Source organism: Egretta garzetta, unplaced genomic scaffold (assembly GCF_000687185.1).
Source record: "Egretta garzetta isolate BGI_Z169 unplaced genomic scaffold, ASM68718v1 scaffold94, whole genome shotgun sequence".
Taxonomy (NCBI): domain Eukaryota; kingdom Metazoa; phylum Chordata; class Aves; order Pelecaniformes; family Ardeidae; genus Egretta; species Egretta garzetta.
In genome coordinates, this window is record NW_009259683.1 from 7,484,682 (window position 1) to 7,537,310 (window position 52,629).

A 52,629-nucleotide genomic window follows, 5' to 3' on the forward strand; every position below is an offset into this window, starting at 1 on the left:
GCTGAATATGAGCCAGCAGTGTGCCCAGGTGGCCAAGAAGGCCAATGGCATCCTGGCCTGTATCAGGAATAGTGTGACCAGCAGGACAAGGGAAGTCATCGTGCCCCTGTACTCGGTGCTGGTGAGGCCGCACCTCGAATACTGTGTTCAGTTTTGGGCCCCTCACTACAAGAAGGATGTTGCATTGCTGGAGCATGTCCAGAGGAGAGCAACCAAGCTGGTGAGGGGTCTGGAGCACAAGTCATACGAGGAACGGCTGAGGGAACTGGGGTTGTTTAGTCTGGAGAAGAGGAGGCTGAGGGGAGACCTGATCGCCCTCTACAGCTACCTGAAAGGAGGCTGTAGGGAGGTGGGGGTCGGCCTCTTCTCCCTGGTAACAGATGATAGGACGAGGGGGAATGGTTTGAAGCTGCGCCAGGGCAGGTTTAGGTTAGATATTAGGAAAAACTTCTTCACTGAAAGGGTTGTCAGGCTCTGGAATGGGCTGCCCAGGGAGGTGGTAGAGTCCCCATCCTTGGAGGTATTTAAAAGAAGGATAGATGAGGTGCTTAGGGACATGGTTTAGTTTAGTGGTGGGATGGCAGGGTTAGATTAAAGGTTGGACTCGATGATTCTAAAGGTCTTTTCCAACCAAAGCGATTCTATGATCATACCGCTCATTTAAAATAAATGCTTTGGAGTAAAAGTAAAATCGAACTCTTCCATTGCAGTCATGTTTGATCATGTCTGGTGTTATTACACGATATTGTAGATCTACCCTGGGTAAACACGCCTTAATGGTTATTCTTGCAGTGTACTAAATTCTGTAAAGCCTATTTCTGGGACATCCAAATCATTGACCTGGCCCAGGCTTTATGCCAAAAGCATAGTTTCATACTTGTTTCAAATACAATGTGTTGGACTTCCGCAGCTATAAGTGGAAATGCTTTGAAAGGATAGTTCATATTTGTGGGTACGTGAAAACTTAGGAATGCTTGCAGAGAAGGAGTCCAGGTTGTAGAGGGAGGTTTCAACTGGACATGTGTGACTGTCTGGCAAAGGAGGCTATGATTTCAAAGCAGACAGAATTCTCTTTAAATGGTTTTCATGCTAGTAATACTATTAAAAAAAAAAAAAGTTTTTAGAACTTAACTAATTTATGGCAAATGAAAATAAGTCGCTTCTGAAGCACCTGTAACTTTTGCAACCTAATTCTCAAGTTTGTGGCATTCCCTGCATTATATGGAGGCAGAAGGAAGATTCAGTTGAAATGAAGTCCTGAGAGCTGTCACAAAATTCCTCCCTCGTGGGGTTTGTGTAGTATCTTCTAAAGTCAGTTTCTGGCCTGCAGGTGGACATCTCTGCTTTTCAAATTAGATGAGGTGCAGATACCTAGAATGGGGCTGTAATGGGCAGAATCTCCCAAAGTATCATTTTCAGCCAGTGGAGTTGGGAAGTTTTGGCCAAAAGCATTGCATTCTTAATGTTGCTCCTAAACAGTAGAAGGTGAAGAGGATTAAAAATGGAAGGTGAAGAGCCTGCTCAAACTCCTGTCTGTGCTTCGTGAGCTGAGTCTTTTTCCTTCTAAGTCACTGCTAAACTACTTGTCAGATGAATGCTTCTCCACTTGCTGTAGCTGAAACTACATTCTGTAATGGTAGAAGGTGTTGGAATTGTGCCTTTAACAGTCGATGGTCAGAGGTGAAGTACAGCCTCTGCTCAATTCTCCACATGCTTTTTTAGCTCATACGCAAGCTATTGTGCAGCATCTGCTTATGTGTGCTTTACATTGAGAGCCTTTCCAACAGCTGAATTACCTGATGCCTTTCTTTTTGATATGTGGCTGAAAGCTCTGAACAAACTCTTAACTTGAGAAGACTTGCAATTTTCACTTAGAAAGGAAAACCTGTTTTTAAAATTAGCTTGCAGCAAACAGACTTCACAAACAGCTAGATTAAATGAATAACTACTAGTAAAGGTGTACTGCTGTAGCACCGAAGTTTGAGGAAGCACGGAACTAAATGTCACGGCATTGCTATCAAAATAATGCTCCGTGCTCTTGAAAAGACCATTGGTTGGTTCAACACTTGTATGTAACACTGAAACGAGAACTGCAACATAATTATTCTCTCTGCGTAGTTTATTCTATTTCACTATTTAAGATTTGTCTTTGGGTTTCAGGGGAACTTCCTGGCTTCACTGGGGTGTAGTGTACTTTGGGCTTACGGAAACTAGGGCAAGTGAGAACAGTAAGTTTACTTTGCTTGCAGGTCTGTAGAGAATGTTTCTTCTAAGTGGGTAACTTCTGCAGCCCCGCTTTCCCTTGCAGAATTGGTAAGAGCACAGTGTCGTGTACTGTGGTATTGCCTGCTCATAGACTCTCTTGATACAGGCTACAGGAGTGCTGATACATAGAAAACAGTCAAAATTTCTAAAGCTTTCTAGTGTGTTCTTATCAGAGCATAAATACCTTTGTGTTAATACTATGAAATTTTGTGGACTGGAAAACTGGAAAACCCATGTGGATTAGGTCACACTTGTGGTACTAGCACACTGTTCCCTTCTACACGTCTTTTTCTCATTTCAGTTATGTTTGGTTAAGCTTGTGGTTGTACTCACTTTAATGTTACTTTAATTTAAATTCTATTGGCTTATGATGCATATAATTATCTTAATTTTTCTTTGTGTATATTAAACTGTTAACTATATTAATCCAGAATAAGTAAGAACATACTTTAAGACAAGATTTTTTTTTTCCAACCACATGGATTTTATTTTACTTAAGATTAGGCTGTTTGTATCTGTTCTTTCTTAAAGACTTAAGATGTAAACAATAGCATTTGCATGAAGTAAACCAAAAGAAGCAGCAAGTATATTTCAGCTGCTAAAAAAACCTTTTGAAAAAAATAGCTCTTTATTTTTCTACAATGAATGTTACTATTGGTGTATTACAGATGGTAGAAAAGCCAATGCCTGAGGGTATACTGCAAATGAAATAGCTTGAAAGAGAGTAGGGCTTCTGCAAGATGGAGAATGGGATGTAACCGGAGATAAGTTGGTTTACAGGTGGTCAGTTTTGACTGACTCTGTGGCTACCAGTATGGCAGCTGTACTTAGTGTGCTTTTGTGCAGAAGGCAGCAAGGAAGAAATAGTAAAGTAGGATTAAAAAAAAATATTCAAGCTGTGGAAGTTACTTCATTTTACTTGAGTTTGGAACTGTACTGCTAGGGCTGCTTTTGTACTGCTTCGACAATATAAATCTGACTTACTATGGCTTGTATAAATTCAAGTGAATCTATTGACATGTAATCTCATATCTGTATCTTGGTGAGTTGCTCAGTTGGTGTGAGTCATTTGGTTGCCTTGAAAGGATTATTTCCTTACTGGTAAAGAGCAAGTACAAGGTTAGTTGTATACAAAGGTGGTTTGTAATTGTTGTTTGCTAATCTGAAGTTGAGCAAATATAATTGCCAGGAGTCAAAGATCAGTATTAAAATCTTTAAAAGTCTGCGCTTACAGGGACCCCACCTTCCACTCAAGACTTTAGAAAGCTTTCATCATTAACGTTTTGGATCATGTGTGCCCATATGACTATTTACTGGCATTGTAAATGGTGTTATGACATCAACTGTAGGTTTGGATTTTGGGGTTGGGTTTTTTTTTTTCTTCCTATTGACAGAATTGGAAGGTTGTAGAAGGGTGAGTTACAGTTTGATATGCCAAATATTTGTGTGTAGGCTTCTGGGCTGCAAAGTGTCAGTATTCTGTGGTGCTGGATCCTTTACACAAGAAACAACTGCCTTTAAAACAGTTATTTATAGCTTCTGTACAGTCTAGTTAATAGACACTTTCTTTCATTAGAGTAACTGTTTTTGTTCCTTATTTGCCATCATCAAAACTGAATTGAGGTCTGTCATCTGTGTCTGAATATTATTAGCCCTGTGATTTTAAAAACTTATATCATTCAGGAGGACCTTTCCATTTGATGGGCAAATATCTATCACTTCTGTCATATCCCAAGTGTAAAATGTTCAAGAAGCGTATGTGCACAAGATCAGGAAATCTTGTTTAAATCTACATAATGGAAAAGCCTATTGACCCCTGACTCTTTTAGGCTGATGTTCCGTATTGTCATCTAAAGTGTAAGCAGCAAATAAGGTGGTTGCCTCTAGCACTGACAGAGTGGGGCAGAGAGGGGAAAAAAGCAGCAAAACTGAAAAATGCCCTTGGCAATAAGAAGTTCAAATTGACTGCAGTTTCAGTTCCTAAGGTTCAGTAACCTTTACAAACCACTGGGAACAAACATGTTCAAAACGGTTTTCTTTGTGTAGGTTCACTACTGTATTGTGAAGATGACTGCAGTAATGACCATACTGAATCAGACTAGAATTTCTGAACCTCGTTGTCTAACAGTGACTGTTAATAGAGGCCTAGAAAGGACCCGATAGGGGAAGCTGGAAGTGTGTCCTGGGGGAGCAACTTCTGACTTCAACTTTCTGAACTGCAAGAAGTGCTCTTATATTTAGTGGCTGGGGATGGATTCTTCCATGAAGGCTTCTTTTTTTTGTGCATTTATGTAAAGTTCATGTACTTAGACTTGGGACTTAATGCATACTTTCTTTGTTTTGTTTCTGGTAATCCCTTCTGTTTGTTTTGAGCCTGTCAACTATAGTTTCACCTAATGCTTGTTAGTTCTCCTGCTAGAAGATGCTGAACAGCCACCCCTTGACATTTTAGGAATTTGCTTGAGCCTGAGTCAGTGATGCTTAGCACCGTAGCTATCTTGTTGACACTGCCTGATTTTACACTGAAGATAGCAATTATCAGAGAATATTTGATACTGAGTCTTTAAGCACTGCTTGCATTGTATATTTGAATAGAGCATGTGACTGTTTCAGGCTTAGCACAATGGGGTTTTTGTTTCTTTGTGCAAGTTTGAAAAATGTCGAGAAGTCAGACCTGGCCTTTGTGTTTCTGAAACTTGCTGGTGTGGTTTTTGGAGTCCACAGTAGCATTGGTTTCTTTTCTCAAGACACTTTGAATGATTTGCTATCCATTACTGCATCTATAAGTATCTGTTTGAACAGGATAGCTTGACCATATTAAAAGTTGTATGGTAAATGAACAGATCACTGTATCACTAGAATGAATTGTGCATTAACATCAGGAAAATACATTCTCTTCTTTGTCAATTTATAAAAGAATACACTTGCCTGATTGCTCTTTCCTGTTCTGAGGCTTACCAAGGGTTGTGTCATTGTCTCTGAAACATGTTGGGAGAGAAGAGGGTTCAGCAACATGGCTGTAGTCCTTAAGTGAACTTGGATGTACGAGGCAGAGCTGATTAAAAAGTTTTTAATACTACTAGTACCACTTCAAAGGGTAAGAAAAGCTGAGTCCTAATTGGCCCTTCCCTACTTTTGTGTACAAACTACTATACAACACAAGATCAACATGTACCGGGGACTTGATCTCATATGGGTCTGGTACATCCTAACAGAATGCTCACAAGTTTGTTTTGTTCCTCTTCTGGGATGAGTTGACAAATTTGGCTGATGGTTCATAAAAATCTTAACTTTCTGCTCCATTTTTCCCCTAGGCTAAAAAAATTTTTCTTAGCAAATAGTACAAACCTCCAAACAGACACTTTTCAGATTAGATAAGGACACAGCATATGCTTTCCCTCCTCTTCTAGTAATTCCCAGGGGATGGGACTTGAGCAGTTTTTGGCTCTTGGTTTTGTTTTTTCCAGCTGTGACTTCTACTAGCAGATGCCTAATACTGTGGTTCCAGAAGGTCAGTTCTGTAGAACTCAAGAGTTCAGTCTTCATCCAAGTCCAGCCTCTTTGTACTTAATCCAGATTTCATTTGCGCATGTGCATTCTGTGGATGAATTTTATAAAGGCTGTGTAGCTTTAAAGGATAGGAAAGCCACCTATTTGTGAGAATTTCTTTTTAAAGAACAACCTGTGCAAGTGTTGTCTGTGACTTCATTCAAGGCTATGATTTGATATTACTGTATTAAAAAAGTCTTGAGTGATAGGTATGAAAATCTGAAGCCATTTAAGTAGATGGATCCATTAATAAGTTTTTAGAAAATTCATCTTGGCTTGCCCTCCCCCAGCTCAGGGCATAGCAACTTTTTCTCCCCCTCTATTAAAAACAGTAAGTTCAGAAATTTCCTGTTGTATTTGTGCTATAATGGAAAAAAGAAAGGTCTTTGTAGAGACTTCTACAAAGTCTCTTCCAAACAAGACTTGCTTTTGTCAGATAAACTGGCTTGGTATCTTATTCCAGTTGTACTACTCAGCTTGAAATGAAGCAAAAATTGATATCTTCTGTGTAAGGGGAGTTTTATTATAGTATTAGAATAGAGCAAGATCAATTTACAGCTCTCAGAGGCTGCTTATTACTTGGCAACAGATCCAGAGAACAGTCTTACCTCAAGCTATATCAAAATGCATTGCAGACTTCGAGTGGAATGTAAGTTAGACTTACTCTCCTCTTGTTGATATTGGAGCTCAAGTTGCATATGTCCTAGGGTTCCAATGTTAGAGATTAGTAAGGGCTGTGTGGCTTTATGTATGCTTACTTTAAATAAATGTTCTACTAGGAAAGCTAGTTTGTTAATTATTGTTTAGTATAAATCCTATTTCTTGCTGCTAATCCAAGTTGAGTCTTGTCGAAAATGCTCCAAAGTGCTTCTAACTCACAAGGCATAAACACACAGATAAATCTGCCACGTGTTAGCTGGGCTGCAGCATCTATGCCTGCGTTCCTCATGTGGCAAATGTAAAGTAATGTGCTAAGACCTGCAATGGAAGAGTGTCACCTGAAGTTGTTTTACTTCATGTATGATATAAGCTAAGAATATATATGTATCTAATAAAACTTCAACACAGATGTGACAACCTGACTATTACTGAGATCCATCACAAATCATTTTGTGGTATCAGTTGAATTTTTGAGACTTCTTCCCCTTTCCTATAACTCTTCTATCAGGACATCCAAATGACTGCCTCTTAGTGTCTTGGAATGAGGAGCATGGGGACATTCAAAGTTGCTCATCAGTTTTAGTCAAAGTATTGTTTGATTTGTGGGGACAAAAGCAACTTTTAAAAAAAGAAATTCTCAAACTCCACTCATCTGAACTCTTTGCAGGGACATAAGAAGGGACCAGGGAGAAAAGTCTATTCAAGGGGAATTACATGCTGATATACCTTAAAACAAGACTCTTTTTGGGGGAGAAATGCTGTGTAGTGCTTGCTGGATTGTTTGAATTTTCATTACAGTTTTGGTATTTATAAAGTACATTCTCAGTATAATTTTACAGCTTTTTTCAAAGTAGCATATGTTTACTTTATCCACTTTTTGTTGCTTTAATTCCATAGTGACTCGGGGCATCTAATGCTTACAGTGGCTTATATCTTGCCCTTAAATCCACTCAGAGCTGTAATTAAGGCATGCTTTTTTAATCCTCTTGGGATTTTTTTCTGTAAAAGGTCAGCAGATGCTATAAATAAGGCCTTATTTTAGCCTACTGTGTTAAAAAGTCCATTTTAGAGTTACTTTTTGTAAACTTCCTATGGGCTTTGAAAAAAATTGCATTGTTAACTGAAATGTGTTAGTCCTTCCTTTAGAACAATCTTGGGTTTGCCTCCATACATTGTTGCAGTCCAAGGAGACCTATTATTTAACTAGCACAAAATGTGGCAATCCTCAGCAAAACCATAGGTCAACTGCCTGTTTTTATAGATCCCACACACCTGATGTGTGGTGTTGAAGCTTTTTCCTTCTAGGGAGAGGTCAGTTTAACAAATAACCTTAATCTTTGTTTCAAAGGAAAATAATGATAAAATTAGTTTTCTTATTTGTGACACTCAAATATGTATTACCGTGGATGCATGTGTGCTTGAGGTTAAACAGTGTATTCAGAAGGGTATATAGATTCTTTAATGTGTGACGGTAAAAGGAAGACCGTCTTATCTTCTGTGCATCTCAAGTGCATTAACTCTCAATGGAATGCCTCTGCTACTTTAAAAATCAAAGACCTGATCAGCAAAAATGTTGTCCTGTTTCTTTTAGTTCAGCTTTTTATAGATTTCATTTCAAAAGTTCATGCTTTTGCCGAAAAGACTTGCCTTCAAATATGTAGTCATCACAGCTTTAAGTATTGTCCTTAGTCCAATAGATAATGCCAGCCAAAGATGCTTACTGCTTTTACTGGTCAAACGAATCCTGTGTTCTCTGCGAGCCTTTAATCTGAAAATAATGCTTGATGGTCAGTAGAAATAGGTGAAAAAAAGCATCTCTTCAATAAATGTGGTGTCAACTACAGACTTAGAGTATGCAGGACTCCTCTGGACACTTTTAAATCATAGGTTTCTTGCTCTGAACAGTCAATATTAGCACAAGTATTTGTGCTATTAATGGGGCTCAGTTGGGAATGGTTACTATTGTCGACTGTGCTGAAGCATGTGACCTTGCAAAAGCTTTGTCTGCCTTCACAGGAATAAAAATAGGGCTAGTAGATTGTGTGATTCTGTAGGAACTGATGAAGTCGTTGCTTCAATAATTGCAGTAGGACTAGCCCTTGTGTTTGTTAGCACACAGTATTATCCTTAAGAGCCTCGCTTCTCAGCAGGGTTTGACACACAACCTATACCATTCAGAGGCCCCTAATCCCTCTTGTCATCATTATACCTTTAGAGACCATCAGTGCTGATCAGAAAGAGTTGGTATCTAGCTAGACGAGTTTCCTTCACGACAGTCCTGCCTATTTCTTTGTTGATACAGGATGACAGATTGGATGAGATTTGAGTGAACCTCTGGAGATCATCAAGTCCAACCTCCTTTGCTCAAAGTAGTGAAAATTGGAACAGGTGGCTCGTGACCTTGTCCAACTGGGTTTTGAATATCTCCAAGGGTGGAGACTCCTCAGCCACTCTGGGCAACCTGTTGTAGTGTTCAATAACCCTTACATGAAATTACATTTAAACCCTTTTTCAATTTGTGCCCATTGCCTTTTGTCCTGTCACAGGACACCAATGAGAAGAGCCTGGCTCTGTTGTCTTTATTCCCTCCCTTGAGGTAATGATCTACATTCATAAAATCCCTGTGAGCATTCTTTTCTCCAGACTTAACAGTCCCAGCTCTCTCAGCCTCTCCTCGGTTAAGAGGTGCTCCAGTTCATCTGTCAGCTTTGTGGCCCTTTCCCATATTCTCTCCAGTATGTCCATGTGTCTGTTGGGCTGGGGAGCCCAGTGTTCCAAATGTGTCTCGCCAGGGCCAACCACTGGGAAGGATCATTTCCCTAAGGCTGTTGGCTGTCTTTGCTGTCGGGGCGCATGTGGCTGGCTCGCATTCCTCATGTTCATGAAGACCCCTGGGGCTTTTTCTGCAAAGCTGCTTTCCAGCTGCCTGGCCCCTGTGTGTGCTGGTGCCTGGGGTGGTTTGTCTCCGGGGGCAGGGCTCGACGTTGCCCTTTAAGCTTGCTGAGATGGGTGTGTTGGCTCACGTCTCCTGCCTGTCCATGTCCCTGTGAATGGCAGCGCACCCCTCTGGGGTATGGCCTTCTCCTCCGGGCTTTGTGTTACCTGCAAATGTGTTGAGGGTGGGCTCTGTCCCATCGCCCACCTTCGTTAATGAAGATGTTAAATGGTCCTGGTGTGGGTATTGACCCCTGGTGTACAGGAGTAAGGCCAGGTTTCCAGCTGGGCTTTGTGCCACTGGTGAGAGCCCTTTGAGCCTGGGAGCTGTGGGGATTTTCTGCGCTCGGAGGCCTGGGATTCCTGCGAGCTGCTCTTGCTGGTAACAACAGAAGCAAAGGTGGCAGTGAGTACCTCAGCCTTTTCCATATCTTGTGTCAGCAGGTCCTCTGCCCCACTCAGTCATGGAGACCTAGTCTTCCTGTTGCTGATGATATTTTGGCAAAAGCCTGTGAACCATTCCAGAGTATTCTTGATCCTCCTCCTTGCTTTGATCCTTCTTCCTTTTGGGATCCTTCACATCACTGCTCAGTTTTTCCATGTTTATAATTATGTTCAGCAGAGTGCCTACCCTTGTTAGCTCCTTGGTACCCTCCTTCAGGAAGTTATAATCGGTGCACTCCCAAAAACCTTCTAGGTTGCTTGTTCCCTGTTGTGTTGCCCTTTCAGGAGGTAACAGGGGTAGTTCATGTTCGATGTGAGGATCAGGTGCCTGCAAATGTGAGGCTTCTTCAGTTGTAGGAACAAGGTCTCATATATTTTGTCTTGATCAGGTGATGAGTAGCAGACACCTGCCATAATGTCACCCATGTTGGTCTGCCCTCTCATCCGTGACCCATAAGCTCTCAGCTGTTTCATTGTCCATTGCAGGGTAGAACTCTGTGCACCCCTGCTGTTCTCCAGATAAAGGTCAGCTTTCCTTCCTCACCATCCCAGGCTGTCCTTAAAGAGCCTAGTTCCAGCTGTGGCAGTAGTCTGGTGATGTGAGCTATGCTGTTGTGTCTCAGTGATCCCGTTGAGATCATAGCCCTGTAACTGCACCCTGACTACTAATTCCTCCTGCCTCGTCACCACGCTGCATGTGTGTTAGTGTCTGGGCACTTTACAGAGGCACACAGTCCTGCTGATTTGCTAGAAAAGGTATTGGAGCTTCCTTCATCGTGCTGCCCTGCAGGCAGTGCTGGTATATATGTGCTTACATTTGAGGTGGGGCCCTGGTTAGCTCTGTGGGGTTTTTTTTGTTTATGAGGTCTCTTGCCTACATCACTGTACCCTTTGCTTGCCCACCTAGTCTGCCACTTCCTCACTTGTCTGTGGGTTGTCTGATGTTGCTGGTATCCATCTCATGGAGCTGCTCCAACCCTCTACCTGTCAGGAGGAGCCTTTTAGTGAAACTGCTGCAATATTGTACCTCCTGGCTGTTAAAAGCTACTGCTGCTCTTTTCTCCAGAAATTAAATCTAGCCCTGTGTGGTTTATAATTCCTAGTCCTTCCTTATTTCCCTGTCATCCTCAGCAAGCACTGTTCTTGTATGCTTTACGCAGACTTCCATATCTTTCTGGGGTTGTAAGAGGACATTGCCCTAGCTGGCTCCCCATGGACCTGCCCAGGTCATCTATTTAATGATAATGCGGGGGTGAGGGTAGGGTGGCGGGCAGAAATCTCTGGCTCCTGATGCTATTATTGTGTATTTAAATGGTTTAAGAAGTTGCTGGACAGCCTGTTCAATTTTATGCCTTTTGCTGTTCACGTTTGAATAGTCATTTCCTCACAACCATGTCATATGCATTGAAAGATTTTGGCCGCTTTCTCTTTAAGTAAAGCCTTACTTAAGGTGTTTTCTTCCCCCCACTTGCTTTGGAGGGTTATTGTGAACTCTGACTATTATCATGTCTGGTTCTTCTCCCTTTAGGCTTCTTAAAATTCTCTGGATATATTCTGCTACAGTGTGGATTTTGGAACAGAATATTTATATTTGTGTTAGACAAGGCAATTCTTCCCCTCCCCACTTTTCCTTGCTTGTCATTCATCAACAAGCCTGTACTACATAACTAATTTTAAATTGGCAAAGCAAAACTTGATGGGATATCTCACATGACTGAATGTTTCACCATGTAAGTGTTAATTTTTTCCTCATCTGAGTATTTAATTTTGTCATTGTTTGAAATCTGTGGTCACAATTTGAATAAGCTAATGCGTATTGTTGAATAGTTTACTGATGCCTAGGGCATCCCCCATGGCATGCTCTTTTAACTTTTAATAGTTATGTGCCTTAATGATATGTTGCTCTTTGTTTCGGAGTAAGCTGTTCCAAAGGACAGTTGTTTTAAAGTGTTTTCTCAAAATTTAAGAGAAATTGGAAAATTAATTTCAAAAGCCACGCTGCATCTCTTGTGTTCAAGTCTTGGTACTCATGCTCTTGCTCTGTCCGAGACTGTGCAGGATGCTGGGCAGGGGAGTCCATCTTAGGCTACGTGCTGAGGCAGCAGGCTTGTTGTCTTTCAGTCGCCACAGTGGGGGAGGATTGAAAGGTTTTCCATCAGCCTTTATTTCAGTGACCTTTTCCAAGTTAGGAATGGCAGTTCACTAGGAAAAACTTAAACATTCATTTCTCTTCAGTGAGTCCATACAGTTTTCTCTCAAGTTCTGTAAGCTGAAAAATAAATTGAAATTGAGAAGGTAATATTTTCTGTTTTCAAAATGCCATTTCTGCAAATCTTTGACTTATTGAGCTTCCCACGCATTACATACTTGGAACTTATTAAACTGCTGTACATGAAGACTATGCTTAATGCTTTCAGCAGCTTGTATAAGTGAGGTAGAATAAAAGTTCAAAGTGATGTCAGCATGTGAAATGTTAACAAGTAAAAGCATGATAAGATTCTTTAAATATTCACAGGGACTTGATTTTCATCATCTGCTTAATGCAGGGACTACAATAGTTTTCACAAACTGTGTTTGCTTATTCTTTCAGGCTGAAGGTTTTGGAACAGATGTTGGAAGATGTTAGCTGTGGATACTGGAGTTGTGGAGGAGTGGTTATCAGAGTTCAAGGTATACACTTTCAGATATTTAGCCAGTAGTGTTTGAATCACTGCTGGAGCAGTACGCAAGAGTGCTTGATTGCTGTAGAAAATGAAGAAAAACAGTAACTTTGTATTTTGCTGACGTAATGTGATATATACGAATGTCTTGAAAGGATTTTTTTTTTCCCTTGTCCTCTTTGGGATTGCATACTTCCTGATACAGAGCAGTGAAAATGTGTATCACAGATGAATGGTCTTGTTGGTTTGAGTACGGGCTAAACTTGAATGTAGGTTTTGTTCCTGGTCTGCTTAGATACACTGGGAATGTGTTTTCATATCTGTATAGTGGAGAATGATCTCCTCTGAAGGACTGCAGATAAGAAGTACCGTAAGAGCTATGAATAGTAAGTTTAAATGTACAGCTCCCAGAAGGTCATTAAAAAGATTAGATTTTTACCTTCTTAAGTACTGGCAGGAAATCTGTTTAGTGTTAGAGAAGAGCTGTTCATGTCAACTGGAATTTGTGTTCTTTCAGAGTAATACTATATCCTGTAATAATGTTCACTAGTTGTGTACGGTCTTGAGAAAACTCCTTAAAGTATGGATCTGCAAACTGCCAAGTTTCACAGGACTGAAATTTCACAGTGAAATTTCAGTGGGGTTGCACCTGTGAAACTCTTGGTTTCTATCTATTTCCTGTCCACTGTCATTACATTCTGTATGAAACTGTTGGCAAAATGATAAAATGCAGTTTGTCTTCTGGCAATTTTACTGCCTTGCAAACATGGTGATTTCCGTAGTAAGGATTTCTTTGTGAAACAAACTTTAGTTTATAGTAAACTCTGATAAATAGTAACTCATAATGGAAAATTGTTGTTGAAATAGCTGTTATATTTTAATGATTAAAAATTGCTTTTTCTAGTAGTTGTAATATTTTTTTTCAGACACTGCCAGAAGCATCCATATCCAGTTATGCCACAAACTTGAAAGACAAGAGTGCTTTGATTTCATCTCTTTACAAAGTAATTCAGGAGCCACAGAGTGAAGTGAGTATATCGGATCTCTCACGCAAAATGTCTGACATAACACCAGCAGAGTAAAATAAGACCTTGTGTGCTAGTTAATCATGTTCTAACTATGTGAACTACAGAACTATATGAAGAGTCTCCATCAAAACATTTGTTCTTAGCAGTGGCATACTACCATGGAAACAACTTGTAAGTTTTGTAACCTACTGATCATAGCTAAGCTTGTAGGTCATATTCATGGGCTTCAGGAGTTGGGTATAGAATTGAGAAATATGTTAGGGAATTAAAGAGATGTTTGAGACAGAATTCTTTCTGTAATTTAGTATCACTTGAATGTGAATCTATAACTATCAGAAGCTTGTCTATTACAACCCAAGAGAACAACGTTAGATTGGTTTGCAATCCTTCTAAGTTAATGCTTAGGGTTTAGGGTTTTTATTGTTGTTTAAATACATACAGTGTACATATATGCGTTTATACAGTGGATGTACCCTTGCTGAAATGATGGCAAAAAAAAAAAAGAAAAAAAGTGGGGGGAAGGGGGCAGGTTTGCTCTGTACCTGTGCCAGGAATGGTTCCATACCCCATGACTGCACTCATTTTAAAGTGTCCAGGTGAGTTCAGAACATACTGAGCTGTTTTTAGTTGTCTTGTTAACTGCATTGCCTTACTTTCTATCACCCAGCAAACCTTGTGTGTATTATTTTAAAACTGCACCAAGTCCTTAGTTCCTCTTCTGAAAAGACCCAGCATAAGGAACCTTTCCAAGGTTTGAGAGGATGCCAATAGTGGTCAGAGGATAAAATGTTTTCAGTAGATAGGTTTTTAGAGAGAATGCTGATAGAGAAACTCCCAGGTTGTGAGGCAAAGAAGAAACATATTTTTACTTTGCTGCTCAGAAAGGCATTCTGAGTCATTCCAACTACTGAGTCAAGCCTGTCTGGTCCTCTGAATGCATATCAACGTGTAAATTAATCTGATGAGTCTCCCTGTTGATAGCCAAATTGATATTTTCATATGTTCTTTGATTTCTTACTACTTCTGGCTATCACTATATTTCTCAGGGACCTTAGTAGCAGGGTGGTGAAGGACCTGCAAATTCTGCTCGAAAAGATTGGGATAATTCTGGGGGTGAGGTATCGAAGATTTGCCTGTTAGTGTGACTTTGAATTAAAATGAAAAGCCAGTGCTGACACTGAGTGTTGTGCTGCCTTGGGAAAACAGTCCTAAAATCTTTATTTGGACTGTCCTCAGAGTACTTGTCACTCTGTGGAAAGGGCTACTTGGAGCTTTCTACGTTGTGAAAATACTTATAAACTAGCAGTTACAAAGGCCAGTGATCTCTTTCAACTGTTATTTGAAGATCTATTAGCTGCACTGTGTAATGACAACTTGCTTTACAGTGTAGGATACGTGCTGTCCTTTCTTATCTCATGTACGTAACGCAAGGGGGAAGGATTAATGAGTGGACACTACTGCTGAGATTAAAAACAAACCAACCCATCTGTATATATTTGAGTATATGTACTTGTAATATGATAAATATCTGTACCTTAAAATTGTGATTAATCTTGTTTTGGGGGGATAGATGTGGGGGTTTTTTTAAGCATTTGAAAAGTAATTGTGTGTATTTTCATCTGTGACTGCATTTTCCTGCTGGTTTCATATTTGCTTTTCATACTTTTTTTTTGGCTTGCTTTTCCAAAAAATTAATAATCAATTTGTGAGATAAATGAACAACTTCTTTGCTATAGCAAAGAAATCACCAATTCGTAGTAGATTTGATAGTAAAGACTTTGTTAGCTACTTCTGAGGTTCCCAGGCCTCTGATAGGTGAAAAATGTAATTCAATGCAAGGAGAGTTTTCAGTAGATGTGACAATTTAAAGGACTTTTAATTGACTCGAGTGCAACAGTAAAAAACAAAACCAAAATTGAGGTTTGTTGCTTCACAAATTCAAGAGTTTTGCTTTCTAGCTAAACTACTATTGCTGTCCTTTTAGACAGTAACCATGCAGGTATTTGCATTAGGAAATAGAAAGTGTTTGGAGTGTCTAATGCATTTGGATACAGCTTAAAAGGAAGAGGGATGAAATTGCTTGGACATCCTTCTGTTCCAGCATTCAAAATTGTTTCAGTCTAGATACTTTTTAGAGCTGTTTTAGTGTAGAACAGTATCTTGAAACAGCAACAATCATAAGTGCGTTTTGATATTAGGTTGTAGCATGTGGTGGCATTTTGAGGAAGAAAATCTGGTTTTGTACTGATTATGCATTTAAACGTGCTGTCTCAACTGAGATAATGATGTGAACATGGATACCTGTCATAGCTATTTATGTGCCTTTTAAAGTTCACGCACATCATTCTGAACTGATACTTCATTAAAGGATGCATGCAAATTGTGTGAAATACGTAAGCTGAAGATGGAAAGCACTTGTTCTGGTAAAGTTTTCTAGAAGGATCTTTTGATATTCTGCTCTCAAAACTGATGACTAGTTTAGCTTGGCATAATTTTTTTACTGTTGCTGTAGACTTTTCACAGATAATTTTTTCAAAGATAAGCTATATCTGTCAGAAGCTAAAAGTTCCTCTTTTTTTTTTTAAATGGATCAGATTGTCCCAAATTACTTCTTAAAAAGAATTAAAACCTGCTAAGCTCCTTTGGGTTCAGAAGTAACTTTGGGAGGTAAGAAATGTTGACTCAACTTTCTTTGTATTCAGGAGGAAAAGCTTAGGAAAGCAAGCAGATTTTTTTTTTCTAACGTGCTCTTCTAGAGGGTTGCCTCCATTGCTGCAATAAAAGGAGAATGGGTTTCTTGCTTTTTTGAAAGCTTGCTCCATTGAAAAACTGAAGGTGTGACCTAGACAAATAGCAGAACTGAGTGTTGTAGTTAGAATAAAATGGAAAACATGATCTGTGTGTTACTAGCAGTAAAGTACTTATCTATATTCCAGTTTTTAAGGATTTTCAGAAAGGTGTTGAGTAATACTTTGCTTTCTGGACTGAAGTGTCGTGGCATTTCTAATGATTATGGTATCTTTTCTCATTGCAATCTCTAAGATACTCTGAAACACGTCTGGTTTGGATTCCCTAATTTCAGGTTGAAACTTTTGGGGATTTTGTGCAGGAATACATTTCAATGAAGGTCTATTACTAGCCTAACATTCCTGGGTTTAAAATGAATTCAGAGTCTGCTTATGTGAGTCATGTATATGAACAGTTAAGATGTTAAAACTTGGAGGTAGGAAATAAGGTGGCAAAACTAGTCCTTTAGGTATGTTACATCTGAATCCTGTCTTTCGGAGAGCTGCAATTGGAGAATGTCACATTTTATGTAATACTTTTTTTTTTTTTTTTTTTTTTACAATATACTAGCTGGAGCTGATAAAATTAGTTCTGAATAGCTGGAATCTCAGATTTAATTTTTTAAAGTTTGCTAATATAAGTGCATCAACTGCCTAGATTCTTTTTTAGGGAGTATTTTCTTCGGTGATAGGGTTCTCCTATGAGTTATTACTTGCAGAAAAATGATTTAGAAGATCTAATTAAAAATCCCCTTTTTCCCTTCCTTACCCCACTTTTTTTTTTTTTTAGAAGAAATCCTTTTACAGTTCTGAACTCTTATTGATGGTTTGATGGTTTGCTGTGTTTGCCAAAAATTATTTTTGAGTATGTGCTTTCGAGTTTTTGCTTGAGAGTTCACGGTCCAGTTCAGCTGGCTTTGAAAGTGCCTACTGGTTTTGACAGTGTTTTCCACTTGGGTTAGGAAATCTCCTATCTAGGTGACAAAATAAAAATATAACTTCCATACACTGATACATGATGGTTAACACTATGTTTCGTCCTCTAGCGGAGGTATGTGTTAGCACAAGAATGCACATTAAATCCAGAAACACAGTGCAAGCTGATTGCTTGATTGTTTCTAAGTCTTTTTTTTAAACTTGTTCTAGCTTGATGAATTACTTCCAGTTCAATATATTACTTCCATTTGTATCAGCTTAACAAATCCGATTGTAAAATTACTCTTGAGGCTTCCCATTTCTGTCTCAAACCTATAAATACATTGAAGTTTCTAGAAAATTTCAATGAGTGGAAAAGTGAACTAGTTCTACTATATGCTAACTTACTGTAATACTTCGAATTTGAGTGTTATGCAGCTCTTCCCACTTGGTGGGTAAAAGCTTCTAGCAATTTGTGTGTACGCTGTTGGAACTCTAGAATAGCAAAACCTTTTTCCTGTATGCTAAAGATATTGAGGGCATGGTATGAGGTGTGGTGATAACAAATATCCTCTATTTATACCTTTGAGGCTGGAGGAAGCGAGCTAAAAATGAGAGAAAGAAGCTGTTGGAATCCTTTCTTCACATGGGATGGAAGGCTCCACTTTCAGATAATAAAAGCATGTTGTAAGAAATGAAAAAGTGTACAAGGTGACTTGGGCAGTTATTCCATCAGTCATTCCCCAATAGCTAAAATGTAACATTTATCAGTTTACAGTTTTGTCCAAAGGATTGATCCACACAAAGTTGCAGTTTCTTGTAATGTTTTATTCATTCACAATTGTAATTTATATTTCAGCTTCTGGAGCCAGTTTGCCATCAGCTCTTTGAGTTCTATCGCAGCGGTGAGGAAAAATTGCTACGATTTACGCTGCAGTTTCTACCAGAATTGATGTGGTGCTATCTTGCTGTCTCAGCCAGCAGAGATTTGCAGAGCAGTGGATGCATAGAGGCTCTTCTCCTAGGAGTTTATAACTTGGTTTGTATTCACATGTGATTATTCGGGCCTAAAAATACTAGTGTGCATTTGAGGGGTTCTATTGAATATTCTACTGGGGAATAATTAACAATTTTGTTTCAGAATTGAAATGAAGTGATTGAGTATCTCAGTTCTGACTCTTCGAATTGGTGTCCATGTCAGAAACCTGCAACATGAATTTTTATTCTTTTATTTTGGTGAATATTTTCTTTGTTCTTTTTGTGGTTCCTGGAAAGTGTTAATGCACAAATGGCTGAAGGAGCCAAAGGAGTCTGCTTAATTTTTTTGTTACTTAATTCTCGGTATGGTGATTAAACTTGCATTCTGCTTGAGATCTCATAGAGGTGCTACTTTTGAAGTGGCTGCCCATATTTTCTGATGTATTTTGACTATCTTGACCGGAAAACACAAAAAAATCACTTTCAACAAATTCTTAGTACTTGACTGCTGAACAGATTGCTTAGCTTTGAGAAATTAAAGGTCTCCTTTCATTTTGTAATAACCTTGACCTTTTTTTGTATTTAGTACGAAAAGTTACTGTTTGTTATTAAATTACTGCTTTGAAGAACAGAATTATAAAGGAACCTTTAAGAGCACCATATTTGAGTTATGCATTTAGTCTTTTTATAGCTATTATAAAAAGCTTAGTGTTACTGTGCCCATTGGGATTCTTTTCAGTGTAGTTTGTATGTTCTGGATGTTTTAGGAAGGCTTTTTGAGAAGTGAAACACTGAACTTCAAAACAGGAAGAGGACACTTGAAAATCTGGAGAAGGCAGCTCCCATCCTTCTTCTAAAAAAAATCTCAAGTGTCTTTACCAAGCGAGTGAAAACATTTTTTCACCCAGGAGTCTACTTAAAAAGACCTGAGCCCTTATATTCAACTCCTCTTTAGGCAGAGTACAGGCCTTATGTGTTTTCTGTGTGCTTAGTTGCATCTGAGGAGAAAAACATTTCTGGGAAGCATTTGGTATATCTTATGCCTTAAGTCAATTCAGTCTTTATTTCTACAATGAAGTCATCTAAAATGGTTGATGGATGTGGCTTTAGTCACTTGATTTTCTCCTAGGAGAGATCACATTTACAGTTAAGCTTGAAACTAGTCCAGTAACGTCTTCTAGCTATGCACAGCTACTTCCTCAGTAACATAGCCATCCACCTCCAGCTGCTTGGGGTCATAAGAATTTTACAGCAAGCTTCTGTAGGAAGCTGTAGATCAACCTGATTTTTGAAAACATTTTTTTTCCCCCTTCTGCTTTAAGACCTAATAAATGCTTATGCTAAAGTAATGTCACATTACTGATGCTGTCTTCTTCCCCTCTTTTGATGTCGTATGAAACTTGTAACTTAAACAATCAAGATGGTGCTGTTCTTCAGTATACAAGGTTGAAAAGGTAGTAGGTTGCCTGCTTAGATACTTATGTTCTCTTTAACCAGCTACTTTATGTTTTCAAAAGCAAGAGGAAAGATGTAGCCTAATACACATAGTAAACCTGTAAATGTCTATGATGGTCTTTTGGAACTTGAGGGAATTAACATGCTCAGCAGAGTCCTGCAATTTCTTACTGAAGGAAATTGAAATATTAAGTATTGCTCAGGATAATTTTAAATTCACTACATTGTCAGCACTATAGAATTATTGTGGCTGAATCTTGAGATGATGAACTAGTTTGTTCTGCCTTCAGCTTGGAGACACACAGTGGTAGTGCATGCAGTTGATACTTTTGGCTTTCCTGGCTGTAGGTATTGGTTTCTTTCTAATATGCTTCAGGTCTTGAAATGCACTCCTGAAACTTAATTATAAATCTGATGAGAATGAAGCATAAAAGTATTGATGTTTTTAGATTTTAAATGTTTGGATGTAGCCAGTTTCTCTTCCTTTCTCCTATACCTGTTTCCCATATTGATGCAGAAGCAATATTGAAAACTAAAGGATCAGTGGTTTATATGGAGAGTGGAGGAACTGTATAACTCTTCAGACAAAACAGCTCTGTGTGCCTTCTTGATACTTCTCAGTCTTCTTTTACCATTTCATATTCTACTTTAAGCCATGAGTTTTAATAAATACTATGTGAAATTAGTCCTTCAGCCTTCCAAGGCGTGGGGTTTAGGACACACTGAAGCTCATCTCTAATCTCTACCTTTGGATATATGAAATCTGCTGCTAAAACTTAGGAGAAAAAAAAAAAAAAAGAAAAGTTCTTGTGTGTGGTGTTGGTTATTGGTCAAGTCTGCTTTCGAACTTCTGGAGTTTATCTGAAGTACTTCAGTGCTCTTCTGTGATACGTAGGCACATCTTTTTTTGCCTTACCCATTAGTTTTCCACTAACTTACAGGAGTGAGAAGTCTGCCAACATACTGCTATGGTGGTGTCTTGCAGGAAAGTAGCTTCTCTAAAGCTTTGCATCCATGTTTCCTTTAACTCTCTCTCTAAGTATGGAATTACCACACTTGGGCTTTTGCAAATACTATGATGTTTGCTACTATCAAAACTTATGAGGCTGCAGTCATTCCAGAGCTATAGTATTTCCAAAACAAATCACTTGTAGAGTCATTACTTGATGGGTAAATAGTTTTCAGAGCAGAATTATTGAGAATTAACCTTCACAGGTAGCAAATAGTGTGTAACTGAAAAGAGAGAACACTGTTTAAACATACTGAGATTTCCAGTTAGTGTTTTTAAGATGGACTATGTATGCAAATGCATGTGCCTTTTTCTAAGTAATTTGAATAGTTTTCAGAAACAAAACAAATGCACTGTGATAGAATGCACATACAGAGATAATTTCTACCTTGTAACTCGGATTGTTATAGTATCCCTATCTGTCCCTATAATAATTTGTTGGCTTTTTTTATCCATTCATCCCTACCCAGCATTTAACATTTTTGAATGTCTGGTTTCTGTAATACAGTGTAACCATTGGTATCTTCTGTTTTTTTTTCAGGAGATAGTTAACAAGGAGGGACATAGCAAAGTGCTGAGTTTCACAATTCCGTCTTTGTCCAAACCCTCAGTCTATCATGAAGTAAGTGACATGGGCAACATAAAGTTGTTACTGATCGAGAAAGGCAGTATGCTTTGGGGGCCTGTTTGTTAAGAATAAAAGTGAAAAGTAGTCTTAACGTGTTGTATAATGATATAGGAACATATTTCACAATCTTCTGAGTACTACTAACTGGTCTCTGAGGCCTCTTCAAGAATCAGTAGTCATAACTCCATAATATCCATGCATCAGCTATGTCTTTTTTCTGTTCTGAAGCCATACACCTTTTCTGGTGTAAAATAACTCTTCAAATCTAAGACAGCTAAGCAGTCAGATAACCTTAAGCCTGTTGAAAATTTATGTATAAATATGGTGATGCTGGCTGATGTCTATTTTTACTTGCACTGTAGCAAGACTTCAGACGGACATGTTTTGAATGACCCTTTTTCCTTTAGCCTTCCAGCATTGGCTCCATGGCTCTCACTGAAGGAGCTTTATCGCAGCATGGTTTGTCCAGGGTTGTATACAGTGGACCTCATCCTCAGAGGGAGATGTTAACAGCACAGAACAGGTGAAATTGTATAGTAGGATTTTGCTTGAGAATTGCTAATGAATCTTAACTTCTTACAATTTTTAGTATAGTTAATAGGCTGTGGGTGGATAGGTATATGCTGTATTTTGTGGTGGTTTTTCTGTTTTTAAACACGTGTAAATGTAGTTGAAAAAAGATTAGCAGCGCATATTACTACATGAAGAGGAAAAGCTTACAGAACCAAACTACTGAATTATCAATTTTATTGAAATGAAATATCAAATCTGTTCAAATAACTCTTGCAAATGTCTGTGTAAACTTGTTTTCTTTTAAAAAATAAAATTGGTAGTCTAATTCTAATGTTTCTTGTAAATCCCAGGTTTGAAGTGCTGACTTTTCTTCTGCTGTGTTACAATGCTGCTTTAAGCTACATGCCTGCAGTTTCTCTTCAGTCATTGTGTCAAATTTGTTCAAGGTAATTTCTTTAAAATAGCATTTTTAACTTGAAATGCAATCAGTTTGAACTTTTTTTAAAAAAAAAAAAAAAGCTTCAGGTTCCCAAAAGCTGATTGTAAACTTTTTTTTGATAGTGTTTACAGCTGCATTATTTGCTTTTAAAGTATCTCTTCTATAACTTTGGTTTGAGGTTTCAAAATGGGGAAGCAATGACCTGGCATATACACAGTGTTCTTAAGTGGAGCAGTCAAATCAAGGGAACTGTTTGTTTTTAATCAAAGTAGTTGTAGGTGTGTTAACTAAATCAAATCAGAAATGTCTTCTAAAACCTTGGTAAATTTTGCATTGAAAGCTTACTAAATAGATTCAGATGCTGTAAGTTGAAATGTTCTTGAAATAGTAGATCTTGAAACTAGAAATGCATCCATTCTTACAGATACTTTGTGTATTTCTAAAATCTGCTGTTACTTCAAAAACCAAAACAACTCCAAAAAACCCACATCAGCTTTAATTACAGTGTCTATTTTTGATCCATTTCTTTTTTTCAGAGAGGAAGAACTGGTAGTAAACATGTCTATAGATTTTTTGAAAGTAGACTTTCGGTTAAGGAAAAAATTAGAATTCTCTTGTTAACCCAGGAAACCCAAGAGAGCTAGAAGTCAATACAGCAGATAAACATGGTAATGGATGCCTGTAAGATCCTTTCCTCTTCAGAGGAGAAGAGAGAGCATTGGAGCGCTTGGCAAAATTTACAGGAGTCTTTACAAGATCTTTATTAGATATGCTGGTCTAAAACTTAGGATAGAAAATATTTAGAAGCTAAGGATTGTGGACAGGAGACTGATGTTGTTTACTCTGCTTGATTAGGTTTTGATTCTGTTTGGCATAGATAGTTTTTAAAAAGCCTTCAAAAAACCCTCAAGCAAATTACCAGTAGATGCAAACAAGTCTTTTACTTCAAAATGTTGAATATTTGGATACTGAATTATTTACTGAATTACTTGGTACTACACAACTCCACTTTTGTCTTAGTTCTTCATTCCCTACTGGTTTTGGCATCCATGTTTCTCTGCTTACTGAAAACCTCGCACTGAGAGCATCTTAGGGATTCAAGGGAATGTATATCGGAAGACCAGAATATCTTTCAGTATCCTGTTCGGATGTGGTGCTGACAAAATTCTCAGAAGAATCTATAGGATAACTGTTTTCATTGTTTTGAGCAGTGTTGAATTTAGGTTTCTTTTGGAAGATCTGTACGAAAGTAATCTACATTGTATGTGCTTTCTTCTAGTAAGTCTAATTCAATTTTTATGATTAAAGAAACAAAAGCTTCTAGTACTTCTTATTTACAAATATGAACTGTAAATGTGATAATTGCAGCACAAAATATTTTGTGCTGATCTCAAGTGTTGTAAATCCAGATTTTTTGCATTTGGGCATCTTCAGTTGCTCAGTCTCTTTTCATAAGAATACTATCTTACTCTGGTGTAAAGTCAAGCAGTAACGCTGATGTCATTCTAGCCTTTTTAGAGGAAGTAACTTAGATTAGAGTAGGGCTTTAAAACTAATCAATACTGGCATTAATGTGTCTGTATTAAGGTCTTTTCTTTATAACTGTCAGTGTTAACTGATCATGTTCCTACTGTGAGTTCACTACTTCCCCGTCAAAATACTTACTGTTTACCTATACAGTAGCATCTAGTAAATGCATAAATATATACACCGGCATAAAACTGACCTGGTTAGATATTTTTTTATGTAAACTAGTATTTTTGTTTAAACTGGACACTTGCTGCTGCTTCCACCCCTCAGGCTTTACACAACGCTGAAATGCTTATTATTCTAGTGGATTACAAGTGTCATATTTGAGCCAAACCATTGGTAGAAATGATGAACTGTCTGGAACTGAAGTGTTGCCCAAGTTGCGTAATAGTAGCCTCTTCTGGGTAATAAAGAGGAGGAAAATGAGATGGGATTTTTTGTGGGGCAGTTATTCAGCCTAGTTAATTTCAGTAGCTGTCTCATGTGGTTTAAGACTAAGTAAGAGTCAGAAAAAACAGCTTTCATGCTTTAACTTTTACCATGCAAGGACAAAATGAATATGAGATGATGAACTCAGTGTTTCGTTCCAACATCTCAAGCATATTTAACAGAAGAGTCAATTTGATTCACTTAACTGGAAGTAAGATTTTTGGTTTAGCTAGCTGTGCATATACTTTGCAGGTGAACTCCATGTATTTTGAGATGCAAATAAATTTGCATTCTGGTTTCTAAAAATTTAGAGTTTTAAGCCATTTGAATAGTGAGACACAAATCACATTGCAGTCTGAATTCCTAACAATAATAAAATTGGAGTTTAAAACCTGAATGAATAAGCAAGGAGTACTTAAATAGTCTGTGCTTCTGGCCAACAACAATATCAAATTTGGGAGAAAACTTGCAGTTAGTTACAAATCAACAAGTTTGGCTACTCTTGAAAATCAAAATTCAAAGCTAAGCAAAATAAATTCTTTTTTAGAAATCAAATTTTGAGTTGTTGAATTCAGTCACTTAAATCTTGGTTTACATCAGTCTGAGAAGTTTGTATTTAGGGTTCTAAATTTCAGTGAGAATTATGACTAAATACTGATGCTCAGAGCAGCAGTTGACCAACTCTATAAAGTGGCAGCACAAGCCTAGGGCTTATGGAATTACCTTCGATACCAGATGAGTGCATAGAGGACAGGTATCCTATACCTATAGGTATCCTAACCTCATGAGGTTCTACAGTGCCAAGTGCAAGGTCCTGCGCCTGTGTTGGAGCAATCCCCAATATCAGTATAGACTGATGGATGAATGGATTGAGAGCAGTCCTGTGGAGAAGGGCTTGCTGATATAGTGCAATATGCACTTGCAGCCCAGAAAGCCAGTCATATCCTAGACTGCGTAAAAAAGTGTGGCCAGGAGGTCGAGGGAGGTGGTTCTCTGCCTCTGCTAAGCTCTCGGTGAGGCTCCACCTGGAGTACTGCATCCAGTTCTGGGGTCCCCAGTGAAAGACAGACATGGATCTGTTTCATGGACCTTTGGGTCCAGCAGAGGGCCACAAAAAATGATCATAGGGCTGGAACACTGCTCCTATGAAGAAAGGCTGAGAGAGTTGGAGCTGTTCAGCCTAGATAGGAGAAGACTCCAGGAAGACCTTATTTCAGCCCTTCAATATATACAAGGGAAGCTTATAAGAAAGATGAGGGGCTTTTTCCCCTGTAGTGACAGGACAATTGGCAACAGCTTTAAACAGAAAGAGGGTTGATTCAGATTGGACATAAGGAAAAAAATTTTTATTATGAGAATGGTGAGGTACTGGGACAGGTTGTCCAGAGAAGTTGTGGATGTCCCATTGTCGAAAGTGTTCAAGGTCAGGTTGGATGGGGCTTTGAACAACCTGATGTAGTGGAAGTTTCCTTGCATGTTGTCACTAGTGTGGCTTCCTGTCTTTCCTGGTGAAGTGTTTAAAATCCTTTTTTCATTTGTTTTTACTTGGAGATATGGTGATATCAGCATGAAGAGTCCAGTTTAGATCATACTAGGTGCAAAGTTCATGGAGATCTTGGGGGTGCTGTCTGCCTTTTTTTTCTTTTTTTTTTTTTTTTTTTTTTTTTTTTAAAATAGCCAAAGCAGAAGATGAGTTGCAGGATAGAGAAGGAGAGGAAAAAAGTACAGTAGATTGGTGGCAAAGTTAGTGTTAATAAAGAAAGGCTCCTGAAATCTCTATTACAGATGTAACTTGAAAGGTGCGATACAATCTTAACTCAATTGTTTTTCTGGAAAAAAGTAGATTTAAAGGGAGTTTTACAAGCTCTCTGGTACTGAAGCTTTCTGAGACTAAACCTTCTAGTCTGTGCTTTGGAGAAGGAAATACTTTGATTAATGTCATTAAAGGTCATTCCAGAAGTCCAGTAATAGCCAATGAATTAAATAGTTAACTACCCAGTATCTTTGATTTCCAAAATGTTTTGATGACAGAACCTGATGTGAAATTTAGTTCAGAACTAAATTCTAAATCTGACTTTTACTTTTAGAATAGTCTTATGAATGTGACACTTCTGATCTTTTTGCTTAAAAACTTGTATGCAACTTCCGTATTATATGCAATGACACTTATGCTTCTGTCTGTAAGATAGACTTTTATTGGCAGTTTTCTTTCATGTTCCATTGTAGCATAAATATAACGGGAGTGTCCAGGATGTCTCTGTTTTGAAGGATTTGCACTCTACCAGTAGAGGGCATACCCTTCTTCTGTAATAAGAAATAGTCTGCTTCAGCACAGGGCTGCTGATGGGTACTTTCCTGTGGGTCTATTGTAGTTAAAACATATGCTAAACACCTAGCTTTGTAGAATACAAAGGTGGTTCTACACTATTTGCTAATGACAAATGTATCATTTGTTTAGAATTTGCGTCTGTGGATATCCTCGCCAACAAGTGAGAAAGTACAAGGGAGTCAACAGTAGGATTCCAGTTTCATCTGAATTCATGGTGCAAATGCTAACAGGGATTTATTATGCCTTGTAAGTTGTTTTTTTTAAGTTGTTGCATACAAAATAATGTCAGCTTAATGTCTACACTCATTTAGGCATGCTACCTTTGAAATGTTTTATTTTGTAGTGGACAAATGCTGTGTCTAGCAATAACGTCCTCAGAACATAGTTCTCCCACTAGTTAGCTGAAGTTACCTGTGTCATATTGGGAAAAGAGGGCTAGAACAACACTTAACTGGTATAACTGCTGATGTGAAACAATTTTTTAAAAAAACCCCCACCTTTTCCAACCGTTGTCTGCTGTCTGCATTTCTGCATGCTTAGTTTTTACATCAGTCTAGTTAAGGAAAAAAGGTCTTATTCTTTCCCTGAAATGCTGATGTCGTTTACCCTTTAATAGTAGTGTTAATCTGTAAAGCTCTCTTATTAACTGAAACAATTGGAGACTAGTAACACAGGAATACTCAAAAGGTGGAGTAATATTAAAACAATCCTATTTGAGTTTTAGAATATTTCATGAGTAGCTGATCAATAATGTCATTTTTAAACTGCTCGGGGTGATCAATGAAAATAAAACTTTGTCTCCATAGACACTACTTCAGAACAAGTTCTCTAAATAGCACGCTTACTGCTAATGAACACAAGTAGTTTAACTCCTCTAAAATGACCCCTTAAGGAATACTAAATCTGTGAAGGTTATGTGACCAAGAAGGTTCATCTGTTGATATAGATGCTTATTATTATGTATATATTTACCTTTGTAGTTATAATGGAGAATGGGATCTGGCTCGTAAAGCTATGGATGACATTTTGTATAGAGCACAGCTGGAACTGTATCCAGAACCTCTGCTGGTAGGTGTTGTTTTTCAACATCTTTTTTGAGTGGAATTTTTAGTTTAGGAAATCCCTTCCTGTGAACGTGCATGATACAACATCACACCAGGAACCTAAATCTCATGAGGTGTATATGGCAGTGCTTGTGTGAATAGCTACATCTGCAAGTATACACACACATGCATGGGTATTTTCATGTACTTTATTACTTCATCATCTTCTGTAGTGAACAAGCTATTTTCAGTAGAATGCTTCTAAGTCTTGAAAGCTTAGGTGATAGTGCAGAAGCGCTCTGAAGTTCATGTTAAATAATAGCCACATCTTTAAACTTGAAACTTTGTTTTAAAAAGTGGCAGGTATCAAATGTTAACTTAGTTCTGAGAGATAATTGCAACCAGCATTCTTTATAACCTGTGCAAAAAGCTAATGTGCTTTTTGACCTTAAACTGGAATTGTACACAGTATTTTTCTTGGAGTAATATGAATCCCCTGATAGAATTCTGAAATTTGGATCTTCATGTTAAGAACTTAACTGCATCTTTTCTGTTCTAGGTTGCTAATGCAATAAAAGCTTCACTGCCTCAGGGTGCTGTGAAATCTAGTAAAGAAGGAACGAGATGCATTCAGGTTGAAATTACACCTACTTCATCCAGAATATCAAGAAATGCTGTGACTAGCATGTCTATCCGAGGGCATAGATGGAAAAGGCATGGTAAGAAACACATTTTGTAATGAATGCTCAGGTTTTTGTATGTGTTTAAAATAATATTGAGAATTTTGTTATTGCACATCTTCATTGCTAGTAGGCAAGCAGCAGTTTGGGGAAGGGGTTATTTCCTTAACTGGTGAATGGGAATCTTAATGCAGTTCGGATGAAGCATATTCTTTATTTCCTTAATCATGTTAAAAAAACCAACCAAACAAAAAACCACACGAAAACCTTTTTGTTAAAGGGAGCTGTAAAGTTTTTGATACTTTAAAGAGGCTGATGTTCCTGTTCGTTCTGAAAAGTAACGTATAGTACCTTAAGCAAAGCAATCATGTAACAACTTTACCACAGAACCTCATCTCTCTTAAATTACTTAAATAAAAATCTGATTTAAGGGTAGAGGGATAAATTACTATGTTCTGGTGTCATAGTTTAACCCCAGCCAGCAACTAAGCCCCACACAGCTGCTCACTCATTCCCCCCCTCAGTGGGGTGGGGGAGAGAATCAGAAGGGTGAAAATGAGAAAACTCATGGGTTGAGAATAAAGACAGTTAAATAGGTAAAGCAAAAGCCAAACATGCAAGCAAAGCAAGGAATTCATTCATTACGTCCCGTCTTCAGGCAGGTGTTCAGCCATCCCCAGGAAAGCAGGGCTCCATCACATGTAACGGTTACTTGGGAAGACAAATGCCATCACTCTGAATGTCCCCCCCCTTCCTTCTTTTTCCCCCAGCTATATAGGCTGAGCATGATGTTGTATGGTGTGGAATATCCCTTTGGTTAGTTGGGGTCAGCTGTCCTGGCTGTGCCCCCTCCCAGCTTCTTGTGCTCCCCCAGCCTCCTCGCTGGTGGGCTGGGGTGAGAAGCAGAAAAGGCCTTGACTCTGTGCGAGCACTGCTCAGCAGTAACTAAAACATCCCTGTGTTATCAACACTGTTTCCAGCACAAATCCAAAGCATAGCCCCATATTAGCTACTAGGAAGAAAATTAACTCTATCCCAGCCAAAACCAGCATATTTGGGCAAACTAATATAAGGGCTTCCGCAAAGTAGAACAGAGGTCTAGGCTGAGAAGTAGAAAAATGGTGCTCAATGTACTGCAAAAGGAGAAACATTATATTCCACTTCTTCTGCCATCTTCAGATGAGGAAAGAGACGCTGGACCAAGGATCAAAATTTTCAATGGCTGCTTCTGCTGGGCTTGTAATTCTGATGACAGGCTAAGTGAGTGAGTGTAGATTAGAATTAAAGATTTTGAAGTAGCATCATAAAAATCTTGTACGATGTGTACTGTATGAGCTTTTGTAGCACATGGACAGTTCAGTTAGAAAAACGTCGCCAAGTTACTTGTGAAGGACCAAAAGGTAATTTGGTTAAGTGTTGAGAAAATTATTTATAAATATGCTAGTAGAAGATGACTTTACTGCTCAGAAAGCTCTATGATTATTTTAATGGCACACATTGGTGGTAGTAGTTCCAATAGTAAGCTGCCAGAGGGGGTGAGGGGCAAAGAAAGGTAAAATAACCAAACTTCTTTTCCAGTTGATTAAAAACTGCTTAAAACTGTCAGACAAAGCTGAGGAGCAAAGCATTAGTGTCTTTAACTTCAGTGAGGTCCAGTAGCAAGTTATTACTGAAATCTTGAGACTGCTAAGAACCATTTTAGTCTTTACTATTTATTTTCCTTTCTTCAGGCTTACAGTTGTGAAGCAGGGATTATTGACCAGATGCAAGAAAACTGTATGATAGGTCAGCTTTTAAATGAACAAATGCCCTATGAAGCTTGGCAATTTTGTCAGCTGTTATTTTTGAGTGGTTCTGATGCTTGTTCAGATGAGGTGGTGGAGGGGAACATAGATCGGGGATACTCAGTGCCAGTTCATTCAGATGAATTGAAAGTGTAGGAGGTGGTGGAGGGGAACATAGATCGGGGATCTATGCCAGTGCCAGTTCATTCAGATGAATTGAAAGTGTATTAAAATAAACATTCCTTTTGTCTTTGCATTTACAGAAAAAATGAGATTAAAATCTCACAGAATCAGTACTGGAACCATCCTTTATAAGAATGCAAATTTTTCAGCAAATAAATCTTTTTTACAATTATTGCCTTCCTGCAGGGAGTGATGCTTGGTGGAGTTCAAGGAAAAATGTGTGGGATAAGTGTACCCTACAGTAGATAACAACAGTAAGGTGAAAGGGAAATGAGAATAATAGTAGGACTCATAGAAATGAGGAGGAATGCTGTGTTTTATGGAATCTCATAAAGCAGGACAAGTTGAGAGAAACAGTGATAATCCAGTTAGTATGACCCAAGTGAGGAGTAGTCAGTGTTTAGGGATGAGGATTGAAAGATGATGGACTCTTACGGGGAGGGGGAAAGCTCTTGTCAACATTTTGTTTGGGTTATTGGGAAAACTTTGGATTTGCATTAAATCCTGTACCATTGAGGAAAAGGAAGAAAATCCGTTGGTGATTTGGGGGTGGAGGGGAACTTGTACAGCAGGTTGTGGGAGTAGTTATAAATTTGAAGGCTATGTAAACATTAAGCTAGTTTAAAGGCCAAACTGAGTCTATGTTGTCTTTGACTGTCTGATTGTTTCGTTTTAAATGGTGAATGTTCCATGCATATACCACTTCAGCTAATCTCCTCAAAATTTTCATTATAAAATACTAACAAAATTGTTGTTTGTGACTTGAAAAGCCTGTTTGAAGTCAGAGTGGATGGTCTCCTGATTTCAAAATTCCTAATAGCATAATGCAGTGCCCCACAATTCCTGATGGAAAAAAAGTTATGGAATAAATCTTCAGGGTCAGCGTGAAGAAATAATAACGAGGCTTGTGCTTACAGGTGCTTGTTTAAATTAAAATAAATACTGGAATTGGTAGAAATCGGATGACAAACCTTGTACCTCCTGACCACTATTCTCTCTCCCATAGTGTAAGGGGGGAAAAATGTATTTGGGAGGTTTATTTTTGTGCATCAGTATGATAAAAATGAGTTGAACAGGTGGATTATGATTAGGAAGCTAGAGGAGACAGCTGAGAGGTAGTTTGATCTTACACATTACGTGGACCAGAAGACCTGATGAAGCAAAGTATCCCTTGGGGAAACAAGGCCAGCAATTTTCAATCACTAGATAATTGTGTAAAATAAATGAAATAAAAGAATTACAGCCACTCAATTTCCAGCTGAGAAGCATGGGCTTTATTTTTTTATCTTTTAAAAATTTCAGTTTACTATAAAAAGTTCTCAGACATTGGATCTTGACAGCCTTTGATAGAACTGAAGTCAGTTTTGAAAGAAGGTCAACATTTAATCTTGTGATACTCAACCCTGTAACTTGTTGGTATTGTGAATTTGGACTTCTAAGGTAGGTACTTTAGAGGTACTAAAGGCAAAGGTCATTTGCAAAATGGATGCATCTACTCACAAATGGATAGTGCTTGAGTCAGTTGATACTAGCTACCACTTATCAAGAAAGTATTTAGTGCTGTTGAATTGGATTGCCTATAAATAATAAAGCTTAAAAAAAAAGGAGCATTAGCTCCTCTATATAGCATTAGTTTTGTGTAGTGTTCATGTTTTAAACACAAGCCTTGAGTGGCTTCTCCATTTCCATTTACAAATAGAGGAAAATCAGAAAAATCATACAGTGTGTAAGGGAGATAAACACCTGCGTGAATGATTATTTATGGAAGCCAGGAAAAAAAACAAAGCAAGCCCTAGCAATGCTTTCCTTGCTAATGTAAAATCTGCCAAACTGCCCCGTAAAAGGGTTGCCTGGGGAAGATCTCCTATGTGTAGAGGTAATGCATGGAAGAGAAATACCCTGATGTGACAGACTAAGAAGAGCTAAACAGATGTTGGTAGGATACATAACACAAAAACACAGTCATCAACTAGAGAAGAAGGACAGGAAGAGATTTTTTTTTCCCCCCTTTGCAGAAATTTGTAGTACACAAGGTTTAGAAACATTAGTCTTTGAATCTCTGTGGAGAGAATTTTCTTACTTTTCTTGAAACAGTATTAATTCCTGAAATAGTTACAACTTTTTTTAGGAACCTGGAATGGATGTTAATTTTGGGATATAAGCTTGATGCTTTTGTGAATAATTCAAAATGCTAACTTTGTTGTGCAGGAAATGCAGCTTGAGCTTGTGGTGGTTAAAACTGAATTACAATCTAAATGGGCAGTTTGCCTGTGCAATCTCAGGTAAATGATGTAGGCAACCGTAATAATAAGGTAGAGTATGACTGAAATATCTTTGAATTAATTCTTAGCAGCTAGTAATCATGAAATGCATTTATCAAGGTTGGTTGTACTACTTAAAGCATTCAGAAATGTGACTCCAAATACATTTTCCTTCAACTGCTGTGGGCATATTTATATTAACTTTCAAACTGACATAATTATTCAGTTTTATCTCTACACTATTTAGCAGTGTCCTTTGTTTTCTCTTTTGCTACATTGCTGTGTGCGCTGGGTATTAATATCTCTTTCTCAAAGGATAGACCCTCAGAGTTGTCCAGCTTGAAGCAGTATTATCTTCAAAACCAAGCACTACGAAGCCGAAGGTTTGTTTTAGGTGTTCTTAAAGTTTTAAAATAAGGAGGGAATGCTACTATGAAAGACGTAGATTGTGTAGTCTTATCCCTGCCACATAGATGCTATCGTAGGCAGTGTTAATAGGTGGTGAGATACCCAGTAGTATCCCACTTAATTAATTTCCTCTTGTAGCTCAATGTTAAACTTGGAGAAAGGTATATTCCCTTTCACTGGAAGTAGTTAATAGCACTTAATTAAAAGATTAGACATAATCTGTGCTGAGTAAAACTCTTTAAGATTTTTGGGGTTTTTTTCCCCATGTGGCAATGGTGGGTGAAGTGCTGGTATCACAGTAGGATATTACATTTAGAAATGCATACTACCAATCAACAAAAAGTATTGCTATTACACAAAATCTGTAACAAAAAAATTCTTCCTCTGTTCCTCTTAATTTCTGTTGTGCACTCTGAATCTCCTTTCTTTGGAGCTGGATGCTGTTAACTAGTGCTTTTCTGGCCCTGATGGGGAAGGGACTGACATTAAGCTCTGTTCCGCCCTCTCCTCTCCGGTGTCCTGGCTCTAAATGAAGTTTCTAGCAGAATTGACTTGTGCTTATGGAGATCGGTGGATCCTGGGAAGAAGTTCTGCTGAAATAAGGTGCCTGTAGCTGCACTGACGGGGTAGCAGGAAGGAGTTTGAAGATTGCCATAGGAGAGGCACAGGTACCTCACCCTAGTAAAATTAGACCAATGAGGCCAATGAGAGCACTCCTCATTAACCTTTCTGCTCTTATGTTTATAGAAAAAAGGCTGCATTTGATGGTGCTATTATTATTATTATTATTATTATTATTAATATTGCAGTTCACAGTGCTCGGTTGTTACCTTTGTTACTGATGATAGAAGACTTTTGCAGAAAGTGCTGTTAGAAGGCGTAACACTTGGAAACAGTTCTAATGAGTTTCCTGTGAAATGTCAGGAAGTTAGTGGCTAATAGCAGCAATTATTAATGCCATTTCCTTTGGATAGTACAACTTGTTAAATAGATACTTTCATTAATAGTTGACTACTTAAAAAGAATCACGATACTTAGCATCTGCAGGTAAAATCAGGGATAACTCTTACACCAGGGTTCAATGGTTTCTGTCCCTGCCAGAATAACCTTCTAGCTTTGAGACTTACTTCATTGTCATGGTAAGTGCAGGCAGCACAAATGCGAGTGAAAAGCCCAGCGCTGTAGCCCACTTGACCTAGAAGTACACTGTGCCTGCACAAGAGTCCTCAGTGCGGGGACAGGGGAAAGAGAGGATCCCCTCCAGCTAAAAAGCATTAGAGCTGCTGCTGTGAAAAATGATCTCGCCATAAATTCTTCTGGTTTTGGACTTCATACTGTCAGTTAAATGTCTGTACTGCTACTGTGCAGTAGCAAACTGGCAGTATAGTCTGGGCGGTCCTTCCTTAACCCTCAGGTCTGAAAGCTGTGTTATTCATAACACACAGGGATTCAGTTGAGCTTTATTCTGAGCTCTGCTTTTAGTGCATTTTTAGTCTTGTCAAGTTTGTGGGCATAGTGTTTGCAGGTAGTATACATATATAACACATACAGAATATATAACTGTATAGCATATAGTGTAGTTCTTGCTATTCTTCACTTTTATTTCCATGGTATACATCTTCATGGAGGATGTGCCGTGACTATCTATAACTGATGGATTCTCTTTTTTTCTTCTCCAGGTCATCTAAATGCAGTTTTGTGATTGTAGAGCTAGTGCTGGTAAAGCAATTCTGAATACTTTTAAAAAGACCTTCAGATACTGAGAATACTTCAAACACTGTGGAGCTGACAGGTCGCTAGGACTTTAACTTGTTACTTGCGTATACTTGAAATTTCCGTAAACTTTCAACTCCCATTTTTATTTTCACTTTTTTTCCTCTCAAGCGTTCATACGTCTCAAACCTGTCTTCATCTAATGTAGACAGGCATCTTTTGAGTTGGGATTTGTTTTACCAGGACCTTGTAGGAACTACTGCGTTCTTATCACTAAATATCATTATTATATCTCTTGTGCTTACACACAACCATCTTTCTCACACTTAGAATAGCAGTGGAGTTTTCTGTTTGCTTGGGGATTCTTGGCTATGTGTGCAAATCTTTGACTGTCTTGAAATAATTTTTTGGTCAGGCTGAGCACTTGTATGTCTGCTGTTGATGACTTACCCAGATGAAAAGAAGTAATCTTAGAACCAACCTGTATTGGTTTTTTTTGCCTTAATTTCTTTCCCCTCCCAGCCCCCCCCAGTGCTGCTGAAGGTTTTGGTACTGTCTCTCTCTCCAGCTTAATCAGCTCTATTTTCTCAGTTGTACTGATTTGTGTCACAAGAATCAGTTACTGAGTTTATTGCAAACTTATTTAGTTGTAAGCTCATATAAGAAGCTTAAAAAGGCTGACGAGATCAACATTTATGTTATGTTATTAGTAGGTGGCAAAAACTGCAGTAAAACTCCATAGTTTTTTTTCCGAGTAAGTTGATTTTAGTAACAGGAGAATTTTCCTACTTGTAAATATCTTCCTGGTTGAAAACAGTTTTTTGAAATTAAGAAAGAAAATGGAAGTCAAAGTGTGCTGGAGTTGGCTTGGTTATTTTATTACTAGTTTTCGGGCTGACCGCTGTGCAGCTTCATGACATTGCATGTGTAGAATTTCTAGTCTTACATGATAACACATGAAGTTGATATGCCATTTCACTGTAAAAATAAGTTTCACTTTAGCATGGTGATACAGAGAATATAGTCATAAAAGTGAATTATGGAGAGTTGTTTGGCTTCTGATAATCTCTGAATGTTTGTTTCATGATCCTCAGAAGTTTCAATTTTGAAAGATCAAGCACGGGGCCTTCCAGTATGCGGGTGCAGGCCAATAATTAGAAGATTGCAGCCTACAATTTAGAAATAAAGCAAAATTCCCTACTCGCTAATGTTGCTAATTAACAAGAAGTTAATATGTGAACATCTGCTTTAATTCATAATGCTTTAGTCATCTGTATCTATTGGCTTTTGTTTCATGTTTTGTTTCAGACATCTTTTTTTTTTTTTTTTTTTTTTTTATCCATCTTTAATTCTAGAACAACCAGAGAATGGTAATGATGCTACTGAATTGGGCAACTTTATCATACCTGAGATTAGTGTCACAAGTGTGTCTGGAGAGAGGACCGGGAATGGGGAAAAGAGCAGAGCACTAGCAGAGAATGATGTTCAGCATTTACAGGGAGTACAGGAAACAGCTACAGATCCTAGAACTGACAGCAAAGGCATGCCAGAAATCAGGAGGCAAAAATCTGTAAGAAAAATGATGGAGGATGGAATAAACTCATCTGGCAGAGTGCAGTTTTAGCAGAGCACTTGTAGCTGCACTCTAAGGTACCACTGTTGATTGAGAGGGTCACTGCTGCATGTTTGGAGAATTAAAGTATGCAGTTAATATATTTGCATGTGTAATAACACAGATGCATGTATTGCACACAGCTTCGTCTGTGCCACAATGATGACCTACTTACGATTAGATTTATTTAATCTGGAGAAAAAAACCTGTGAGACTCAATTTACCTTTGAGTTTATTAAGCATATTTACTGGGTTTACAAAATCCAGTGATCAATGGTATGAAGAATCCATCAAAATGGATGCGAAAAGTATCTCGCTGTGCACCTCAGATTTCCCAAATTCCACCTTTCATGGTATACTGGAGATCTCATGTTGCCCTTGAGCTTCCAACTCATACCACCAGATCTATGATGCAGAAGGTGACCTTTCAATCCTAAAGCATTCTTGGGTTGCTAAATGTGCAGATGCCATATTGGGTGTCCTGGGGCATTGATCACATACCTTTATAATTAATGAGCTTTGCAAAATCATGTATTGGAGCACTTGTTCAAAATAAGATTTACACTTTTTGTTCCGTTTGTCTTCTAATCTATAAATTTCTAATCTCCTGCATGAATTAACAAGACTGCATTTTTTTTTTTCCAAAATCACTACAAAATGAGATTGTGGGCATGCTTTTTGATCTAGTTAATGCAGCATTATTTGGTGTAACTTTATATTCTAATGAACCTTAATTCCAAAATGTAATGGAGTAGGTAAGTGTTTTGTCTTCTGTTCTCTGTTCTGTTGCTTTATGGCTTCATGCTTGCAAATATAAAAATCTAGCAATACATAAAATCCATAAATGTGAGAAAGTCAATTGCTAATTCTTTATTTCTTTTTCTACCATGCAGGTAATACTGATTTAGCAATTCAAGAAGAACTGATAGAAGTATCTGAAACTGATGAAGGGTTTTACTCTAGGGCTGCTTCTAGTACAAGTCAGTCTGCCCTATCTAACACCAGCAACACGAGCAGTAAGAACCTTTTAGGGAAGAGCCAACGAAGGTCTGGAGGAAGCAAAGCTGGAGGAAAAGAAAAAGAAGGAGAAACCTGCCGAGAACACTTGTCACGAAAACAAACTCAGAGAGCCATGAGTGAGAATCTAGAGCTTGTCTCTCTGAAGAGACTGACACTGACAACTAGCCAGTCCCTGCCTAAGCCTGGCAGCCATAGTCTGGCGAGAACAACCACTACTGTGTTTAGTAAATCCTTTGAACAGGTCAGCGGTGTCACAGTTCCAAATAATCGTGGTGGTGTATCTGGTACAGAGGCAAACAGGTTTTCAGCTTGCAGTCTTCAGGAGGAAAAACTGATATATGGAACAGAAAGAACAGATCTTCCCATTTTAAGCAAACAGCCTAATCAGCAGCGACCTCCTAGTATTAGCATAACTTTGTCAACAGATTGATATTAAATTGGCAAGTATGAAAAATAAAATACGGAGGGTTTATGCTGATATTGGTACATTGGTACATTAAGCTCTTTACTATGCTGTACATTAGTTTCTTAACCTCAAGCCCATAAATTCTTATTTGGCTCACATTTGACAGTAACAGTGAATAGACGACAGTTTTAACTATTTTACATAAACTTCTAATACCTTGGAAAGCTCCTCTTTGACTTACTGTATTTATACACCTGATTGATTATGGCTTCATGTGAAGCTTACAGCTTCACCAATTTAACAAGCATGGATTGGTTGTTTAGCCACTGACCAAGATGTGTGGCTTTTCACAAATGCACAATATGGGAACAAACAGAGCCTCTTTCCCAGATTCTACTTTTTCACGACCATTCGGCGTGGGTAAAACTGCAAGTACTTCTTTTATTTAAGGGGAGTCTCACAGTATGGGCATGAAATTGTGGAACAGCATTGTAAGCACAAACATTCTCTTATGTTAGCTGTGAGAAAGCTGTGCCTAAATGTAAGGTTAAGACTAGAAGCATCAGTTCAGTGTTCGATGTTATGGCGATTTTTGTAATGGTAATTAGTACACATTGCAATGTTCATACTTCTTCATGCCTATATGAGTCTGAAGTATAGATGCATTTTGGTTTTTCTATACATCTTTGAAACCGGGCCAAAGTCATATAGCAGCAGTATTTGTGAATGAGAGTTCTTACCAGTCGCTGTAGCAGTCACTCTTTAGGCTTACAAATTACGTGACAGACTCAGTCTTTCTTTCAGATTCTTGAATATCAGGCACAGAGCTACTCATTGAAAAGTCACTGTCATCAGTATTTTTACTTATGGGGAAGAGATGTGCTTATGTAGCAATGGTATGTAGGAAATAAGGTATGAGCCCTTTGCACTGACTCAAACAAATCAGGAGTGTGGATGTTTTTAATGTGAACTTACTATTTGAGACTAAGGGAATACTACCAAAGGACGTGTACTTTCAGTAACTTGCAAGCACAAAGGGAAAATATAATGTAAATACAACTAGCACTGTCATGCCTAGTCTTTTATATCTATTATTTTTCTAGCTTGAAATTCTAGAACAGCAGCCTGTTCAAGATTATCTAACCTCTGACCTTCAGCTAGTTTGGTGACCTTGTCTGATTCCAACTTTTATAATGTTAAGTTTTTAATTAAAAATGGACGTTAAAACTTCTTACGCAGAAATTTGGAGAAACAATAGCTGACAGAACCCTTCCAGTAGCAGTGATTAGCTGATAAACAGACAATATGTTATGGTGCGCGGAGAAATAGGATGAAGATCTAAGGCATAATCATTCCCAACTGTCCAAATTTCTGCAGGTAGTGATTCCTTATTGTCAAGAACCTTGTAACAAAACAAACACTAAAATTCTGGTAGACTTCCCTGTTTCCCTGGGGATAAGTTTAGATCTCCCTTTTTGACTTAAACTGAAGCACAAGTAACTTTTAAGCAGCAAATGTTATTCAGGTTTATAGCAATTAATAAGCTGCTTAATGACAAGAGATGAGGAGACATAGTTGATAGGGACAAGTAAGTTGTATAATTCTACTTCTAAGACCGCAGATTAGATGTGAGCATTTCTTAATATTCACCAAAATATGTGGAATAGCTGCATCAGTCTATAGATGTTCGTCTTAACCTGAGAACCTGAGTTTAAATGAATGTGCCACAATTTCTCATTCTTCAGTTTGTTGTGTGACACTGGTCTAGTCTAGTGATGCAGTATTTCACCTTTTTACAGTGAAGTGTTTTCTTAATTGTACATGAAAACTTACATTCCTAACATATAAACTGCAAGTTTGTCCTGCTTAGTGTTTAATCCTTTGGCCAGTGAAATCAGCTGGTTCTCTGAAGTTGTGTGTTTTTGTAAATACTTTGTACAGCAGAAAATTTTGCCTCTTTTTTTTACAGGTTTTCCTGCAATACACATTAGACAGCACATTTGTTTCAGATTGACTAATACATGTGGTGGCTGGAGCACACATGACCACTAGCAATAGAAAGGCTTTAGGGAGCTGATAGCACCACATATACTGAACATAGTGATCTTCCTTTCCTTGAAATTTGTTCTAGATGTTACGAAGAAGTAACCTGCAGAACTTGCAGCTGCCTCCTGATCTGCTCTTGCAGTGTTGCATTAAAGCCTACTTTGGAAACACTTTACAGTAACTTAAATTGAAACATAAACTAGAATAGATAAATAAAATTGCAGTTGACATATGTTTTGGTTTTTGGTTTTTTTTTGTTGTGAGGTATTAATTGTGAGAGTGTTAAGGGACTAGAATGTTTAAGTAATTCTACTGGTTTTGTTTCGCTTAATGACCATTTCGGTTATCTACACAGGAGTCACTCTTTCAAGCTGGGTGTTGGTATAAAAGATGTTTATTATACTGAGAAGATTTAGTCACGTTAGCTATAAATAATTCGAACTTCAAAGGATCTAAAATGTCATAAAATGTAGATATGTTAACGATGTTTACAATACCGTTGGCTACAAGTCACACAGTGTTAAAGTAAAATTAGTTTATCATCCTTTTATTTTACCCAGCTAATATTCGAACTGTGGTCTGGCTTGAACCCAAGACATCAGCTCATATTGGTACAACCGAAATTACATAAAGTTTCATACTCTTTTGAGAAAATGATAAAAGGAAAGGTTCTGGGTACTAAGGGCTGCTGTTTCTCTACAAATGTGGCTTCATATACATGTGTGTGTATTGGTCTCTGGAGCAACTTACACAATGAGCATGTTTTTGTGAACTGACATCACACCTTTATAGTGATAGAGTCTAAATAATTTCTTTCCTTTCAGTTTTGCTTCTTTTCTTAAAAATGGAAACGATAGAGTCTAAATAATTTCTTTCCTTACGTGAGTAATATAACTTTCAGTTTTGCTTCTTTTCTTAAAAATGGAAAAGGGAAAAAAAAGCAGGAGAGGGAAGGGGGGAGCAGAATTATTTGTTCTCCAAATATCCATGGTGCAGGGTTAGGTAGGGGCAGTGAGGAGAGGGAATGGGTGGATATATTAATTATTTAATGATATTTCTAAAATGGTCAAGCTCTTGGGTTTTGAGCACTATCTGATCACTTTAGACCGATGAATGAAAAATGTATATTAAAGAAGTAGAAGTCTTCTAACAGTCTAAGGAAAACCTATTAAGACATCCCATGTTGTGGTGTACCCAGGAGTGGGTAGTTCTGATGAATATGCTCCAAACATCATGCATGGCTGCAACATTCTGCAGGAAAAAGGTTATGCAGGAGTGAATCATCTCAAATTGTAGTAAGAGAAGTTGTTTTAATGCTGACATTTATAACTGACCTTACTGCTTTAAATCAAAGGGCACTGTTTCCAGTGATGGCTTTGAACAGCAACACTTTCAAAACTCTGCCGAAGCTGAGAATTCTTTTTGTTTGGAGAATGTGTAACGTTTGTGCAAACCCAATATGGCCTCTAACCACTCGCTGTAGAGCGGCAGCGACTTTTCGGAAGGGAGTGACATGTCCTTGAATTGCCTTGAATACCTGACAGATTTGACAGGTACAGAAAAAAATAGCTGTTTTAGCTACACTTCTCTCTAAGGAGGTCTCTTCTGATTTCTATGAGGATTCTAGAAATTTCTAACTTTATTATGTCTGATATCTTTTGTCGGTGTGTAAGGCTTACAGTGCTGTACATAGGTGTGTAATATATTGCCTTTTGTATTTGTATAATTCTACTTCTAAGACTAGATGTGTACACTTCTTAATATTCACCAAAGTCTGTGGAATAGCTGCATCAGTCTAGAGATGTCTGTCTTCACCTGTGACCCTGAATTTAAATGAACGTGCCACACTCTCTCATTCTTCAGTTTGTTGGGTGACACTGCTCTGTGTTTTAGTAACGCAGTATTTCACCTTTTTTATAGTGAAGTGTTCTCTTAATTGTACATGAAAACTTACATTCCTAATGTATAAACTACAAGGTTGTCTTGTTTAACGTTTATTAATTTGGGCAGCAAAATAAACTGGTTTTTTTTGAAGTTGTATTCTTTTGTAAATACTTTGTACAGCAGACAGTTTTGTCGCCTCTTCACAGGCTTCATTGAAATACACTTTAGATAGTAATATATTTGTTCAGTTTTCATTATACACATCTGAAAGTCACAGTAAGGTTGACCACATTACTTAAAATATGCTCAATATGCATTTTACACAGCATAGGGCTCTGCAGATGCAGCCTTGTCAGGTAAGGCACCATGCCTAAGCCACTTGTCTGAGAAACACTGACTGACAAGTGAAAGGTGAGCTCAGGCAGGCGAGTTGTAAACCAGCTGATGGCAGCAGCAGGTGACTGACTGTCCTGTCCGTAACATAGCACTGCCTGGGCAACTTGGTAGCTTTGATGGTCTTAAGTAGAGCAGTGGTTTGATGCACAGTCATTGTCATGTATCTGCAACCTGTCGTCATTGGATTTTTCTATCCAGCAATCGTCACTGTGTGTCTGTGACCTGCTGGCAATCTGGGGGCTGTTGGCTGTCTTTGCCGTCGGGGCGCATGTGGCTGGCTCGCGTTCCCCATGTTCATGAAGACCCCTGGGGCTTTTTCTGCAAAGCTGCTTTCCAGCTGCCTGGCCCCTGTGTGTGCTGGTGCCTGGGGTGGTTTGTCTCTGGGGGCAGGGCTTGGCGTTGCCCTTTAAGCTTGCTGAGATGGGTGTGTTGGCTCACGTCTCCTGCCTGTCCGTGTCCCTGTGAATGGCAGCGCACCCCTCTGGGGCATGGCCTTCTCCTCCTTCGTTAATAAAGATGTTAAATGTTCCTGGTGTGGGTATTGACCCCTGGTGTACAGGAGTAAGGCCAGGTTTCCAGCTGGGCTTTGTGCCACTGGTGAGAGCCCTTTGAGCCTGGGAGCTGTGGGGATTTTCTGCGCTCGAAGGCCTGGGATTCTCACTCATTGATGGTTTAGTTGTTGCTCAGCAGTGCTTACACTGGTCACAGACTTTCCAGCTTCCTCTGCTCTGCCAGGAGCACAAGAAGCTGGGAGGGGGCACAGCCAGGACAGCTGACGCCAGCTGGCCAAAGGGCTGTTCCAGACCATAGGATGTCAGGCTCAGTGTATGAACTGGGGGGAGCTGGCCAGGGAGCAGTCATCGCTGTCTGAGGACAGGCTGGGCGTTGGTCAGCAGGCGGTGAGCAATTGCATTGTACATTGCTTGTTTTGTGTATTCTCTTAACATTATTATTATTTTCCCTTCCTTTTCTGTCCTATTAAACTGTTTGTCTCAACCCATGAATTTAACTTTTTTTTTTCTCTGATTCTTTCCCCCATCCCCCTGGGGCGGAGGGAAGTGAGCGAGTGGCTGTGTGGTGTTTAGCCACCTGCTGGGTGATAAGATCTCTGCTAAAGCTTTTCTTGTTGCCCTTCACCTCCGTTTCCAGATTTCTCTTCATTTGGGCTTTGGCTTTCCTAACCCCACCTGTATGCGCTCGGATAGTGGTGCATCTATAATCCCCCTCGGCCCCCTGCCCTTGCTTCCACCTCTTCTATGCTGCTTTTTTGTGTCTAAGTTTAGTCGAGAGCTCCTTGTTCATGCATCCAGGCCTTCTGCCGCCTCTGCCTGATTTTCTGTGTGTTGGGATGGGCCATTCTTGAGCCTGGAGGAGATGGTTCTTGAAGATCAACCAGCTCTCCTGGGCCCTTCTCTCTGGGATGCTCTCCCATGGGTATCTACTGAGCAGATTCCCTGCACAAGGAAAGTTCCGTCCTTCTGTAGGTCCATGGTTGTGATCCTGCATTTTGTTGAAGGTTTCTTTCCTTTGCCCTGACAAATGTAGTGTCTGGTGCCATGCTTGGGGGAAACCCGGGTGGGGGGGAGACTGCATTTTTTCATTTTTTTTCAAATGTCAGTCTACTTTTGAATAGGCAAACTCAATTTCCCTTCATACAAACAGGTAAGAAAGGAAATCTCAGATTCCTAACATTTCACTTGAGCAAGCTAAAAGTTTTCCTTTCCAAAAGGTACAAATTAGACTCTATGCTGTGATTGTCCTGTAAGTGTGTAAGACTTGCTATTTCAGTTACGGTGGGTGAAAGGCAGTGCTTAGAATGGGCTCTTATGTGGTTTCAGGTCAGGATTGTTATTGATTAGTGAAAGACAATGTGAATTTTAATACCTTCTCTCTTCCTAAAATGTGGTAGGGAGTACAGAAGGAAGCAATGGTACCCCAAAACACAGCCCTTAATGGAGGATGAGAGTACCCGGGAGCCTGCTGGACAATTCACGGTGAGAGGGATGCCTGAAGGTAATACAAGCAATTAGTAGCCAGTCACAGAAATTACGTTTGTTTCTACAGAATTTACAGCTAGTTGCCTGCATTGAGCTTGCAATAATTATTTTTGATGTTTTATGTTAATCTAGCTCTGTCTTAGAGATGACTTCAGTATGGGGTTTTTCTCGCAACCCACAGCTACCAGGTAATAAATGCATCTGCTAATTCAGGATAGTGGGGAAAAATGTCGGTGTGACTCCAGAAGCCTTTGTGAAACAAGCCTTTACCTTGCACGGCGCTCGCTTCGTTAACTTGATTCCTAAAATGAGGTTGTGCTTAATCATCTGTTACTTTAAACGTGCTGGGACAATACTCAAATTTAATGGTGCGGAAAGATCTGTGGAAGTTAGTCTGAGTCACGCCGTGCCTCTGATAGGCTACCTGGCTGCTGTTCTCATCCTTAACACAGACCGATGTTGACAGTCCTCTCTGGAGGGTCTGTTGGTCTGGGCTGTGATGGATTTTTCTAGTGTGAGAGGATAGAGTTCAGAGGTGAGAAGGAAGACCAGCTTTTACCTCCACAGCGCATGAAGGAGAGTCAGGTATTGGCACGGGAAGCCCTCAGCGTGGATCTGATTTTCCAATGTTTCTGCAGTGCAAACAGTGAACCAAACAAATGAACAAACGTTCAGTGCTTTCTCTGAAAAGACACTTTGATGCCTATCCAAGTGGGAACAGAACACTGGCTCACTTAAAACATACATATGAAAATACACGTTCTATATGTGTGTATATACATTTGTACATATATACACATACATATGTGGTTTCCTCTTCAGCTAGTCAAGGTATGGAGGCTGTAGAACTGTTGGGGAGACTACTGGAGCTGGCCAAGACTTGGGCCAGCACTGATGTTAATCACCTGTGCTACCATCTAAAATAAATGTAGCTAGGCACTGAGAAGTTGTACCGTCACTGGTGTATTTTCCCAGTGCTATTATCTGCCGAGAGTAAATTGATTTGAATATAAATGGTAAAGGTTCTTGCACTTATTCCTTAAATATGTTTTTTTTTTAAAAAAAATCACTTCATATTTTTCCTTTTGATTTTTTTGTTGTTAAAATGCATTGTGGTTTCATTATTGTTAATTACCTGCAGTTCAGACTTCACTAATAGTTCAGATTTGAATAATCAAATTGGGTTAACATTATATACGATAACATTTTGGAACCAAGTGTGAGCCAACTGCCATACCAAATGTCAGCTTTTGGCAGACTGTCCTGCCCCTAAAATTTTGGTGTCTGAGAAATCTGAGATTTTTGCAAGGTAACAGCATTGATATTCCCTGGAAGGCTGTTTACTTATTAGCTCATCAGGATTTATGTTCCTCACTTCAGCCATTGAAGAAAACCAGTCCAGGGTCTGTTTAGCAAAGCGACTCATTTCAGCCCTGTGCTGGCTGGAGAAAGACACAGGCACTGTCAAACTGATGCAGCACATCCTCAGAGAGGGAGATCTGCTCTGGCACCTGGAAAGTGTTCATCCCGTCTCTCGCTTCCTTCTCATCCTGAGCAACCGGCTTAGCGTTGCTCTGCCTCGTTACTGCTTCCCCCCGAACCGAATCCACACATCCCCCTCCTTGCTGCATAAAGCCAAAGTAAGCTTCAGCATAGCGTCAGTCACTTCTGCGTGGCTCCAAATGGCAGCGGCTCTCCTATTTTTACTAAAGGCCTTACAAACAGGCAGATGGCTGGGAAGAATAGATCTGGTTTAGTAGTTCTGCTGGCTGGGATGTAAAGCTCAGCTTGAAATAACGTGGATGGGTGCTGGGAGTTAAGATTCAAACCGCATCTGCTTGGATTGCTTGAGTGATCATGAAGTAGTTGCATTTCCAAATGGCTAAAACAGGGAAGAAGGAAAGAACTGGAGCACAAATCTCTCTATAGCATTCCTGTTTCTGCCATTCTTGCTTCAGGATCCCACTAAAAAGTATGTAATAGCTTCATCAGCTTTTGAATCGAAAGGTAGAAGAGCAGGAAGGCTGTTAGAGCTTCCTTGTAACTGGGTGTTCTCCGTTCAGCTCTAGCTGGATCCTCTGACACATCTGAGGCTTGGTTCTTTGCTATTCAGCCTGGGAAGGAGCTTCTTGGCTGCCTTGCATGCTACATCAAATTCATAACTTTAAGCTTCTTTGGTCATCCATGAGAACTTACTTTTTCCCGCTACCGGCGTAGGAAGTCATGCTACAAAAGCCTTGCCCTTGGATCTAGCATGTGTTTCAGGTATTCAAGTCTCCTCCAGCTCTGCCAAGGGCCAAGGAGAGATTTTCATCGCTTCTCTGGTCTTTGCCCAAGACAGGCTTCCCGACCAACGTCAGATGGGTTATAACGCTGCCAGCCTTGCGCCGAGGCGTTCATGCGGCAGCCAGGTCTACGCGCGGCCGCAGGAGTGAGGGCAGGGGCCAGCGCCAGCTGGGGGGCTCTTCCAATACTCAGCCTTTGTGTGGGCAGACCTCTGGGGTGTGGAATAGCAGGAGGCTGGATGCACCCTCCAAACCAGCCAGCTGGAGGCCCAATTTCAGAAGTCTTGGACTGGACACTGCGTTGCACCCAAGCAGCACTTCAGCTGCCAATCTCCTGAAACACTGCGATACAGCTTCTAAATGGATTAGTCCACTGCTTTGGCATTGTTACCCAAAATAAAATGTGCTTATGGACAAATAGCTTGAAGAAGAAATTACTGAGCAATGGATTTCTCCAAGATCTCACACTGTATAATCCATCTCTTTTGTCAAGCCTGGCATGTGTGGCACATACTGCAGCACGACACGTGCTCCGTTCTCGATGAGTGACAGTAATTTTGTACCTTAGGAGCAGTATTGGATAAAAAAAACCTCTGTGATGCTTGCAAGCACAAAGAGTTTTGATGCATTCTGGTAATAGTGAGATGAGTAACTGCTTAAATATGCCAACAAAGTCAGTTACTAGGTAGAGACACTTATAAGGTATTTGATGCCATAATTTAATTTCAGGCAGAAAAGCAGCACCTTGGAAGAATCTATATTCAATCTTGAGATACCTAAGAGCTCTAATATTCCTTGACATTCAGTACTACATTCATAATCCCTGTAATTATTCCTTCCTACTCTAATAAGAGCAGGCACTGTACAGCACGAGTACTGAGGGGTAGTTTTGTTTCATGCTTGAAAGGAGGAACACGTCGTATAAAGCGCACTTTGTACTGAGCTGTGGGAAAAGGGGTGAATGGGAGGCTAAGTCAGAAAGCTGAAAAGCAGTTAAAAAAGTCTCGTTCGCTTCCCCTCCGCCTGCCTCTGTAGGCAGGTTTGAATGAGCGAAGAAGCTGCATAAAATGAGAGGCGTAAAGCTAAGAGCCTACTGGAGGGGGGAGGAAACATCTTCTCCCATGGCTCCCACTTGACTGCAAGGGCAGGCATCTTCCCAGCAGGCAGGGCTTGAGCTGCGGTGTTCTGCCCCTTCCCTCCATCTGCCCCAAAACTGTGCCCCTGTCTCCAACTTGGAGAGGAACCCAAGCGCTGGTACTACCACAGTAACAACTAGAGGAAATTAATGCTGGAACAACCTAATGTGGGACTAGAATAGCATTTGTGCGCAGTACTGGCTATGTAGGTTTAAGTGCTGATGATTTTCTTGTCATGCTTTGGTGTCAAGAAGTGAGTGGCTGGTACCTGAGGCCAAAATGTTGGGAACTCCTGGACTGTTTCTGGCAGAGGGTTAAAGAAAAGGAGGAGAGATGATGAGTGGGAGTGAAGAATTTTTTTTGCTTTCTTAAAGGAGGTGGTGACTGGGCTGGCTATTGAGGTGCCCCTTAAACTGGAGGAGGCGATGGAATTAAGAGGACTTGGTGAATGTGCTGGCCATCAGCTGGATATCTGAGGGAGTTAATGGAAGAGACGGTGCAAAGCCTACAACCTGTTACATAAAATAATTTTGATGTTGTCGTTGTTTTAGACAAACAGTAAAAAATAGACCTTGAATGAAAGGACTTTTTATCTCAAAAAGGTGAACTTTGAGAAATGAAGATGGATGGACAGTGAAGTTTATTGGCCTCAGAGAAAGCAAAAAACCCCACAAAAGCTCAAAAACTTTAGTCAAAGGACAGAGCCTCTAGCATTTGTACCTTAAGAGGAGGAGAAATCTTGTATGGAAAGCAGGCATTGAAATGTAATTCCCTTTAAAAGTGTGCTTGAGCACCAGTAAGGAGCTGAATGAAGGGGGAGCAGAAGCAAGGGTACAGTCAAGTGGGATCAGAAATTCTTTGTGATGGACTGAACTACCAGAAGACAAAAATTAGTTTAACTAAAGGAAATTAAAATGCACATTCAGATTCCTTAACTGTAAAAACTGAACACGGGAACAAGCACAAAGGGGGAGGAGCAGGAAGCATAAGAAAATGTTTTCAAGAAGATGGATGTTGACACCCCATGGTCAGTCAGGCCACAAGGACATAGTGACGTGCATCCAAATGCTGAAGTAGAATGTACAGTAAGGCTACGGTCCTACAGGCGGTGTTGGAGCTGCTCCTCTGAAATGGCAGTGAAAGGCCCTGGGTGGCGCACAGCCTGAGCTGTTCTTCGTTCCCACCGCAGACATCCAGGGCAACCCCCACAGGTTCACTTACATGCCACGGTACATGGTCTGAGTAGAGTGGACTCCTTACGCCACGAAGAGCAATCCAGTGCCTCACAAGGTCAGCGGCTGATCTCCTTTAAGCTTTTAGCTCTCACAGCAGATTACATTTCTTTGAGGTGGTAGAAGCCTCCATGTGGTTTGTTGTTCTTTGAGGCTTCAAGCAAACGTGATAGAAGCCTCCATGTGGTTTGTTGTGCTGTGCGCTATGGAAATACTTGCATTAAACTTTTACTTTGCAGCTTTCATTACCTGGACAGTTGACGTGAAGCATGGCAGGGTTACAATCCTGAGGTCACTCTGTGGGTCCTTCTAGCAGCCAGGAGGAGGATGTCCCATGGTCATCTGATGACTGCATTTGCTCAGATCTCACCCCATCTACTCAGTGGGCAAGTTATTAGCTAGAGTAAAGTCCCCTGACCTTGCCAGTCGCCTCTTCTAACCTTGACGCTATTCTGACAGGCAAATCAAAACGTCAAGTCAAATAAACCACTGAGCAGCTATGACAGCAGGCTGTCGTATGGAAAACAGAAGAAAGTCAAAAAGGAGGTTCAGGGTGCTCTGACAGCCTTATTTCCTATGGACTAGCATACAGCAAATGCTCTTAGAAACAGCATGACAGAAAATACCCCCTCTCATTCAACAACAAATATGGAGCACCTGTAGCACTTTTCATTTATCTCTGTACCTCTTAGGTGTGCATGTGACTGCCATCAACTGAACTCATTCCAATTCATATTTCTTGGGAAAATCTTCCTTTCCTGCAGAGTTATATAGCAGGTAACTGAATCATCTGAAAAAAAAAAAAAAAAAAAGGAAAACCCTACATGGAACTATATGAAAATGTATGAAAAAAGAGAAATCCTGGTTAGCTACTTAATAAAAGTGATAGATTGTAACTTTTTATAAGCTGCTGCATTGTATAGATGAAACGAGTTTTGCTGTCATAGTTGATCTGTGATAATTACAGCAATTATAACGCTTGTGGAGAGGGAAATTTGCAAAAAGTGTATTAAGTGTTCAGCACTCAGCTGCCTGTCAGCTGAGAGGAAGGCGAGTTAATTAAACGTAACACTCTCTTCTCTTTCTGTTGTAGATCAGTGGTTAATTACAACGCGCAGCTACATGGCCCGATGTCGCTTGCTCCGGCGTAACAGCAACGTGTCGCGTTATTGGTCACTGTGCTGGCAGAGCTGGAAGCTGCTATACCCCCGCACTCGATGCCCAACAGAAGACTGATTGGTTTCAGTGTTGCATAAAACTAATCTTAATTCAAAGAGTAGGCGTTAAAATTCAGCCAAATACCCTACCAGAATGTAACATACATGTAGTGCCTTGTATTAGTTTTTTTTTTTTTTTTTTACTATTGCTATTTACTGTAAATAGAGTTAAATATAAAAGAAAATAGATGAAGTGGCAGAAATATCCCCTAGGAGCAAGCACAGAATGACTGGGAAAAGAGCTGTTGCCAAGTGCAGTTTTTCTGTAGACTTCTTGAAGATAAGCAGACCTGTCCCAAACTGATTTAATGTCTCTGGGTATCTGGAAATTGGCTCCTTTTTAATCTATAGCGGCTTTGGTCGCCCTCTAAAAAATGCAGACTTGTCCAAAGGGCTGCTTTTCTCAAATGTTTGTTTTTTTCTATTTGATGATGTACTTCTGCCTGATTTAAAATACTGCTTAGAAGCTAGGTACGGTTTTCAAATTAGTGTTCTATAGAAATTGTTTCCCTATTGCACTTCTCCTGATGGGTTTTCAGGCCAGAGACCAGTCTGTGTAGGCACAGACAGCGTAAATGAGTGTGGGGATGAAGACAAAACCTTGAACCTGGGAGGCGAGGTATTTGGGGCAGTAAGAGCCCAGAGCTGCAACCTGCAGCCACTGGGAACTGGAGGTAATGGTGTAGTTACTGGAATATTTAAAAAGGACAATAAGGAAAATAAAGAATATACACTAGAATATATTGCCTGACATTCCTCTAACTTTCCCCTGTGTAAGTGCTTTTCATCTGTGAGGATAAACCAGAATGTAACTATGTATTTGGTATGAAGGACAACACAGCGTGGTAGAGAAGCGTAGGCTTAATGAAGCTAGCTGGGCTAATTGTGAACAGGAGGCACTTTCCACCACAGATCAATTGTTCCACTTCAGATAGCTCAATATTGGACATCACGCAGAATTGCGGCATTTTGTGGTGCCAGGCAAACCATTACTAGCCCAGTTACTAGACTGTGCGTACTGTAGCCAGTGCGTTTAATCATTTTTATTCCCTATTAAGTGGAATAAAAACTGGTACGCACCATGAGGTACTTTGTTGAAAAGGGGAGTAGAGTCTTCACAACATTTTGTTGTTTGAAGGTGAGAAAACGCCCAGCTACCTTGAAATAGAGGAGAAACCACTCCACTTAAACATTCATTTACCCACCTGTGTCTGGAAAACAGGGAGTTAGGTACCTGTCTAAATGTTTGCACGCTGAGGACTCAAAAGCAGGGATGGAAAATTAAAGGATAATTGATGCCTTGCCCATTTACAGCAGAGCCCTTGATGCCACGTTCCCCTCATGATCGCTACAGCCAGAAAGCTTTGCTCCAAAAGGACAGCACAGCATTGACCTGATTTCAATAGATCAGAATCTCACTGAAGACTTTGAAGCATGGGAAATCTAAGGCAGGAAAAATGCACTTCATTAACTTAGCCGAATCAGCACACGTAGTTCAGATACGGTGTTGCTCTCTTCTATCACTCTTTAGGCCACTTAACGGGATGCTCCAGTATCCTGTCACAGTATTTCCACCTGCCTGAAATGAAGGTGGACATACTGTTTTCTGTCAGCAAATATCTTGGCTTCTGAATTCAGTAAGAGTGGTGGTGGTGTTGCCCCTGAGAGCAGAATGGCGCCCTTCGTCTTAGATTGTGCGTTTTTATTGCACCTACCTTACCCTTCCCTCTTTGGGTACGTAGTTTCATGCATAAGCATCTCTTGCATGCAGATTATTACTTGAAAATCAATGGGTTTCAAATTTGTTTTTTTCCAGGCCAACATTGAGATACTGCGTGGAATCAAGAGCTTCCAACAGGCGAGCTCTGAGCTTTCTGCAGGGGTTTGCTCTGCTTGGTCCTACATTTTTGGTGCTGTGGCTCTGATTGTGGAGCATCTCTGGAGCTTGCCTTTCAGTTATATGGTGGCTGTGCAAAAGGTATATCGATCATGTACACGCCCTATGGCATAAAAGCCCTCTCCAGTTTGGCTGCTGTTGGCCTCAGGTTGCTCCCCCTCACCTTGGCCCTCATAGGAATCTGCGAGCAGAAAAGCAGGGGCCTGATGGGTATCGTGCTGGGGCTCCCTGCTCCAAAAAGATGAATGTCATTTCTGAGAAGCATTTTCATTTCTGAAAGTACAGAAATCTATCCGAGAGCTGGTACCTACTCAGACGGCAGACTGTTTGGGGCACCATGCCCAGAAATGTTGGTATTTGAGTTGAAAATGTAAGTGTTCATACATCCCGCTTCCTGTGTTGTGTTTGTGTCGTTATGGTACAGCTCCGCTTTGTCAGGCGGAAACAAAAATACCATTCCGCCTTTTCCATTTTACTCAGATGATATTTTGCAAGGTACGTATCTTTCACAGGATTACGTGGGTGTAAGCTCTCCCTTAGAGCTGTGCTTGGGTTAGCGGTGGCTGCCTCCATCGTGTCGTTCGTAGGCTTACTTGGAAACTGCAGTGACAGAGAACAAAGCAATAGAGAGTCCTTCTGTGCAAGGAGCAACTACCATTTATGATTCCTGTGAGGGAGGGAAATGGAATATCCCAGGTGAAGTGGTTAAAAAACAAAAGCAAGACACGATAGCACTAACGTCACTGGGGGCCCTACACAGATGTCGCAGTGTTATGGCTGGAGGTAAAAGGAATTTATTTCTTCTTGTCGTATGATGGACTGCATGCTTTCAGGTAACATAAAGTCTCCCAGTGGTGTTTATCAAACTTTTCTCTTTC

General features: G+C 39.5%; 1 protein-coding gene across 2 annotated transcripts; it reads left to right on the forward strand.

Moving 5' to 3' along the window:
• The first annotated feature begins 12,435 nt into the window (after positions 1-12,435).
• Positions 12,436-40,520, forward strand: FAM126A (family with sequence similarity 126 member A). 2 transcript variants are annotated; one of them, XM_009638678.2, is made up of 10 exons: positions 12,436-12,522; positions 13,439-13,540; positions 18,101-18,280; positions 21,225-21,305; positions 21,719-21,834; positions 22,175-22,270; positions 26,681-26,797; positions 27,532-27,619; positions 28,154-28,313; positions 37,129-40,520. In XM_009638678.2, the coding sequence occupies exons 1-10, from the start codon at positions 12,472-12,474 to the stop codon at positions 37,683-37,685; spliced, it is 1,548 nt and encodes a 515-aa protein (XP_009636973.1). In that variant the 5' UTR covers positions 12,436-12,471; the 3' UTR covers positions 37,686-40,520. The 2 variants fall into 2 exon arrangements, with proteins under 2 accessions (XP_009636973.1, XP_035749992.1); XM_035894099.1 differs by lacking the exon at positions 37,129-40,520 and adding an exon at positions 35,979-36,460.
• The last annotated feature ends 12,109 nt before the right edge of the window (positions 40,521-52,629 follow it).

Excerpts from the sequence above, each read along its gene's own strand:
- FAM126A (XM_009638678.2), top strand. The coding sequence starts at position 12,472 with ATGTTAGCTGTGGATACTGGAGTTGTGGAGGAGTGGTTATCAGAGTTC. Across the intron at positions 26,798-27,531 it reads ACAGGGATTTATTATGCCTT|TTATAATGGAGAATGGGATC; the intron begins GTAAGTTGTTTT and ends TTACCTTTGTAG. Across the intron at positions 28,314-37,128 it reads GCATAGATGGAAAAGGCATG|GTAATACTGATTTAGCAATT; the intron begins GTAAGAAACACA and ends TCTACCATGCAG.